The sequence below is a fragment of the Coffea arabica genome, chromosome 8c (assembly GCF_036785885.1).
Source record: "Coffea arabica cultivar ET-39 chromosome 8c, Coffea Arabica ET-39 HiFi, whole genome shotgun sequence".
Classification (NCBI taxonomy): Eukaryota; Viridiplantae; Streptophyta; class Magnoliopsida; order Gentianales; family Rubiaceae; genus Coffea; species Coffea arabica.
This window is the reverse complement of record NC_092325.1, coordinates 38,527,369-38,589,823: the sequence shown is the minus strand read 5'-3', so window position 1 is coordinate 38,589,823 and position 62,455 is coordinate 38,527,369. Positions and strand designations below refer to the sequence as shown.

Sequence of the window (62,455 nt, the reverse complement as noted above, 5' to 3'; positions counted from 1 at the left end):
CCATTTTTTGAATATTTCCCTTCATGTCAAATCAACTATAAATGTCTGTGTTTCATTTTTAACAAGTGTTCTCCTTTTATACATGACTCTCTCGGTCTAAGGGAAAAACAGCTACCACATTTCATAGTAGCTAACAAATGCAAAATCTTTTTTATGACCGAACAAGAATTCAGATTACACCCAAAAAAACAGAAAGAATTCAGATTGCACATCAGGAGAAATACCCGAAGTTTCTATCAGTTTGAGTAACCTCCAAAGTAGGTGTGAAGATGGGTAGTATGTGTCATTAATTAGTGGAATGCCCTCCAAAGTAGGACCATCTTCTGATATCTCACTATTTTTTTGTTATCTTAAACTTCATTTTGCAAATAAACATGAGGTGGCTTTATCGGGCAACAGATTGTTTATTATTGCGGGTCAGTATGGTCATAAAATTCAATTTGGCTCGGTAACAATACTTTGAGAGCTTCGAGAGTTCACATCAAAAGAAAAGAATAAAATTGAAAAACTAACCCAAAATTTCTCTTCGTATCCATTGTAACAACTGTATGAATGAAGATACGCAAGCTGCAGTTTGATAATCTAACCGTCACCTTTAATTTTGCGAGAGAACCGTCTATGAAATTGTTATAGCGCATTGGTCCTGGCCCTATCAAAGTAGTAATCACCCTTTATTAAGAGTTTGGCATACACTAGTGCCAAGGACACACACATGCGTGCAGTTTAAGAATAAATTAATTTTTATAAAATTTTCTCTACTAAATTATTAACTATCTTGGTGGTTATGTCTGTTGGTAGTCATGTTGGTAATATGCTTTTAGGTAGTTATGGTGAAAATCATGTTGGTTATATATAATTAGATAATTAGAAAAAATTATTTTTTGTGAGGATAAAACTGAAAATTTAAAAAGTGACAAAAGAATTTATACCAACCCCTTTCCTCTAGTGGTGTTAACGAGTCGAATCGAATTGAATTCAAATAGTACTATACTCGAGTTCGAACTCGATACTATATAAGCCTACTCGAGCTCGAGCTTGGCTCAAGCGAGCAGAAAATTGAGTAACTCAACTCGACTCAACAATATGCATTTCTAAAATCGAGCTCGACTCGTTTAGTCTCGAGCCTTAACCTCAAGGGCTCGAAATAAAACTCAAAAAAAGGATAAAAAATTTATGGTAAACTATCTAAAATCCTTGTTTCTTTTCTAGTCTTTACAATGTTACATTTTTTTCATTTATGAATTTTCTTGAGTGGACGACACTTATGGCAAATTATCTAAAACATAAACCCTTATTAGTCATTTCATACTTAAAATAAAAAATATAATATAAATAATATATCAATAATCAAGTTACTTAATGAGCACTCGAGTAGCACAAATAGAGGCTCAAACTCAACTTGATATATATGCATTGAACTACTCGAGTTCGAGCTCGAATTCAATCAAATGAAATTCAAATCGAGCATTTGACCGAGCTACTCACGAGTTACTTGTGAGTTGCTCGACTCGCCAACAGCGCTACCTTCCTCCCACTTTATATATAGAATAGATGTTACATCTGACCAATTATGTGAAAACACACGACTAGTTCATAGCAATGTTGGCAATATGTTATAACTCTTTTTTGCACGTACTATCAATTTCAATTTTGGCCAAAGCTAAGTTGGCTTAATTGGTATGAATGAACTATTTTCTCAAATAAGATCGTGTATTTGAATTCAACTACCAATATGAGGGTTATGTTGGTTAGTTATGTGCAAGAATACTTATAAGTGACCTATAATCTTGTGGCATGCCTTGACTCATGGTAGTGACTGAAGTTGAATGTATCCAAACTTTTTTTTTTTGAACCAAAAAAAATCAATTTTGGACACATTGAGCCCCAAAGTTTCATATCTATCCCATTTATGTCTAAGTATTAATAGTGTTAAGAAGATTAACATAGTTTTTGTGCATACACACCCACCCATACTGATAGATTGCAATTTTATCATTTATTTTATTGTTAATTTCCCCTATTACCTGACCCAAGGTGAATTAATTGTTAAATTCTACTCACTTTTAGTGTTTTACATTTATTTCAGGGAGTAGAATGAAATATGATAACAAATGTCAATTTGACAGAAAAAAGAGTCCAAGTCATAGAGCTTATTCGAGGGGCATAGTTGGCAAAGGAAAATTTGTTCCCATCTTGGTAATTGCTGATGAGGGCGGAAGACAGTATAAAAAAAGAAGAAAAAGAAACACAGGGCTAGTCTTCTTCTCCCTCTCGGGAGAGAGCCGTCGCACAAGGGAAGACCATTAGATAGGAATTGGATTGAGCAGCGGGGGATCATTATCTCCATTAGCTTAGTGTTCCTTTGGTTTTTTCTTTCTCACGCATGGCAGGACTGCTTAGTAGTTTCAGCTTTGACTTTTCTTTTGGGCACTACTGAAGCTTAGTTTTTAATGTTTTCCTTGGAGGCTTCTTAGTAGTTTTTGTCTCCTGGGATGTCAGGAGCAATTAGGTGCAATTGAATGATTTTCCCGTGGCTTTTCTCCCAAACACAAAAGATGGCCGCAGCTTTTGCTTCAGTTTCGTACGTTTTGTTCTCATTAAACATGAATTAATTTCTCCACTCTAGTCAAGGAGCAACGGAGGTTTTGGGTCATCTAAAATTATGAGATCGATTTAATTTTATCTTTTTCTCTATTTATTGATATTCGCATATTCCTTGGTTGCAGTACTTATGATTGTTTAATTAATTGATTGTCTTGGATCCGGATAATTAGTTAATTTGATAATCTATTGTCAATTGGGACGTTGAATCCGTAATTGTTTAATTGTCTCAAAATAGTGACAACTGGCATGATTGGGTTTGTGTCAGGGGAATACCCGGGCTAACCTAAAATAACCCTGGTAGTGTGTTATTTGGTTAGAATAGGGCTCCTCTAATATGTAAGGCAATTGGGGAATTAAATCTTATGGGCGTACCTAAGATTATTTCTCAATTAGAACAGTGATTAACGGGCGTACCTTAATCACCGACACAGTAAGGAGGGGTTGACTGGCATCGCTTGTTTGGCAGTTATAACCTATTTATTAGTAAATAATTGGAATTGCCTTTGTTTCGATGATCAATTAGGTGAACCATTGCTGAAGTTATTCTTTGGCTAGATCTTTTGATTTTAGTAAATTGTTATTTAATTTCTAGTTGGCTATTTTATTCTTATTATTTTACTTTTAGTTGAATTGCTTAAATTGTCACCCCTGATATAAAAATACCCCTTGTCACTGTGAACTTGAAAAGAAACAATTACTTCCGGTCCCTGTGGATTCGACCCTGCTCACCGCTATCTACAGAAATTACTTTTAGTTTGAGCAAGTTTTATTATTGCACAGGATTCAACAACCTGTCACATACATCTATTAGTGAGCAAGTTAAATCTCACTTTGTACCCCTAATTATTACCCTTTTGCATATTGCAAACCTAAATTCTAATCTTTGGACACATTAAACTTTTTAACTTTGTTTTTTGTCTATTGCTACAAACTTTGTTGCGTGCAGTAGACATGTTTAAATTTTTATCTAATATGTGGTACACCTCGTCACTGTCAAATTTTAAAAATTTATTTTTTAAATCATTTTCTATCTGTGTTTCTATATATATACATCATTTATAAGTATATAAGTCGATGGTAACAAAATGAGTTGGACATACAATAAGATATAAAAGAAAGTGTATTAACCAACAACTATTATGACATCATTAGTACTCGAGCATGAACATTGTAGTCTGTTTTCTTATAATCAACTTTTAAATCATGTTATCTATAATTCATTAAACAGTTCAAAACATTACTACTATGAATAAAAAGTTAACCAGGTTTATTTATCGGTTAGTAAATCACTTGTGAATAATTGCCATTCACTGTTAATAACACCTAAATCAATATCGTGCTCTGTTCCTCTATTGGACATGCCTTATCCTTTTGTTGGTTAAGCAAAATGTTCGTCATTGTAGAAATAATATAATATTTTACAAAATTAAACTAATAAAATTGACCAAGGCGATACATGTCTTCTGGGTTACCTTTCACATTTCTATAAAGTCTATAAATAAAACCAAACTAGTGCTACAATATGTCTAAAAATTAGAGTTTGGGGGAAAAAAAATCTTGACTTGCTGAGAAACTGTATATTGGCCTTCACTTGTATAAACTTATTAATTTTCTCAACACGATCGATTAAATAAAGGATCAAAATAGGACTAGAAAGAAAGCTTTGGTGCATTGTGTACAATGCTAGAATTAATAAAATGAATCCACCAACTGGGGTTGGGCCAAGTGGTAAGCAGCTTGGTTCCGCTTAAGCAAGGTCTCGGGTTCGAAACCTGGCGTATGCAGCTACCCTTGTTGGGAGACTCACCCACCACAGCCAGGTGTGCGACCCGGGTCGACCAACGGATTAGTCAGGGCAAAGCCCTGGATACCGTGGCAGGCAACCAAAAAAAATAAAATGAATCCATAGCTCTGTAGCATAGGTTTATTCACCCAAGCGGGTGAGTTATAACATTGATCTCGTGCTCGAGAACTCCGCATCGTATTCCGTATACGCTAACCCAATTTCCTGTGCATTAAAATTCCTAACTTTAAGTGATGTTACCAGATATCCTAGTATGCTTGTCTCAAATGTCAATCCAAACTTCAAAAGGGTTGTAGAAACTCGTGCACAGAAAAATAAATAAATAATAAATTTATAAAAAAAAAAGGCTGTGGAAACCAAAGAGGCATGCAGCAAAATCTTATTCAATAGTTTACAAGTGTGACGAGAGTGAAAAAGGAGCCGGTTGGGATTACATACAATTTGGTCCGGTTGTTGTAGTTTTAACATTATTTGATGTACAACTACGTTACATTGTTATATTTGTGAAAAAAGTGATGTACATAAATAAAATATTTAGCTTATACATTACAAATCTAAATATATATAACAACTGAACCAAATTGTGTAAATCACAACCGTATTGGCCCTAGTCCGACAAAGAGTAGGTCCAAACATCTTTCCTGTGTTGAAATCTGAGCTTGGGTAGGACTGATTATCAGCATAAAATTTTAGTAACAATTATCCACACAGATTACTTGTACAATTTTGTGATAGTGAAATGACAAAACTTAGTATTGTTCGAAATAACATGTTAGTTGTACCTAAATTACACGACATTATCCGAATATTAATCTGTTTGATAACTCAATTCAGCACTTAAACTTAATGAATTCAGATCTTAACATATTCAGATCGGTTGACAACAAAAATTTGAACATCTGAATTAATTAAGTGGCTCTGAATTTTCTAGGTAAAATTTGCTTCCAAAATTAAGTAATAAATTATTCACTTTATCACTGAATATGATATGCACTTAAATATATTAGATTTAAGATCAGTTTGATAACATAAAAAAGTGCTAAAACTAAACCTTTTCAGACATTCAGATGTTTTGAGTGTTTGATAACTGAAAATCTATCTGCTAAACTTGTGTGTATTTTTTTCAACACAAGAATCCTAACTGAATGCTTAATTCTGATAAGAATCAATAGAATTATTTCAACTATCTTATCTTATCTACCAAATCTACCCTTGTTTGTTAATTATGTTTAAAATTCTTATCTAATTTCTCTATCTAACGGTTTTCAGTTTCTCTTTTCTCCCTTTTTTAATGACTTTCACATCTTCTCCGTACTCCTCATATAATATATTTCATCTTTTATATTAATTTGATTTAAAAATAAATATTGTCATTTTCATACCGAACAATTTTAAGTTAATTAAATCATAAGTTCTATTCTTTTTTGAATGAAAAGATATAAGGGCAAAATTGTCAAATTAAACTTATTAAACATTCAGTTATAAAAATTTATCAAACAGTATAAATAGGTTTAGTATTAAAATTCAGACATTCATATATTTCTTTTCAGTGTTTAAAATTCAGCAAATTAATTGTTTCAGTATTCAAATTTCAGAATTCAGACTTCAAAATTCAGATTCAGTTTTATCAAACGCAATCTTAATACTTAACAATTGAATAATTTAATGTATTCAGATTTCAGATTTCAAACTTTAGTTTTTATATTTCAGTTTTATCAAACACACTATAAGACTCCCTTGAGGCTTGTACTGCTATTTGTCTCTTTTTTTGGTGATAAAATAGACTTGTGATTCTTAAAAATCCGGAATTATGAATTGACTACTTTGGCCCAATCGGCAGCTGCACATTAATTATTGAAAGATGATTGATCATTCAAAATTAACTCTTAGTTATTACTCCTTTTGTCCCACTTTGACAGTCTTATTCTCCTTTTTCATCTGTCTCAAATTATAATTCATTTTTTGATTAAAGAGAATAGTTAATTGTTAACTTTTTTAAAAATATCCTTGTCTAATGTACTTTGTCATCAGTGAGTGTAGTCCACTATATTCAATAATTGTTTTGATTTCATGTCTTGAATGGTAAACTTTTAATCAGTATTGTTGTTGTAATTAATGTAAAGATTTAATGATTAGTCATATTCCTAATATTATTAACATAAGGATATTTTAGAAAAACAGAAGGTTAGATTTACTTTTCCAACAAATTTAACTAATTTTTCTTAAACTGTGTGAAAAATAAAAATCAAGACCATCAAAGTGAGAAGGAGGAAGTACAACTTATTTTGTTTGTTGCTCCAACTCACTAGTCAGGGAGCCCAAAAAATATGATTGGTTAAATTATTCCTCACATACTGATATGCTGTTTATACTTTATACAGAGCACTTGTTCTTTCCACTTAGCAGCCTACTAGAATTAACTTCTTGAATACGATGGATAGCTGCAAGTCCTACTCAAAAGACATTTTTCGATGTTTCTCATTACCAAGAAATAAGTGGTAGGGTACTTGAAAACTCATGAAAGAGTACTGGATTTAATTAATACTGCAATGAGTAAGTTGTCATATATGTCACCACGATGTGTTATTCCAACAAATGGCTAGTCCCGAATTACGAATTTCATTAACAGTCATTTCCTAAATATACATTAGCACCACCAAATGTGTTGAAGTAATTTCATGACTATAGATACATGATGATGGTAAAATACATGCTAAATCATATTGGTGGAAAACATAATTTAATCTGGACGGTTAAACTTGGTCTAATCGAATTTACGTATGTTTTGGACCTACTGTCTTTACACTAATTGTTTTTGTCTTTATACTACTACTTAGTATTTATCAACAAACTAAGTCAGATTATTATTAGTTTGCCATCCTTAAAGTAACTGCGAAAATGAGTTTTCACATGTTTATTGAATATTGGTGGCGAGTTGGCCAGGAAGTGGCTTTAAAGGCTCGAATGCACTTCCCCATGCCCCATTGGTTCCAACTTCTTTTCTTCTTTTTTTTTTTTTTTGGTACGGCTTGGTTCCAACTTCTGAGTTCTCAGCAACTGGCCAATATGGCTCGTGGTCTTACCACTTGACCAATAGGGTCAGTGGTGATTGGGAACCTCCCCCAAGTTTGTGGGACAGTTTGTCGTAATTGTATGGTTATCTCTTAATTTGTACCCCTAAAAAATGTATATATATCTTTGCTGATTCAATGCCAACTGAATTAGCATAACTCCACCATGCGATCTTCAATCAATGATGATGGAAGTATCTATCAGTCGAGAGCATCGTGTGCAAATATTGTTCTTGAGAATTGAGCAAAAAGGATGATATTTGGAAATATTAAAAGATAGTATGTCCAAATGAAAGACAAAGATGCAACAACAGGTTCTAGGTAGTAAACTGAAATTATGCCAAGTAGTAGGAGTTTTCCAGAACAAGAAAAGTCCTGCATCCTTTGCACTTGGGTTGTATTTCTTAGTAGTGTTCCTAAAAAGCAATATTATCTGTACTACGTTTGTGATGAGAAGTATTTGATGTAAAAAGATTGTTGGAAAAATAAAGATGTATTTCAAATTCATAATAAGAGAACATTTCCAAAAACTGACAATAAAAACCAGGTAGCCAATGCGTCTGAAAACTTTGAGACGTCTATTGTGCCATAGATATCAAAATGAGTCCCATGAAATGGACTAATCGATATATGCATGGACCAGGCTTCCGGGCTTCTAGCCAAAGTCCCTAACATACCAATTTCCAATCAGAAGATACGTATGGTACAAAAATTTACGTGGCGCAGCATGCATGCAGAGTTCAAATTAGTAGGGTTAAGTATTAGCCTTATTAAATTTGGTGGTTGATTGTTATTAGCTGGACGATTCAAAAGTCCAACACAATAAGGGCCGTCCCATTCTATCATCCCTTGGTTCAGTGATGAGCAGGGGGAAGACGCTAGACATGCCATATAGTCATTTCTTGTCCCCCTTTAAGGCTCTAACCCTTGAGAACGGAACTAGATTATATGACTGACAACTTTCTGGCAAATTTGTACGAATATCGTCCATCCGTGTTTAATTTGTACCCCACATTCACATGTGGCTTCATAGCATTGAATGGCCAAAAGCCTAAGACAGTTGAAGCAATTAAACTAGTCATCAATTTAGGTGATACGTTGCTTTTCTCAAGCACCTAATTTTTCATAATGTTCGCTTATAAATAATGATGCCAATTTACTCTGTGTTGTACATCTTGCCCTTCAGTACCACTTAAAAGTCCGTCTCAGTTCCAACCACTCTGCCCTGTGTTTTGTTTTTGTCCAAACTGTCATGGAATTGCTCAAGCTCCTCCACATTTGTACATTTCTTTCCGTGAGTAGAAACTTCTCTTTTTCCATGAACAATATTGAATGTTTGCTAATTAACTTCTCTGGGAATCCCTGTTACTTTTCTGATCATTTTTCTTTGTACTATAATTTATGTCAGCTGGCAGTTGTAGCAAGCCATGCAGATCTTGATATTTATTGGAAATCCAAGCTGCCAAACACTCCTATGCCAAAGGCAGTAAGGGACATTCTACACAGTGGTTCGTCTTCCTTGGGTCAATTTTCGTTTCTTGTGCTTGTATGAAGGATATATATGCATTATGATTAGTGGGTGGTAGTATGCCAACGATTTTTATACTCCAAAAACATCATTTTGACTTGATACAATTTGAATAGTATATTTATAGTCGAAGCATGGCAATAATTTAAATGGCACTCACTAAGTTCAAAAGCTTAAACGCTTAGATATACAATTTTAGAACTTTTGGAGCTTCACTACAAATGCTTTTCACAAAACTAGAAATGAATTTGTCATCTTTGACAAAGATGAAAACGGATTCTCTCTCTCTCTCTCTCTCTCTCTCTCTGCCATTTTAGTTTCTTTCTTTCTAATTTCTTTCCAAGATTAATCACCAACATAAGTGCAATAGAGTGGTTTTACCTCTGAAAGTGAATTTTCATATACAGAAATTCTCCAGGTACTGCTCATCAATTGTGTAATTTAGTAGCCAGCAACCACTTCAAATAATAGCTGATGGTGTCCTCTCTGAATTAAATAGTAGATGGTGACTTATACATAAAAAATAAAATAAAACATTAACCAGAAATAGTTGATGGTGACCCCTATATTAAGTGCTTGAGTGGTTAGCTGTGCATTTTCTAGTTTTAAATAATGTTAGATACAAGGAATTTCTTCTGTTACTATTCCTCTTCCTTCTTTTTTTTTTTTTTAATATTTGAATAAGTACACATGCTGCTCAGAGTTGCAATTGCTCTTGTCAACAAAATGATGTTTTGTCACCAGTTTACTATGTGGAAAAATTGTGAGTGAAAGATGGAAACTGAATTCCAACAAAAAATTTTCTAGTAGAGAATTTAAAGCTAGAAAGTGAAATCAATCTTCTTTCGCAAATATAGTAAGTGTATCAATTGCACCATTCTACTTTGTACTGTGACTTAAAAGATCACTAAAAGATACTTCCGATTACAACCTTCCGATTACTAATTAGCTATATCTTCTCCTTTGTACCCTCTATTCTAAAACTTTTTGATTAATCCTCACTAGCCTCAATCCATCTATTATAACTGAGAATATTATGCCTTTCTATGCAAAAGAATTGGTATATGGAATTATAAAATGAGGTTTTAGTTTCAATGACCTTGCTATGTATGAAGATTAAGTGATATTTTCCCAGAATGGTTGGAAGACAAGAGCGCTTCAGTTGCAGTAGGAAAGGGAGGAGTAAACGTCAATACTGGGAAAGGAAAGCCCGCTGGCAGCGGCACCAATGTTGGTGTTGGTCACAGAGGCGTCGGAGTAACCGCCGGAAAGCCCCAAACCAACGTCGGCGTCGGAAAGGGAGGCGTTACCGTCCACACCGGCCACAAGGGTCATCCAGTATATGTTGGAGTAACACCAGGTCGCAACCCATTCATCTACGTGTATGCAGCCACCGAGGATCAACTCCATGATAATCCAAATGTAGCCCTTTTCTTCTTGAAAAAGGATCTGCACCGCGGGACAAGCATGAATTTGCAGTTCGTCAAATCATCAAATCCCGCAACTTTCTTGCCTCGCAAGGTTGCTGATTCCGTACCTTTCTCATCCAAATACATACCCGAAATTTTCGACAAATTCTCAGTGAAGCCGGAATCTGTCGAAGCTGAGACTATTAAGAATACGATAAAGGAGTGCGAGGAGCCCGGAATCAAAGGGGAGGACAAATACTGTGCAACTTCCCTCGAGTCCATGGTCGATTTCAGCACGTCCAAGTTAGGAAATAATGTTCAGGCGGTTTCCACAGAAGCAGAAGAGGACACCAAAGCCCAGAAATATGGTATTGTGGGTGTCAAGAAGTTAAACAATAATAAGGCTGTGGTTTGCCACAAGCAAAACTATGCCTACGCAGTTTTTTACTGCCATTCCACGCAGGCCACCGAAGCATATGAGGTTACTTTGGTTGGAGCGGATGGAAAGAAAGCTAAAGCTGTGGCTGTTTGCCACGAAGATACAGCAAAATGGAACCCAAAGCATTTGGCTTTCCAGGTGCTAAAGGTGAAGCCAGGAACCGTTCCAATATGCCATTTCCTTCCTGAGGACCATGTTGTTTGGGTTCCCAAGAACTGAATTTGTGAAGAAAATCCTTGAGATCCCTCCTTTACTTTAGTCTTATCCATTTCGAGTTGTCTTTAATTTATGTTCCGTTCCATGGTAGCTTCAGCTTGGGGTTCGAAGTTCTGATCATATAGATAAGATGAGTGCTAAAACCTGAAATACTTGTGTACTTCTGCAGCTTTGTCCTTAAAATTATCTGTATGAAATATGGTTTCCAGAGTAGACACCAGATGTGAACCAGACACCTATCATATTATCGCATATTAGTCTCTTTAGTAATTTTAGTTACGTGGAGTCCTTTTGCAGAAGTTTCTTCTAGTTTTTAATATATGGACTACGTACAGAATAAAAAAAAAATTTTCTTAACAATCTATGGTTAATTTGCCTATCTCAACTTGATCTCGGTTAAGAAAATACAAGGGGAAGGAATTTTTCCACTCAAATTTCATTGCCTTCTAATGCAAGAAGATGAAAAGTTTAGTTTGAGGAAGTATTTAGTCAATGGTAAATGAGCGTAAATCCCTTTTAACATTTGGTCCCAAAACAACTTAATTTGCCACTTACACTAATGGTCAAAGCTAATCGAAAGATAAAAATTAGTTAAATAAGACAAAAAATCTCCACTATCCACAGAATATTTCAAAATCAAAGGACAAAGATAAAAAAAATGTCGTTCTATTATTTTTTTTTTCTAAGATGTCATTTTATTATTACAAAAAATTGAATTATAAACAAGATTTTACCTTCAAAAAATCTAAGGGGTGTAGAATGTGTTCATTACATGTACGGATAAGTGTAACAAATACATTCTAGAGTTTCTGCATTACTGAAATTTTAATAGTAATAGTAAAAGAACAAATTGCAGTGCTTAAGAAAGTACTAGGCAGTATTGAATACAGGCAGGAGGTTTGAAGGTATAAGAGATAACAACCACCCCAGCTACCAACAAACTGTTTGAATTTGAGTGACACATTTATTGCAGCATGTTATTACAATAATGAAAGTCGGCAAAATGTGTCAAAAAAATCAGAACATATACTGCATTAAAGGACTTTGTGTTTTTTCTTTCTTTTTTTTTTTTTTTGTCTACTCGAGAGAAACAATTTTTTTGATTAAACAGCTCACAAAATGTGTTGTCCGAAGTTGGGGAAAGTAAAATGTTCGGTTTTAAAAGAACAATTTTCTATTTGGTGTTAGAAAAAATAATACCGGATTCATTCCTTACTTATTATCTACTAAAACGATGAGTAATAAAAAGCGAAAACGTAAATGTTCATGACAAATACGGTTATATAATTGGATCTATCTTGAATTTATGCTAAAATAAAAAAGTTATACCATAACAAGAAAACCGGGATTGGATATGCACCATAATTTCACAACGCCAAACAGTTTCCTTTCAAACTTGCAAGCAAGAAAAGTATGAAAATAGTTAATGGCTTTCTGTGTATAAAAATAGTAGTTAATAGGTATGCATAATACGTTTATGTGATTTTTTTGACATTCTTCTGTGACTGAAAGATGATCATCCAAATCCTGTAGCTAAGCTTAGTAAAACTAGCAAATCACTTTGGATATACTTCAAGTTTGTCAGCCACATTAAGAGCAGGATTGAAGCCATACGTCAAAAACTTGAAAAAAAAACTACTAACTAATCGATAAAGATGACGCCAGATTGCCATAAGCGCAAGGCTTAAAACTTGAGCTCTCAACTTCCAGCTGAAACCCTTTGTCTGATAGCATTGATCAAGTAAGGATTGACCATTATCAGATCAGACCAGACAGGATTATCGTTTGCGTATGCAATTAGGAAACAGGCATCTGTATCTCACACACAAACGCGCAGAACTTCACACATGTAACTCACTGATACATTTGGCTCAATTGGCATTAATGCGTTTAAGCCACAGTTGGAAGTGATTAGAGCACAAGTCATCAGTAGAGATGATCTGTTGCTTATCTGCTGACATTTTACCCTGAACCCACATTCGGCTATAAATAGCACTATAGTTGTTGCCTTTTATCTTCAAGAAAGTTGTGGTTTCATTTTTCACATCTATCATAAAATTTCACTTCTGTTTACACTTCCCTTGGCGGCCAGTCTCTTACAAAATGGAGTTTCGACCCCTACATCTCTTCATCTTTGTTGCTGTGAGTACAACATTGTATCAATTATTTACGCTTTTGCCAATAAAATGTATTCTCTTTTACGCCTTTTCCAATAAAATGTTCACTTGTTCGTCTGTGTGTTTCAGCTAGCTTGTGTGTCAAGCCACGCAGCACAACCTGCTGAGACATATTGGAAATCTGTGCTCCCTAACAGTCCTATGCCGAAAGCTATCGAGGATCTTATACAATCTGGTCAGACTCAAACCTAAAAGCTGTTCTTTCACTGTTGTTATTCAAAAACAAAATGCTTTTTTGTCTCTATGCATTTCATGTTTCTACATGCCAGTAATGTTCTCGAGAAACCACAAATTAGGCTTAGGCAATAAACAGTGATACAAAGGTTAAAAGGGAACGAGTCAGCAAACTCTAGAATAAATACTACTACAGAGCATAAGACATTAAATTACCTTTTTTTTAGCAAAAAATTGGCAAATCCGGTACATGAAAAGGATTAAGTAGATTTTTAACAATTCTTACACAAGGAAAACTAATCCTATCTAAAGAAAGAAAGAATAAGACATTAAATTACTTATAAGGTGGTATGAATAGTATATTCATCCGTGTGTTCATGCTAACTGATTGTTATGGCAGAAACGGTGGATGATAAAAGTACTTCAGTCGGAGTAAGTGGTGGTGGAGTAGATGTTAATACTCAGGGTGGAAATCCAGGAGGCACCAACGTGAATGCTGGGCACGGTGGCGTAGATGTAAATACACCAGGAGGCACCAATGTAAACGTCGGGCCTGGTGGAGTAGGTGTTAATACACCAGGAGGCACCAACGTGAATGTTGGACCGGGGGATCCAGGAGGTTCCGAGACACAGGGCAGAAATCCTGAAGGCACCAATGTGAATGTCGGGCATGGTGGAGGTGTAACCGTATCCTCAGGCCACCACAGGGGGAAACCAGTATATGTGGGAGGAAGGCCAGGGACATCACCATTCTTGTATAACTACGCAGCAACCAGGGATCAGCTCCATGACAACCCAAATGTAGCTCTTTTCTTCTTGGAAAATAACATGACTCGAGGATCAAAGATGAACTTGCATTTCTTCAAGACTTCACATGGAGCCACTTTCTTACCTCGCCAGGTTGCTGAATCAATTCCTTTCTCATCAAACAAAATGACTGAAATCTTGAACAAATTCTCAGTGAAGCCCAACTCACAGGAAGCTGAAGTTATGAAAAATACAATAAAAGAGTGCGAGGAGCCAGGCATCCAGGGAGAGGAGAAGTTCTGTGCAACATCATTGGAAGCAATGGTAGATTTCACCACCTCCAAACTGGGGAAGAACGTTCAGGCGATATCAACAAATTCAGAGAAAGATACTCCACTGCAGAAATATACCATTGCAGGAGTGAAAAACATGACAAATGACAAAGCTGTAGTGTGCCACCAGCAAAATTATGCATATGCTGTATTTTACTGCCACAAAACACAAGCTACTAGAGCATATACACTTTCCTTGGTGGGTGCAGATGGAACAAAAGTTAAAGCAGTGGCAGTATGCCATGAAGATACAACAAAATGGAACCCAAAACACTTGGCTTTCAAAGTTCTGCAGATCAAGCCAGGACAAGTTCCTGTTTGCCATTTCCTTCCCGAGGATCATGTTGTCTGGGTACCTAAATAAATATGTGCAGGAAACTCCAAATGCTTGCCCATTTGGTTCTATTGTAAAACAATAATACACTGGTTGTAGTTCCACTAATAAACATATCCCTCTTAGTTACTCAAAAGTTTAGACTTCTCTTCCTTTGATTGGATTTCAGAGTGAACAAATCCTTCAAGTGCTTATCAGTAGCACAATGCAGATTAAAAAATCATTTTTTACTATAATTACAAATCAAATAATCTTCCCCTGCACAGGAATAAAATTGCACTAAAGGTCTTTTAGCATCAGTTATGAGCAAAATAATTGACAAAATCCAATTCTCAGTATAGATTAGAGATGGCAACAGAGTAGAGGATGAAGTTAAATGCCTACCACGTAACTGTAAACAAAAATAATTGACGGATTTAGTATAAGACTGTTTAATATCACTTCAACAAACATAGATGGTTTTCCTCAGATAGAAGATTCAGAGTAGCATGTTTCAGACAACTACAAATCCACTGCTAGTGTCTGAATGGCCTCCTTATTGTGGATTTCGCATCCCTCATAAACCATCAAGACTTCAGCAGTTCCAGTAAGGTGGTCAAATATCCATCATAAATTGGCCATTGACAAGTTACTTTCAAGTCTTTAGTAACTTGGAGTGGATAACTTTCATTAAGAAATTTTCTTATTCAAATGTCTACTAAGAAAGAAATCAATTACAACTATTATCTGTACTCAGGATGTAGTCTGACCAGCTATACTAAAAGACATCTGAGTATTAGATTCTATACTTAGAATATATGTCAGATAGTGAGTGAGTTTCTTTATGTAAGGTACGGCTCTCATGTCCTCCTCTGAAGTAATTTCATTCGAGTACTTATGGAGCTGGTATGGTGGGTCAGCCAATAACAAACCACTGTAAGGCGTCTTTCTTTAAAGACAAGACAACAAGAACAAAGATTTCAAAACCACTCCTCACATCTTTCCCTGAAATACAAATGCCCAACCCAAAAGCAACCTAGGGCAACTGAAAATAGATTTCTAACGAACAGAATCAAGAACTACAGAAAGAAGGAAAAAAAATGAGGTGATGGAACAGAGAAAATAAATAAAAGAAGTCCTTGCGATGTGAGAAGTGTTTTTAGAATGCATTTTGAAACCACGAGAGTGCAAAAAACAGCAACAAATGAAAAATTAAATAGTGGCCACCTGATCCTCCAAGATGATCCTAGATGAATAAGCATGATATGCAGGAAGTATTGTACTGTGAGCCTTCATCTTCAGGCCATGTCAATGTAATAACTAAAATATTCTTCAGTTTGACAAATGTTACCTGTGAATCTCAAAGAAACAACCGATGAAACTAATCCAGCATACCCACTCCATCTCATCTTAAACATCTTAAGTTCAATTGTGCTAGAGATTGTGGTTGGGATATTGCTCTGACAATGCATATACGAGATCTTTACTTTGTGCAAGACATTCCATGCAATATCCATTCATACTGCCACCACAGCATCCTTGGAATTTTCTTCTGAATCTTCCATTTTAGTCATCTATGAGATGCAACAATATTCTTCAACAGAAAAACCACTTAATTCCTTAAAAGCTTTAACAAATGGCTTTCAATAATTTGGCAATAAAGTTAAGAACCCTCCAGCCAATGCTTTAGCACGACAACAAATTTTGAATAGAACTCTAACGGAGCCTTGTTATCATACTAAAAAGAACAACAATAAACTCTTGATAGCACTTGTCCAGCTCAAGTTAATTAACATTGGGCTGGCTTCAATCAGCAAGGGAAAGAGAACCTTCCCACAATTAAAATTCAGATAGAACATGCCTATACACCATTCACTCAAGGCCAAGACAAAAAGACATGTTTCTTAATACAACATTAAATGGTCTGTTCAATCATTTTAGCATGCTTTAGTTCAATCAGGACTAACCTTAAAATATTTTAGTTTAGATCAATCCGGACTAACCTTAGAATGTAGAGATGCTTTTCCTCAATTGGATCATGCAGTCATGAGAATTATGCATCAGTAACCGCTCCTTCAAAAGAATAGCATCTCCAACTCTTGACCGTCTGCAGGATGAAAAACGCAAATTCCCTTCCTTAAACTGCACTATTATCAGCCCAACAACCATTAATAGATGATAAAATGGATCATGTCTGAGTAGCAGACTTCTGTTCTCTGAAACAGCTTCATGAGTCCTGAGATTACAGAGGAAATAAAGTTGACTGAACAAAGAGGAGGCCATTTTTAGCAATTGTTTCATCCAAAACTCATCAACTAAAATCTAACTGAAACGAACTTGAGATGTGCTCCGTCAGCTGCCAGAAAACTCGTGGAAGACACACTTATCAAATTGAGCATGTCAACTTTTTGAAAGCAATCCACTGCCAGGCAAAGATATTTAATCGCTGCTTATAAATGGCCATTGGAAACACCAGTTCAGGAGAAGCAGCAATTTCACAACAATCAATTTGCTAACATGTGTCAGAATGTTTATATATTGCACACGGCATGTATCTTGTTCTAAGGATGACATTGCCCTTTAATCAAGGGAACAAAGAAAGCCCAGAGTTGTCAAGGGTTAGACTCTTGGAGAACTGTCTTTATTTTATTCAGGATGGAAAGGCTCCATAGATCCCCATGTTTTTCCGACCTTCACTTTAACAAGCAAGGGAACTGAGAAAGCAACAAGAAAATCAGTATGAGCATATTAATTTTCAGAAGAAGGCTACTCAGTTTTATTTTACATATAACCAGAAAGGGCAAAAGGGAGGAAACAGTAACAAGGGAAAGGTCATTTAAACAAAAGGAATGAGACAGGTTGAATTAGAACATGTGTGTGTGTTTTTGTGTCTATGAATTATGTACATCTACATAAATATGTAATTTTTTTTCCTTTGAGAGGGGGGGGGGGAGAGAGAGAGAAAGGGAGGGAGGGACAGTGAGAGAGACAGACAGACAGACAGACAGAGAGGGAGTGAGGAAGGGAGGGTGGGAAGAAGGGAGAGAAAGATGAGAAACAAATGATACATAATTAAGCCCCTAATAAACAGATGCTTTCTTTCACTTCCTTGGAAGCACTCAGACCAATGGTTTCATGTGCATTGCATACGCCTTTTGTTAGCCCCTTACCAAGAAGTGAAGCAGCACTTTCCATGCTCAATTGAAGCAACAATCCCGCTTCTTTTACAACTAAAGGATCTGCTTCCATCACTAATTCATCATGTACCTGAATAGCAATTTAAATAAAGCATCTATTAAAGTACTTATTCAGAAAGAAATAAACAATCCATAAAGCTTCTTCATAACTAACAGTGATATGAAGTTGTTACCCGGAAAAGGTAAGCGGAAACTTTTTTTTTAATGAATAAAAGAGTCCCTTATCTATTTCCAAACATGAATTATAACAGGAAAGGATACTAAATGAAGTTTCACTTCTAGCAGGAATGTTATATGCAACTGTAACAATGCTAAAATAGAGAAGACTAAATGATCGTGGCATCATGCCTGTAGTATGTGATAACTTTCATATGGCTTAATCAGTGGCTATTTTACACCTTCAAGGATTTCGCCATATATGTCTTCCCAAACTACAGCAATTTAGCTATGGTTGTCAGTCAGTGAGCTAATCATTATAAACCAAGAGATCCTTAAAGCATTTTCTCCTCCCCCACCAATCAGGCCAGCCTTACAATTAGCAAAAGAATTTATCATCTGACAAGAAGAGTAGGAGATCTGAACAATTTACTGCAATTAATTTTTTCTAAAAAGCATAATAACTCACATACTTTAATCTTTAATACAAGTGCATTCACTTGAATCTGCACATGAAAGAAAAGTTCACATTCTAACTGGCCACCAGGACATGAAGAAAAAGAGAAATTGATCAACATGTCTTCCATTAGACATACTCATACAAGCTTGCAAAATATATTAAAGCTCGACATTCGTTTACAAAAACTTAGCTTCCCTCACAACTAACAAGAAATGTAAAATGAAGCTTTTTCTTGATGGCATCTCATTTCTGCTCTTTATCACAGGGAATGATTTTCTGTTACCTGTTTACAGCTGCCTCTTTACACTAACACGAAATGTAAAATGAAGCTTTTCCTTGATTGAATCTCATCTGTTATCTTCATCACAGGGAATGATTTTTAGCTACCTGTTTTTACAGCTATTTAAAGAATGAAAAACATGATTGTCGAAGGCATCTGCTTAGGCTAACACTTTTACATAAATCTTGGTCTATCGTCCTCAAAGTCTTAAGACATGACAGCCATGGTCCATACATACCAGTTATCAATTTTCAGAGACATGAATACTAGTGTGTTACCCTAATAGGTATAGTCATATACAGAGTCTATTACTTGCCTGTAAAAGGATTCTGCAGCGGCCTTTTAGCATGTGAAATTTTTCAGCTAGCGCACAACTAGAGCAAGACGTGTCAGCATCTTCAGCAACCACAGAGTGAAGATTGATCATCGCAATTTTAATGATATCAGCAGCTGAACCCTGAAGAACCGAAATCAGTTTAATCTAAATGATTCTAGCCACTAGTCTGACAATTAGTCAAAAGAAAAAGATACAAAGCACAAAAAAAATAGATATAAAAATGGAACATGAAGATACTACCTGACATATAGAATTCACAGCTTGTCTATGAGCTTTAGATTTTTCTTTGCTGTTTCCAAATTTTATCTTCGCCAAGAAACGCTTTCGCCCCTTCAGAGTCTTCACGTATCTAAATGGAACAGGAAGTCAGATTACGATAAATCCAGAATATTGTCCACAGAGTGGAGACAACCTGATAAAAGCACATAGCTAATCCTAGAGCCCGGTATGAGTTGAGAAAATTATAAGAATCTCAAATAGTAACCGACACTATAGTTCACCTTCATAGAAAGAGAAACATCCAGAGGTTGAACATAAACATGCATAAATAGAAGCAAACCAATTAATCCTCATTTCAATTGAACCTTAAAAGCCCCATTTCTATCAAACACCCACCACGGTCACCAAGTGAATTTTGGTCTAATTTTTCCCACCTAATAGATTTTCCCCCAGCCATGTTATAGAATACAGATAATATGGCATTCAAATCTCATTTTTTTAAGATTCAAATGTAACATGTAAGCAACCATATTAGGGGCAAAGAGCACCAAGAACCATTTTATACCAGTTCAGAGATGGAATATGACAGACCAAAAGGATTAACTGTATTGGCTTAGGCTTTTTAAAACCAACATTCAAACATAGTTAATCGAGCTCTGAGAAGTAAAATCCAGGGTAAACATAACAATGCACTCATATTAACAGAACAGACCCTTTCTGGCGACAAGATGTAACCACTTCCTGAAGCCACGTAGCAACACCAGGAAAAGATGTCTTAAAACAGCAAATTCTTTCTGCAGCTTCATCTGAAGTGCAGTTCAACTGTTCTGCCAGGCTATTAGCTCCCATTCCATACAGCATCCCATAGACTAGCCTCTTTGTTTGATCTCTCTCTTGTGAGCTGACACTAGACTCCACTTTTCCAGTCCATTTTGCAGCGATCATACTAAAAACATCACTGTCACGCTTATTAAGTAGCTCAACCAGCGAAGGATCTTTAGAGAAATGAGCCATCAATCGCAATTCAATCTGAGAATAATCTGCCGTTAAAAGATACCAGTCATCCTGCGAAATCATTATATGAAACACTTAAAAGAAAACCAATATGAAAATCTATTGATAATTCCCCAATAATTACATTTTTAATACCAAAATCTTAATCTTCAATACCTGAGTAGCTACAAAGAATTCACGAGCATTGACTTTGTGGTATTCATCGACAAGCTCTTTTCCATCTAGATCAATTCTATTCATCTTGAAGTCAACCCCATGTTCAACACACTATAAAATCAAAAGCCAGAAAGAAATCAATCATAAAATGTTAGTGAAGAACGATACAGAAGAAAAGTCATTGAAAGTATGGCAAAAATGATAAAACCTGGAGATTAGGTTCCTCCATTGAAAGCCTCCCAGTTGCTGTAGAAGTTTGGAGCCAATGTCCGTGGAGTGTATATCTTTGTGTCCTTGCAGACAGTTTAGAAAGGGAACAAATGGATCCCAATGTACAATTCAAGAGCTTTGCAAATGTCCGGTGTTCTTTAATAACAGAAATGATAGGATGCTCATTCCTGACAAGCAAGTACATCGAGCATATGAGATTCTTAACTTCAAGTATCAAAATTGACTAAGTTGAAAATTTTTTCAAGACTAAGATAATAGAAAGAATAAAAAATGAAGAACCAGTAAGGTCAAAAATTCATTTGTTCTTGGCAACAAGAAAGCAAAACAAGAAGGCAGACGATGTCTTAATGAGCAAACTGAAAAAGAAAAACATCATGAAGAAAGAAGAATCAAAAGCATGCTATTCACCATGAAATCACAAGTTAATGTTGCCTGAAGGCCTAAATGTGTACATCCTGGTGTAAAAACAAAGTAGAGAACATAACTAGTAAACAATTGCTGAAGAAACATATCTTCATATATATTAAACTGTTGTCCAACAAAATGAGGACACATATGCAGAATAGCTTATATCAAACTCCATAATGCAGTCATTGGATCTGGCTGAATAACCAGCCCAACCATCAGGTTAGCTATTTTTCAAAAACATTCATGTGAATATCATAAACTTGTCAAAATATAAGAACTAAATGCCATCCAGAAAATGTGGATATACGCAAATGATAGGATCATATTTATGGTTGATTTTTTTCCTGATGAAATGATTAATTCCTATCAGATAGTAAAGATTCATTCAGGACTGAATGGTTTACATTATTTGTGGTTTACTTCACAATTAAGACAATCATATTGAAGCAAAAAGCAAGCTAAAATATTTCAATAGACAAGATTGCCAAGGCTTGCTGCACCAGTTTTCCAGTTCAGCCAGCTGGACCAGCAAGTTATGTAGATGTTGCTTAACATAAAGTTCATAGAACTTTCATAATTAGTAGGCTTATTGGCATATAAAAAGGTTGTCCCATAATAAAAAGCAATTAGCGCTAAATCTCCTTTAATACCTCAGCAAATCAAGACAACGCTTGTCAGTACTAGGGTGATATTTGCCTTTGTTGTGCCCTTCTGGTATAGGAATCTTCAAGTGTTCATACAGTACATTTGCAATATCTGCAGCCATGTATAATGAAAATGACATCCCAGCCAACTGGTGAGCTTCTTTCTCAAGATATTTTAATTTTTTTCCCAAGATATTCCGTGCACGAAGGCATCCTTCCATGTCAACGCCAATGCCCCAAAGCTCCATATCTGCAAGAACATTGACCTGCAAAACAAGATAACAAAAATTTATATTGAGGAACGTACATAGAAGCGAGCAAGAGAGCATGTCCTTCTGAAAAGCACAGACATAAAAGATATACAAGCCAGAAAAGGAAAAGCAGCGAAAGCCAATTCTACTAAGCAATGAAAAATATTTCTTCTAGTACGTAATTTCAAGAATTTGCAATCATACATATCAAATAATCAACAGACGTCAGTTCAGAAAATCCACTGCCTAATCCAGCAAATGTTTCTTTTTTGAAAAATGAATATTCTCTTTCAGAATTAGATGATGGTGGTTCCCACTAATCGAAATAAAATCATCAGCTGATTTCAGTGGAGAGAATCCAGGGCCTAGCCATTGTGTGAATAGAAGTCTCTTTATAGAAACATTTCTATCATCACTGGTTGCTTGAACAGAAGATTTATCTGTTTCCCAAATTAACATTTCCAAAGCCACCACAAATTCAATTTACTTTCCATCCAATTTTCGTTGTTGGATGCACATTCAAAGTTGTGGAAAATCTATAAAACACATCTATCATCCTCCATGCAAAATGTATTTAAATTAAACTAGCTTTATCCTTCTCTCATAAAGAAAAATTCTCACCAGTGGGATTTCAATGCTCAAAAAGGCTTCAACAAGTTCTTCAGATATTAGTAATTTCCAAAGGACAGAAGATAATGCTCGTATTTGTGCAACCCGTCTGCAGCAACCATTATGAGCAGCTCTTCGCATTTGATTCTTCCATCTACCATTCCTGCTAGCAGCTGCTGCCGCTTCGCAGGATAACCTTTTCTTAATTTCCTATATAACACATAGAATTCAGAAAATACAAGTAAACACAAAGAAACATATAATCAGAAATTACTCGTGAGATGTAAACAAGTTAAAACTTCCAAAGAAGTGTTTAGATTTATATCACACATCATAAAACACATGAAAAAGCCTTCACCCCAAGATGCTTATAACTTTCTATCTACAACCTATTTTTCGTCCTAATACAGTTGAGAATCGATAAACAAAAACAATTACTGTCATCAGGAGAAAAAAGAAATTATTCACACACATAGAATTATGAGCTGTCCAAAGAGAAAGATCCTTAGAAGTTCTAGCATTATGCACTTTCTTCCAAAACAATCTCCACATTATGAGTTCTTGATGGGCCCAATATAAATTGCAATCAGAACATAGATATAAATCTTTTATTGAGTTTTACAATCTTCAGCCGAATTCAAAAGTATGACACTCAACTGTTAGTTAAATTGCCAAAACTAGAACTCTTTCCTTTGATAAAATAAGTAACTTCAACACCTAAAATTGGAGAATTCATGATTACCTGTCATTGATGCACAGGTGTGCAAATTTTAAAAAAGAAAAAAGGTCAAAAAGTTACAATTTTGTGTAAACAAATATGGATTGTAGAAAGAAACAAAATGTTAAGACTAATTAATAGTATTTATAACTGATCATAACAAACTAAGCAGTACTTATTTGATCAGTAAAATACAAAACCTGCACATCTTGAAGAAGGATGTTTTTTGGAAATACAAAAACTGATATTTCTTTTAACACCAAACTGGCTGCTCCCGCTTTATTAATAGTAGGATATTAACAAAAGGTAACATTAAGAAATGATAAAATTTCAAAGATATAAGTTATAACACGTCTCCTGATTTTGGTTTCATAAATCCACCATTTACACATGCAGATATAAACTTTGCATAACTACAAATACTCATACTTCTAGCCATAATTTAAGCAAACAAATTAGGCAAAGATCTTATTTTTCTACTCATAGAATTTGTACAGTGGCAAACACAACTTAATTCATTTTTTCTATCCCATGCTGCACTAAATCCGGAAAGCAGTGCACAGGAATGATCAAATCACGTATAGTTTTTAGATATAATTTAGTACTCCTCTTCCATGATGAATTACAGTACCATCACTTACTGCTGATGCCAAATCAATAAAAAAAGTACTATATACTTTTGAATCCTTGACTCACGGCTATACCAAACATAATAATGTTCTTTCTTAAAGTTGACTGGAAAAACGAACGAGTTCTTTATAATAAAAAATACTTTTTACTCAAAGTCATAGTGAGATTGTTGACATGACGCTGATGATTACCTTTTCCAGATTAGGATTGGAACTTTTCTCCTCATCAGGCCAGAGGATCCATGCAGCAATGGACAGGTCTATAAAATTTTGCACATGAAGAGGGGACAGAACAAAATATGAGTCATCAATAAGTTCCAGACCCACAGATTTGACAGCAGAATTCAGGTTACCCAACCTATGAATGGAAACAGCAGGATACCTAAGCACCTGAATTTGAACTTTTGAATTCCATGTGAATTTTCTGACATCTTTCTTCCCTATTATTTTTCCAATTCTCTGCCAACGAGATTTGGCCAAATCAAACTGATCCATTGGAGGTACTGCATTCCCATTATCACCAGAAATATTTGACAACATTTTATCCGTCTTTCTGCTGTTAAACAACAATAGATCCTTGGGAATACTCACATAATACACAGGTGAATTCTCCCAACAAATTGCCATACCATGTATTTCAAAAAGAACAGTTGAATTAACTTCAGATCTTCTGTTAAAGTGGACATCCAAGTAAAACTCTTGACTATTATCCCACCAGTTTAAAAAAGTGTCAAATCCGCCAGGAATATTGGATGCATTTATGGGACCTTTGTCCAGTACCCTTTCTTTACTTGCAGTATGTGGAGTGCCTCTGTTTTGCTGCTGCTCCCCAAAATTATCGATCTTGTCAACATAACCACTTCTTCCATGCCTAATACTAGATAATTGACAAGACAGGGAAGTGTTTGCATTGTCTACATAATCAGAAGTAGAATTATGCATGTAAGGAGCATTAGGACCTTCCATCACTGATGCAGTCTTGTCGGCAACAACCTCACCTTGCTTGGCACCAGCTGAATTTACCCCAGTAAATGATGTCCTCGCTAACTTCTGTTCATGAGCTTTTGATACAAACCCAGTTATATTGTCAGTTTGCTCATTGTGTTTCAAACCACCAAGGCTACTAGTTGACTCCTCTACGGAAGAGCTGGATGCTTCTTTCTGTGGTGCATTTCCAGCAGCAATGGATAATAAGGGTCGAGAAAGAGGTGGAACTTCAAGTCCAAGTGATTTGAAAGCTGAGAAAGCAGCAATCCTTGCCTCTTCTGCTTTCTCAAGAACAATCCTTCGTGCACCATTTTTAATCTTCTTGGCAACTCCCAATTGTATTCTCCACTGTGCCGTGCCTTTAATATCCAGTTATCCATGGAGTAGAACCAGGTCAGAGAAAAGTTACAGGAGACACAAATAATGCAACAAACATGGCAAAGCCAAATGAGCACAATATGGTCTTCTTATTACGAATTTCGCAGCTGCAATACGATTGGAATCATTAGACTGGAAGTCAAAGCCTTGTGATATAACATGTGTATGAATACCTAACTCCACTGTATCCTTTGAAATTTAAGCGGGACACACAACGACCACATACTGAGTTCATGTGGCAAAAGAATAAAAGAGGAAGATAAATTCATAGTCATCTCCATTGATGCAATGCACAATTCTAACATTTCCAGTCACTATGGGTTTGATAAATTCTCAAACAAAAGAAAAGTCAGATGACATAAGCAGAAGTCGAACTAAACTCCAATGTATAAGAGTGGGGGAAGCGAAGAATAGCCTGTCAACACACTTGAATTCAAAGTGCAAACGTGCATATGCTACATGCAATTATTAACTAAATATATAGTAAAGTTAAACTTCATCTACCCAAAATGACAAGCATGTAAGCTAGAAAAAACAGAAGGAAGCATATAACCAACAAATATCCCAAGGGATACTACAACATTGTACCTTGTGCAGCCCATGATGAAGATTCAAACAGTGCTTTGGCAATCTCAGGAATTGATGCCTCAGCAATTGTTTGAGGAGTTCGCAGACCAGCTTTATAAAGTGCTCTAGCTCGCGAACCCTAAGTTGTAAAGGTGTCTGTTTAGATTCACCTGAAAACCTTAAAAAGGACAATATGGCAATGTAACTAACCTTAACATATGGTATGGTGGTAAGCTCCACTATCTCAGCCTTAACTCCAAATGAAACACGATTCTGAAACTTGGCAACCAAATCTGCGAGATCATGCCAGCCAAGCCTTTCACAGAAAACAGAAACCATGGATGCAAACCTTCCTGCATTATCTTGTAAAGCTTGAACCATGCCTCTGGCCACTTTAAAAACCGCACACACCTCAGCAACGGGGACTTCCTAGAACATGAGTATAAATTTTTCTTGTTAGGGTATGAAAACAATTATAGGCATATTGTTTTTAAGAAGATGCATATAATTGAATTAACTTTCACCTGCACAAGTGTCGACAAGATTAGAGCAACATAAAACCGTCTGGACACTCGAAGCATTTGTTCATCTGAAAGCATTGCAGAGTTCCACATTGCAATACAATTTGGTTTTGCCTGCAAGCCTTTGCTGGTATTCTTCAATCTATTAGAGGTGCGAAGTGGTGCTCCATGTGCCATACGCATCAAAAATGGTTCTTGTACTCCAACTCGGTTGCCAACTGACTGCATCTCATATGGGGAAAGAATTTAAGTTGTATGCAAATAAATAACATTGGCAAATGGTTCGCATATTGTCCTAAATACAGCTATCAGTATAAACCAGCTTCAAGATGATGTCATGTTTTATTCTGGATAAGTTCGACCAAGTAAAACATACAGGACCTCACAGGCCAAGCAAAAGCACGTAAGACAAGACAATCCCATTGAGAAAAGAACCAAAGATGCTAAGTACAAACAATACAATAGCCTAGATGGAAATAAAAACAAAGAGGAGACACTGTACAGTTATCATGCATCTATGGGCATCATTTTTTGCCTTAAGTGTTTTGTGCTATACTTCAAAACCAGCATTCTGGGACATGCATGCCTATACTTCCAGCAATAAAAACAGCCAATTTTGTAACATAATTTGTCATATGAGATGATGCACACCTCTATGGATCAAACAGTGTAAAACTTGCTAGCACATACACAACTGAAGATGTTTTCCTCCAAAGATGGAGCAGAATATGACATTAATATGGAGGACCAGTGGAGAATAAGAAGCAAAATTACCTTATCTAGAGCAGACAACTCCATGAATCTTTCATAGTACAACTCCCAGTCTGGCTCAACATCCACATTCGTCGGTGTTACTAGGTATACCAAATGCAAATCAGATGCTAGCACAAATCCATCCCTTGCCCTTGTCAAATCATCCAGCACAATCTAGGAAAAATTAAGAATGTGGAACAGAATGAAATGTTAACAAAATCACAAAAACTCACATAATACACTTCTCTGGTAGAGCAGAATTACAAAAAGTGGCCTCAAATCAATGTTAAGACATCAAAGGAAAGCAAACTGGAAAAGAGAATGAAGACATACAGCAGAATCAGAAATTTACCATTGACTCTTCTGGGCTGAGAGAACTGCCGAAAGATGCACGGCCAAGAGGAGTTGTGGTATACAGCTTAGTGTCTTCACTCCATTCAAGAAACTTTTTATGGCATAGCCAGCGGAGAGAATCCTGCGCTGATCTCACAACATCTCCAAATGGTTTTGTTGAGTTGAGAAGTGTACACCTTACATATCGATGTATATCGTTAGCAGTTTGAACAATCCCGCCAGCAACAACTTCCAATATTGCATGGGTCATCCCATTTTTATCTTCTGACAAGCAAGAATACAGTGCTGGACAGCCCTCATTTAAGATCCCCAAAATTCTTTTGGTCTCTTCTGGCTTGCAAATCAGAACCTGTATCCGGAAAGCTAAAGATAGAGAATCAAGATGACACTTTTTAATTATATAGGTGATATTACAATAGAAACCAAAGATTAGCCAAACAAATAAAAAAGCTCCAAAATGAAAGAGTAAACACCAAGAAGGAAATAGACAATAATCCCTCCACACCAAGTTGAATGCCTTAAAATTTGTACACATTCCCTCTCATTTATTCATTTGCTCCCTGCAGAATCTTTAAGTACTTAAGAGAACTGAAGTTTGTTTCATACCACACATGGAATACAAGAAAAGAAAGATTCTACAAGTAATTTCATTTTCTTGAAAGCAAATCAGTGGATGGGAAAAGAACATCATTAAGTCCAGTTCAGAAACAGGAAATGCTCTCCAACAATTTCATTTTCTTCAGAGCAAATCAATGGATGGGGAAAAGGACATCATTTAGTCCAGCTCTTAAACAGAAAACACTCTCCAATTTTGGACATGATAACACACAAATATTGCTATCAGTTAAATAGGTGATATCAAAAGCTAGCACTAAAGGACTAAACTTACACTCTCTCCCTTTGTATCTATACCAGTCCGACCAGCTCGGCCAGCCATCTGCCTGTATCTTGTCCCATCAATAAAATCACGACCAATACGAGGTTGCCGGAAAATGACTCTCCTTGCAGGCAGGTTCACACCAGCAGCCAATGTAGATGTAGCCGTTAAGACCCGCACAAATCCTTTACGGTAACATGTTTCAACAGTTTCCCTTTCTTCAACCTTCACAATAAACAGCACAATTACAGATCCAGCATGTCAGGAGGAAACTATAGGATGGATATTGCGGATAACTAGAAATATGAGAATTGGCAAAAAGAAATGCAATTCCTCACAAAAGGCAAGACCACAAAATCCACTATAGATAAGTTCAACAAGAGAACAACAACTAATGCAAGCATAAAATTCATTCCAAAAGACTTAAATTGAAAACACACCGTAAGGCCAGCATGGTGATAGGCTACGCCAGCAGGAAGAGTCTCTTCTAGTACAGGATCTAAACCTGCCGGAGATCTATGCAAGGCATCAATAGCAAATTCAAGATCCATTAACTCGTTCTGACCATTCTGGGGGCTGACAGAAAACTTCTTAAGGTACTTTGCAACATGTCTAGCAGTTGACTCACATCCTTTCCGACTCGAGCAAAATATCAAAACTGAGTGACCTTCTTGAACAATCTCATTGCATAATTCAACGATATGATCTGGATCTTTACCACCAATATCAGCTATTTTAGGAATTGTCCTAACGATGTTCATTTCTTTGTTATAGATGGTATAACCCACTTTAATGTATTCTTCCAGTGGAACAGGCCGAAAATCAGTCTCATAGAGAGCAGCCTGCTCAAAAGACAATAAAAAGATCAGTTACAAAGTACAACACACAGCCTTTTATTTTTTTCACCTAACGAGGTAGCACTCTGGAACACCTAAAGACAGAACACCTACATACAGATACATATAAACAAGTATACCAGTGTATGCATGTTAAAAGGAAATTGTTGTACAGTGTATAATTTCATATTTCAAATTGTCGAGTATTCACGCATTGGTTTTGCGCATTACATACTGTCAAATGTTTTTCAAATAACATTCGTGAGGTATCCTTGTCAGTGCAGGTTTAATAAAACACGACACTTGATTCACCTAGCCATCGAGGAGCTTATAAAGCATGTTCCAGTTCCATATCGTCTACTCCCATTTGTGAGGTATTATCATTGCAACACCAGCAACCCAAAGAAAAGCACGATAACAAAAGCACAATTGTGAGAATGCTGCCTACAGCAAACACGACCTTCAAAAATCAACCTTTGGGTCCCTTACCGTATATCTGATAGCCAAAGAGTTACAGAGTTGATTTATTATTTTCTAGTATTCTATGAGATGATAAACAAAATAACTGGGCCATAATTTTAATCAGCAGAGATATTAGGGTCTGCTGAGACAATGTTTCTGAAATTTTGAACTTGAGTACCAATTTAATGGTCAATCGATGTTACAAAATGTTAGACAAGTTAAAATAGGAAAGAAACATTTGTTGACTCAATAACAAAATAATAGGTTTCCAAGTCACGTCAGATGGTTTTTTATTTTCTGGATTTTAGAAAGCATTTTCCTACCATTTGATCCCTCAATTTTATTATGAACATCTGACCTCAAAAATGAAAAGGGGAAAAAATCTCGCCACTGTTTAAAGCCAAATGAAGATGCCCAACTCTTATAAAAATCAAACATAAGCAAATTTTATCAACATTAGAAGTTCAGTGAAGAGGCGAAACACTTAATTGTACGAATATAGATCAGTATAAAACTTTCAATATTGTTTCAACCGGAAGAATTGATGACTGAACACAAATATGTCTCCACATTAATTAATTAATTATTTCAGTGCAAAATAGGCTTGAATAAAGGCATATTAGGCAAGATCCTAAAGCCAGTTCATAAAAAGATGCATCCTGACCTAAGAGCAATCTTCACAAAAAGCAGATAATCTGTCTAATCAAATTACTTAAGTGCATGACAGATTTTTTTTTTCAATTTCATATTATCATTTGAGGAGCTGCTTCTGCCTGAGTAAATCGTCAAGAAAGACTGCAAAATTCATCTGATGATCTACATGTAAAGAACATAGACAGCAATGAGATACCACATACTTGAAGCCAGTCAGCTACTGCAGCTACATTCGGCAAAGTTGCACTCATACCAACAATTTGGAGACCACGTACAGGGTCAGCTTTACTGCTGCCTGTACCTGAACTTTCCCCGCTAGATGATTCTGCACTGCCTTCACCTGCTGCATAGCGAAGTTTGGTAAGCAAAAGTTCCAATAGATAACCCCTATGCTGGTCACCAACCTGCCAGAAAAATCCATGATGTTATACTATGAACACAAAACATGTAATTGATTCTGTGAAACACATAACTATCAGAGAGCAGAATAAGCTTTGTTGCAGCATTACAAAAAAACTAAATTGAAAACATACCATGTGTAGTTCATCTATCACAATGATACCAAGTTCTGAAAGACGACCCTCTTCTAACAGTCTGTTAATTAAGGAGTTTGCTTTCTCAATTGTGCATACTGCCACAGAGGTATCCTTAGGAAGAGTTCCACCACCTTGATTACCATAGTAACTACGTACTTGCTTACCAAGTGGCTCCAAAAGCACCTCAAGATGTTCGGCCTGCATCAGTTAGATACTAAATAAACACAAGACAAGTATATCAAGTCCTCGAGAAAGCTATTTGTAGAACAAAATCCAAACACCACCTTTTCTGCACATATAGACACATATGGCAGAACAAGAAATGCCATTTTTCCGGTTGACAGGATTCGTCGTAGCATCAGTATCTCAGCAACAAAACTTTTGCCAGCACTACAGGAAACAAAGAGGAAAATAAAGGATAACCTGGACAAACTTATCGAAGTATCTTACATATGCAATCCTTTTTGCTTATTCAATCAATTAGAGAAACCCCCAGAAACCTCAATAATGAATGCATCCAAATGTACAAATTAGAAAAGTGCAGTTAAGGAAAGACTACGGACAAATTAGAGCATAAAAAAGGAAAACAGAATATCATGTGGTAAGAATTAATTTCAACTAAGTTTTACAGTAACAAAGATCATGGTATAAGTAGAGATTACGTAGATATAACAGTTAACATCATGCTCAAAATATCACTGTAGCATTGTATTTTGTGAGAAGTATTCCATTTTCTCTGAAAGTTAATGCTTCTCCGGGAGTTTCAGAAGTTAACAATATCAGTAGACAATAAAGCTTAGATGGATGTTCAAAGAAAGCAACATGTAACATAGTTGGTAGTAGAATGACCAATTTCACTGAAGATATTGAAATGAACTACAAATTGATTTGCAAAATTACCTTGTAGATGCAGAGTATACAAGATTCCTGTTCTGCAAAACACCATCCACCTGAAGGCAGTCAACCTAAAGAAAAAACAACAATCTTAACTCAACTGTTAGATGAACCATCTGAATGTGCCATGAAATGAAATCTTAAGTCACTAATTCCTAAAAATAGCATAGGATAAGGACCAAATAGAGGTGAAGACTAAAAAATAAAAAGGTGAAACATCACCTAACTTCATCTATTAAGTCCTATCAAACCACTATGCCAGCACTATAACAGATGAATCTCCAAAATCGAAGGCTGCTTTCAGATTTAAGACAGTTTACAACATGGAAAATGAAGTACAGACACCTAGCACAATATGATCAACCAGGACAATGACACCTTTTCTGATAACTAATTTATCAAATTCTTTAGAGACGGAAAGAAAGATATGCCAAAACAACACATGAACCCAGATGTTAGTTGCCAACATATTAGAATGCAGAGGCTTCTAGCACAGATCCTATAACAGCAATAGCAAACCTTGTCCATTCTAAGACTTTAGAAAACATTGACCTACAGCCAACATATGATTTGCATCTATGAGCATAGAACCATAGTACAGGAACACAGGTTCTCAATCACCCATCAATATATCTCTTCACGAGTTCCCTTTCTTCTTGTCGTTATATAAAAGCGAAGACATCATGTCTATATTACATATTACATATCTTTTCTTGCTTAAAAACCAATCAACAACATAAACATCTCACATTGTTTTTACCCTAGAAACGAGCCAACAAATAACAGAACCTAAGTTAACATGAAGTATGGACCACAATAACAAAACCTAAGTTAACATGAAGTAGGGACTAACCAATTGGTCCAAAGCATTAGTGCCAACGTTAGCAAACTAATATTGATAGCGCTCACCAAAGGTGAAAGACATACCTGCCATGGATACAATTTTGACATTCCTCTTTTCTTATATATGCTGCATAATTCAGAAGGCAGCCAGTTGTTGAGGTCCAAACGATCCTCAAGTGGTAAAAAGCTTGAAGGACTATCATCTTGATTGAAGCCACCTTTAGGAGTTAAATCATTCAATCTCCTATCCTTTGTGGTAAACATGTCACTGTGATCTTGCGCCCAAATATTCAACTTATTTTCAGTGGCATCATATTTGGATATCATATCTTGTACTCCAAGCAAATCACATTCTGTATGAGCGGCATTATTCTGAAGGCTCAAATTGTGACAAATTTGTTTATATTCTTGATTTTGGGACACACAACCAGGTGTTTTTCCTTTAATAATATGTTGTGAGCTTAAATTAACATAAGACGGGGTTTCCTCATCCATGTTTTTGTCCTCAATCTTAGAAAAATCAAAATGCTTTACAGGAAGTGGAGAAACTTCCTTAACCAAATCTTTGCTGTGCCTCGATACTGGTCCAACAACAGAATTAATTCCACCATTAGAATCTCTGGCAACACCTGCATACAGCAAGTTATTCAACTTATTGCCACAACCTCCGTCTGGTAAATTATTTGCCATACTTGTCTCTTTATCAGGCTTCAAATGTTCAGATTCTAAAGCAAATTGGGAATGCAAATTATCTTTAGGAATAAGCAAACCATCAGCAACTTGAATTGCTTCCTTCCAGAAAGTTTCTCCAGGTGAAAATATGGAGCTTCCACGTCCTGACTTGGGCGTTTCATGACGTCCAAGTTTACCATTGAGTGAACCAGGTGTAATACATCCAGCTGCATCAATGGTCAAAGAGGCATTTACACATCTCTTCAAGCTTGTTCCAGGTACTGTTTCATTATCACCCAATTCTATCTGCAAAAGTCATGTAATGACATACACAAACTTCAAAACTATTGGGGTAAATTAGGTCATAGAAGTAGTTCTAATAGGTACTCACCTCTGTAGAGCATTTGGAAACAGCATTTCCAGATTCATCAATAATTGCACTCTGCAGGGGCTTGCTATGTACATCTCCAGAACAAATACCTTCACCTTCAACATGCAACTGACTCATATTAATATTGCAATGCCTTCTCTTAGATGATCTATCCTCTGAATCAAGTGCAGATGGACTACCATGCCTCTTAATTGCGTGTACATTTGTTTCTGATGGTACACTTGCACTACAAGGTAAATGACATTAGAAAGGATAGGATATGAATTATGATAGAAGAGACAACAGGGATGAGCACCAACTAATTGTCAGTCACAGCAGATGAACAGAATTTGTCCTATGTATTTATCATCTCAATTAACTATGGATTCACTGCTAAAATAAAGCCAATACCTGCAATACAAGGACAAAAAATTCGTGGCAAACCGCTTTAATTCCGGGTTTTCAGCTTCTCCAGCTGTTGCATTTTCTGGAACTTCCTTACTTGCTCCAGCTACAGAACCACCAAAATCATTCGAAGTTTCAGAATTTACCCTCTGAGCATATCCAAATAAATCAAGACCTTGAGCACGGACTTCCATCGGCAAAAGAGCATCTTTCTTTTCATCTTTAGAAGATAAACTAATCTCCAACGTTAAATTTCTCTTAATTGGAACTCGCTTAACTGGTGATTCGCTAGCTGCCCGATTAGGGCTATTTTTGTTCTCCTCTGAACCTACTAAAAAATTATCCAAAGAGCCTTTGGTACCAGGAGATCCTTCAACTGCAATCTTTGCATCTTTTCCAACTTTCTTGGACTTCACACTTGGTGATATAGCCTTCCTCTTCTTCTTCGAAGCAAAGAACTGTCCACAACAACAAATAAACCCAAAAACAAAAACCATAGATAAAATTCAGCCAAATAAATCAAGCAATCAAAATATACAATCACAAAATTAATAGAAGGTGACAAGGAGGAATTTTAACATAAAAACCTCACCTTTACTAAAATATTCTTAACAATCATACTATTTTTTAATGCAAAATTGTATGAAGAAGTTAAATACAAGAGAATTTTCCCAGATAACTCAAACCCCAAAAATAATAATGCTAAAAGAATCCAAAAAAGATCAAATTTTTACAGAAAAAATGCATAAATTTTTTTACTCTAGCATATCCATACACAAGTTTACATATCCCTTTTGTCCTTGTCATTTTATGACTTAAGGATGGAGAAATAGGGATACCTGGTCGATTCGGGCTCGAGGGGAATCCCCAGACGCCATGGCCAAGAACTGTAAAACGTAAGGGATTAAGGCTTCACGAGGCCTGAATTCTTGAAAACACGAATTGAATTACGATAAATCCAGTGGAATTAAACATGGAAATCAACAAGATTCAAGTATAAACCCATTCTTAGGCAGCCTAGAAAACAGCCCAGAAAGTGAATACTGTAGGGGCTGGAGCGAGGGAGGGACCTTTCTGGGCTCAATTCAAATGTTTTGGGTATTTGCTATAGTGGCCCGCTATCTTATCAAATTTGATTGTCAGTTTTACGGATTGGTCCCCCAAGTTAGTAATTAATGGCACCGAGAACATCGCGAGATATGTCATTTTGCTATATGGGACATGGAGATTAGTTAAGTACAAGTACATTAGAACAATAAGAATATGTAGAAAGTGTAGGCACTAAGGCTAGGGATGTACGCGAGCCGAGTGGTCAACAACTCGGCTCGAACTCGGGTTGACCGAGTTCGAGCCGAGTTTCGAGTAGCTCGAATGAAAATCGAGTCGAGTTTCGAGTCACATTTTCCGGGCTTGAGGCTCGTCGAGTAGCTTGACGAGCCGGAGTTATTTAAATAAAATATTTATAATTTAAATAATATATATTTATTATAATTATAAAATGACCATTATGGGTATAAGTTATATGAAATTTACAATATACTCTTCTTTATAATAAAATCCTATAATGGCAAAAAAGTAATAACATAATTGTAAAAAGCACTAAAAAGAAAAAATGTCTAGAAAAAAAGGTCTTTTCTTCCTTCTCTGTTCGACTTTCTTCTCTATTCGAAGAAAGCCTCGCCAAAAAATTCACTTTACCAGCCGGCAACCACTGACTCTGACTGATTTAGATCTACACCCTCACTCTATTACTCTCAGTCTCTCGTTCGTGGCCGACGCCGTTGCTCGCCGCATCTGTGAGACTCCATTGCCATCGCCATCGCATCTGGTTACTGGCATGTCTGTCTCTGCTCTAATGTTAAAGTTGGTGTCTTGGTAATTTTCACCGCAGCTCTTCTGGTATCCTTTGCTTGATGATTTGCTTTGTCGAACTTTCTTGGATTATGCCTCGGTGCTTCACAACTTCTATCAAACAACCTACTGATGAACTAAAAAAATACTAAAATCGAAGAAAAATGAAAACCTTCTGATGGAGTCCGGATCAGGGCTTCTTGATTAGTCATTGTCGAGCTTAGTTCAATTCGAGCCATATCTAACAGGCAACAGTTTTTGAATTCAAAATTGTGCTGTATGTAGAAAAATGTCTTAGGATTCTGTGTCCTTGTTGCAGTCCTCTTCCAGGCGGAGTATGTGAACTCCCACAGATCTTGAAGGTGGGCAAATTGCAAATCAAAGTTTTTGTAACTATTTGAACTCATTAATTTGTAGTAGCTTCTAGTTATTTTACAAATTACAACTACGCAGTATAGATTTTATTACCCTACTGTGGCTGAGCTGATAAATCCTATTAAGTTCCATTATTAATTTTTACACCTCTTCATCTATTAAAGCTTGGAGCTGAGAAGTTATGATGACAACATATTTTAATATCAGCCATCATTAGTAGACGTTTTACACAATTTTAATGAAGACAGTTGGGAAGTAGAGCCTGAGGACGCTATATCTCTTTGGCTTTTCTTTTTCCTTTTACTGGATAATGGACACCATTTGCTAGTAATAGTATGCGTCATATGATGCATCTGCGGATTTCTAAGTACTTCAATTCTGTGGGCGCTCAAGAAGCGCCAAATACCGGATGCAGATTTAGGAATCGTGCAATATTTATGTAAATAATTTTAATTTGTGCTCTTAAAAAATCAGACTTAGGATAATGGTGTGCAAAAATATAGCTAAGATTGACTTCAAAATCCTTTGTGTTATGATTTGACCAACTAGGTGTGATGAATTTGCCCAAATTCGGATTTGAGCAACCTCACATGCTTATTCTTTTTCTTTTTCTGCTTCTTCTTAGACCACACTTTGCTGTTTTGGATGTCTTACTACCTTCATGTCTTCTGAATCCAGTCGGGCAGAATCTTTGTCAAGAAAATGCAAAGTGGCACTAGACATTCCACGAGTTGCTCAAGATTAGAAAGCAATGCCGAAGGAGTTGGTAAGCTAAATGTATAATATGTTGGGCAGTTTTTTTGAGGTGATATGCTGGTACTAATGAATGTTTATATTCACTTTATGGGTAAATTGTAGGTATGTCAATTAGTCCTCCCGAGGTATCTTCTATCCCGCGATCATCTGCTCATGATTCAACTACTCCATTCACATTGGATACCCCTGTTTTCATAAGTAATGATACAACAACAGCTGGAGTTCAAGTATTTGCTCTTGAAGAACAAGAACAAGAAGAAGAACCAACTGGTCAAATAGGAGGAGACACGCGGGAAATGACTGAAGCTGAAGATGAATTCCAGATCCCTAAAAGAAATAAAACATCTGAGGCTTGGGATGATTTTGACGAAGTTGAGGAAAATGGATTGAATTATGCCATTTGCAAGCATTGCAAGAAAAAGCTGTCAAGAGGCAAGTCAAAGCAAACAAGTAGCATGTGGAGACATCGGAATAGATGTTCAGCCCGAAAAGCAAGCATTAGAAAGGCTGAGCAGCAAACAAAATTAAATTTCCAGCCAGCTGATGATTCTTTTCCGACTTTGCCACCCTTGAGCGGAAAGTTTGACATGGAGAAAGTTAGAGAGGCAGCTGCACATTGGGTGCTAATGCATGAGCATCCATTCACCATATTAGAAGAAGAAGGCTTCAATCTTATGATGAAACGAGCGGTGCCAGAGTGGAAGAAAATCTCTCGAGCAACAGCAAAAAATGATTGTATGCAAGTATATGAGCTTGAAAAAAATAAGTTGAGGAACAAGTTGAAAAATGTGGAAAGAGTGAGCATCACAACCGATTTTTGGAAGTCGAAAAATCAAAAGATCGAGTACATGGTCATCACCGGGCATTGGATTGATTCTGATTGGAAACTACAAAAGCGAGTCTTGAGTTTGGTACATATACCACCGCCTCACCGAGGAGTTGAGATAGCATCTTCAATTTTTAAAAGTGCAAAAGAGTGGGGCATTGAGCACAAAATTTACAGCATATCAGTTGATAATGCCTCGAACAATGATGTAACTGTTAGAATATTAAGAGATGACATCTCCAGGTCCAAAAAGCTTCTTTGTGATGGAAAATTGTTCCATGTTCGATGCTGTGCACACATCTTGAACCTTGTAGTTCAAGATGGCATTTCTGAGATTGTGGACATCACCAAAGCCATTAGGGATTCCGTGGAATTTGTGAATCGATCAGAGGGGCGTGCATTGATGTTTGCTGAAATTGCTCAACAACTCCATATACCAGGAAAAAAGTTGCTTTACGATTGTAAGACAAGATGGAATGCCACATTTGAGATGCTGAATTGTGCCATCAAATTTAAGGATGTTTTTCCCCGTTCCCAAGATAGAGAGCAAAGTTACGATTTTTGCCCATCTGCTGAGGATTGGAAAAAAGCTGAAAAGGTTTGTTCGGTCTTGGAAAAATTTTGGGAGTGCACACATATAATTTCTGGTTCAGATTATCTACGAGCAATCTTTTCCTTCAAGAGTTGGTGAAGATAAAAAAAGTGTTGGATGCTCGAGTCAATGATGAAGACCCCTTCATTCGGGCCATAGTTCGAAGGATGAAAACTAAGTTTGACAAGTATTGGGGTGAATGTAATTTGATATTGGCCGTGGCTGCCATTTTAGATCCAAGACAGAAAATGAGGGTTGTGGACTTCACCTACCCTCAAATGTATCTACCTTCAGAGGCTTCTCATAACATTTCCACCATTCGCCGAGTGCTATTTGAGTTATATGATGAGTATGTTGCTCTAGCGGCGAATCCAACAGGAGGGCCAATGGCTTCTAGCTCTTCCCAAAGGCAAGGAACAAATGCGACCAAGAAGACTAGATGGGGTGATTTTGATCAATATTGTGATGAAGTCGAGACTAGCGAACCTCATAAGTCAGAATTGGTTGATTATTTAGACAAGTCTCGCCAAAAGATTGGAGAAGATCTCGATGAATTTGATTGTTTGGGGTGGTGGAAAATAAATCGAATCTCATATCCAGTACTTTCTCGAATGGCTAGCGATATATTGGCCATTCCGATAACTACAGTTGCATCGGAGGCCACTTTTAGTGTCGGAACTAGAGTAATTGACACCTATCGAGCAGCACTTCACCCCGAGACAGTTCAAGTATTGATGTGCGCAGGAGATTGGTGTAGGAATCTTCACGGCATCAAAAAGAAGATGAAGGTCAGCTTTATTGTTTTACTACCAAACTTTTATATTTGAGTTATTGAGTATAAGTTAATTTATTCTTTTGGGAAGTTATGTAACTTTTTTTGTGTTTTTACCTCTATGCTTTTTGTAGGAAGCCAAGACAATCAAAGAATTCGACTTGCCAAAGCTTTGAAGATTTATGTTTCTAAATCTAGATTAGCTCATAATTTGGACCTTGTTAATTTATGAGACGTAACTTATTATATATTGTGGAGTATGTTTATATTTTAAAGCCTTTTTCTTTCATTTGCCGAATGTATGACTATTGTGTGAGCAGGCTGGCCGCTGGTTAATGACATGCAAATGTGTAGGATAAATGTCTAGAAAACTTGTTTTTTGAGTGTGTCGTGTGTGGTATAAGGTTCAGAGGTTTTGCTTGTGGGTCCAATTCTTTTGCTCTTTCCTCTGTTTAAAATGACAGCCTAATCAACAGCCTGGAAAGAGCTGTTGCAATTTGCTGTAAAAGGCTCGAGCCTCTGGGATTCCATTTTAATGGTGGTATTGAGGTCATCTTTGCTGGGTCAGGTTAGTGACAAGAGTTTTCAACTTCATTCTTCTATATCCTGTTCAAACACTTGTAATTCTGCTGGACTATGGTCCATTTCTGAACCAGGAACATATTTTTCTGACATGTTCTTGTTTAAAGCAGCTTTCTTTAGTTAGTAATTAGTGATATTTGTGGGGAAAAGGAATTTCTGGATAGATCTTGGCATTGGTTTCTGAATTGAGCTTGTGGTAGTTGGGATATTGTGGCTGTTTGAGATAATTGTTTGTCTCTCAATTTGGTGGCTCAGCTCATGTTTTGCTGAGTTTTGGAATTTTGTGGGGAATTTTGGTTAGTTTGGGTACTTTTGCAGCACACTTAGGAACTATGATCCGAGGAATTAGAATCATCCATTTTTTGTTGCTCTTGTGGGCACCTACCGTTGGTGGGTAATTGCTGAATTTGAAAGTTTCATGTCAAGCAATCCAGCAAGTGGGAATTTCCCTTTTTTCTTCTCTATTCTTCTTTGTGGTGAATTTGATTTTTAGGGGTGTTAAAAATGCTAACTGTGGGAGGTAGAATGTGGATACTTTTGGTTGTATTTGTTTTGATGAATCATGGATTTTATGCCTCATTTACTCCAGCTGATAGCTACTTGCTTGCCTTTGAATCTTCCCAAAACGTCACCTTTGATCTCATTTTTTGGTCAAATCGAGTCAAAAAGCTTGATAAGACTCGACTTGATAAGGCTTGACTAAAGGTCGAGCCTTATCGAATCGAGTTTCGAGCCTAAAGGAAATTCTTCGAGTCGAGCTACGAGTATCGATTTTTGGACTCGATCGAGCTCGAGTCGAGCTCGAGCTTCTGTGTATATGAGTCGAGTCGAGCTCAAGTATGGCGATACTCAAGCTCGACTTGGCTCGATTACATCCCTAACTAAGGCTAAGTTTGGGAGTTTAGGATAGAAAGAGAAGAAGGAAACTTAAGTTATGAGAGAAGAGAAGAGAAAAGAAGGAATTGTTATGTTGTTTGGGAGTTTTGAGAATTAGTGGAATGATTTTGGATATGAAAGTCATTAAATATTTGTTTCTGTTTGTATCCTTCTATTCTTCAAATACTATAAAAAATTTTTAAAAGTATTCTAAAAGGTACCATAAAAAGTAGTCTAAATTTTTTTAATGTTTAAAAATTTTCCAAAATATATTTTTAAAACTCTACTACTCTTAAATATTTCAAAATATTTTCTAAAAATATCCCAAAATATACTCTAAAAACTTTGCTACAATAAAATTTTTCAAAGACACCCCCAAAAACAGCTAATCCAAACGGAGGTAAAAAAAATTTCACGAGTTTCCTCCAACTTTCTCTCCATTTCTCTCCAATTTGGGAGGAAAAATTTTGCCTAGTATTCATTCTCTTAAATCCTTCCATTTTCCTTCTTTTATTTCCTACTAAAAACTAACAAATGAAGGAAAATTTAACTTTCTCATCTTTCTTTTTCTTTTCTGTCCAAATCCTCCACTTCCAAACGAACCCTAAATTGAGGTTTAGAGGTGGAAACACGCATAATTTTTGCTTTGAAGCTGGAAATATGCACAATTGAACTATGGACATATGCACTAAATAACAGGTAATTAGTAACTAAGCCAGAACTATTCAACTTCTCATCACCTATGTCACTTTTTTTTAAAGCACCTCTCCGTAATAGAAAAGAAATACTCCTAGTGTTATTATTCAAGTGGCTTTCATGTGTTGGTTTAAGGGTGTTTCGACAAGCTATGTGTTATGATAATGTTTAAACTTTTTCTTAGCAATTTGTATTATTTTGATATGGAAGCACTTTTTCACATTGATGTGGGCAAAATATGTTTTTGTGTATCTCACAAGTTGAATTAAGTTACTCAATACTCAATAAAAGCTTATCTGATCTTGGTTCACCAACTAAATCAAGTGAAGAATTAACAAAATTTAGTGTAAGATTAAAAAATTCATATGTAAATAGTTGAAGATATGAGCTTGGTCTCATAAAAGCTCGTTAAGTTCAACTCGGTTGATATACATGTCAAGTTTGAGCACAATTTCAAATTTATTAAAAATACACAAAGAATATTGAACATTGTAGTTTTTGGCATTAATTAGGCTCATGTACATCCTTAATCCTTACCCGTATTCTTTGTTCAACATTATCTTCTTCTTCTATTCTTCTTTGTTATGTTGCTATGCGTTGCTGGTTCTTATTCTCTTCTCCCTTGTTATGAATAACTCTTTTCCTTATTCATTATGCTTTTCTTACCTTCCTTTTGTTTTATTGCTCATGGTTGTGCTATCGGAGTCTTCCATTATATTCTACCTCTTTTGATGCATTTTGATATTTTGTCGCAAGAGTTCTTTCCTAACAAAGCATATGTCATTATTTGTTTAAGCAAATGTTAGTGGCACTTCTTTTGACATTTTAATTACATATCTTATTTGCTTTAAGGAATTGTTAATGGCACTTCTTTTGACACTGAAATATTCTATACTAAACAACATAGGATTTAAGCAACTAAAACAAATAAAAAGATGTCTCACCTCCTTGATTTTAGAAATTCTCATATCTGTGTCTATTGTTTAGGGATATCATGATTTATAGGTATTTTTTGTATGGGGATTCTTTGACATTTTAACTATGTAAATTCAATAAAAAAAAAATACCCCTATAAATTCATTAAACTTATAATGAAAATTATAGGCATTTTTATCCTTTCATGTGAGTTAGAAAAGCTATAAGGATTGTTACTAACAAGCAAAAGAGTACAAATAATATCTCTCTTTGCTTATTTAGATCATCATTTATGACACTTTCAATAAGCCTCTTAATTTGTATTTCTTTTTTCTTTTTGTTTTTGAAATGTTCCTTTTTTGCAACTTTTGTTGCTTTGCATTTTATATCTCACTTGCTTATATCTGCCTATGGATTATGTCCTATGTTAATTAGTTTTTTGTATCTCTATGTTCTAAATTTCTCTTTTATTTGTACTATATTCATGGATACAAATTTTGATCGATGCACTTTTGTGTTAATACTATTTGAATTTATATGTTTTCATTATTCTTGAATTGTACCTTTTATTGAATGGCATTCAGTTTATTAATACCAAAAGAATTCCCCAACACAATTTATTTCAAATTTAAGTTTTTAATGTTATTGAATTTAAAATAATTTGATATATTGCCTCTAATAAATAACTATTAGATGAATTAAGAGTTTAGCTAGAGAGAAAATAACTCTTTTATCCAAATAGGCAAAAGAAGTTCATCCAAAATAAAATAAAAAATTCAATCACCTTAATAAAGAAGATTTGTCTTAGGAGAAACTAAAAAAGTCAACTGAGAACCTTCGTTGTTTAAAAAAAAAAAAAAAAAGACCCAGAATGTTTGTCCAAAGTCAAATTTGAACCTTTTTGCCCTTATAAAGTGATAATTAGGTATTTTTGGAATTCTCTAATAGTCTTGAAATAAAATATGCTTCCAGTAAAATAACAATGCCTTACTACTAACTTTGTTTATTGTTGTATATGAATGTTTCTATTTTTTACATATGGATGTTTATATGTTATACATATTACAAATTAGATTTGGTAGTATTTGTCTATATATTCATATCATCAATAAACAAATTTCTTAATCAACAGTTTGTTCTTCCTATTTATATTTTTTTCATAACAAATTTATTAAACAGTATGCTTTATGTACAGGTATACATGCTTACTGCCTATGTTAGCCTAACCCCTAATCTTATTATTGGAAAAATATTTTTCAAAAGCAATTCTTTATATTGAACATATTTGCAAACAATGCCTACGAGTTTTGAAAATCTTATATAATCCTCTTATGTATAAGTTTAAGGTTTCGAGAGCTTTTTCTTTGGACCTTAAGGAGAAAGGAAGTGAGAGACAAAGATGATATTCAAAATGGTAGGTAGGTGGAGAGTAGCTTAAAAAAAATAGAACTGAATTAAACATTATTCAATAATTAATTTTGGATCATTTTGATGTGGAAAAGTTGAGAAATGAACTCCTGCACAATTATACTTTCACGATTAAGGTAAAGAATATTAAGAGATTAGTTGGTATGGCATCGGAGTCAAATTGTAGCACCAATTTGACTATATTTTCATATTCGAACCGAGTATCAACTCGACCGAACTCAGGGGTCAAGGGTCAATGAGTTCGACAGGATTTAATCAGGAATCGAATCGGATGATATCATAAATACATCATAAATATCTGGTAATGATATATAGTTAAAATAGTATATAAAAAAATTCCCTATAAATTGGTGACTTACAACTTTACATACATATTTCATGAGTTTAAATTTAGTCCTAAAGGACTGCACTTAAAAAATTTAAAGGCTATAGGTAACATTGTAGTTTAAAAAATAAAAAAGGGTTAATTATACTTATCATATATATATATATATATATAATAAAGTCGTATCCTTATTCTTATCCTTTCATGTTTTCTCTTTTCTACGTGGCTTAACGAGACGACAAGTAGTTTCCTAATAGGATTCTTAATAAATTTTATTATTAAGTGCGTTATTAAGACATAGTGCATAGCATGAAATTTATGGAAAAAATAAAATTCCAATCATATATATATATATATATATATATATAATAAAGTCGTATTCTTATCCTTATCCTTATAGTTTACCTCTTTCCTACGTGGCTTACTGACATATAGGGATGGCAATGGGGCGGGAGACCCCTCTCCCATCCCCCGCCCCGCTGCCTACAAACTCCCCCCGCCCTCGCCCCATCCCCCGTCCCCCGCTCCCCCGGCCCCACTTTCCCCACGGAGTTAATAAAAATTTGTTATATAATTTTATTATAGTTAAATTTTAGCAAATAATCAAGTACTAAAATATTAACACATCATCAAATTATTATTCATTATAATTTTACAATTGAATCTTACAAAAACAATCGAACGAAAAATATTTGCATACAATCCAACATGATGAAATAAATATAACTAAAGTAGTCAAATTTTCACTTTTGGCACAAATACAATCACTAATTCATTATTGTGCTTGTGCCTTTTTAAGAAAAAAATATTATTGTATTAAGTGTAATTAGAGATTTAGTATAAATGTATTATTAAATTTAATATAACCAATTAATAATTTGTATTAGTACACATGTATAATTATTAGTATAATTAATAATATCAATTATATTATATATACCAATAGACATTTATATAATACATATAACTAATAATATAATTATCATAAGTTTATAACTAATTAAATTATATATTATATATATAATTATATTTATATATTTTTTATATATTTATTTTTTTAAAGCGGGTGGCGGGGCGGGAGATGGGGTGGGGGTAACACTCCCCTGCCCCCCGCCCCGTTTCTAAGTGGGGGGGGAAATATTTCACCTGCCCCAGCCCCACCCCTAGGCCCAACCCCCTCCCCACTAACCCCCCGCGGGCGGGTAACCGTATTGACATAGCAAGTAGGTGTAACACACTCTATGAGTTAATCCCCTAATAACCCACACTATTCTATCCCTCTTTTTTCTCTTAACTTTACAATTCTAGATAATCCTTTCATAATTATTTCTTTCATTCTCTCACCTTTTTTTTCCTTAACCTTAATCGTCAAGCCTAAATTTCATGGGGATTAGTATAAATAATTTTGAATTATGTTTTTAACTCTCTCTTATATTCAACTCAAAAGTTTGAAATATCAATTCAAATATTAGATTATCTTTATCAGATTATCGCTATCGAAGATGCTCTACATTTTTATTCATATATATGGTTATCGATCTATTACTCATCACTTTATCAAGCAGTGCAAATATTTACACTTTTCCACAATATTTTTGGAAAGTTTTTTTTTTACTTCAATGCAAGGACCGGATTTGAAACTTCGTTTTTATTCCCTTCAATGCAAGGACCGCATTTGGACGTTGTTTATACTCGCTATATGTGATCTGTAATTTCCTATACCTTCTTCATAGTTAGGTCATTGAATTTGAATTTTCTAAGTCTTCAAAAGTTACAGTTTGGTTTTTATTTCTGGTAAGGTTTTTGTAATTAATTTGTTATTTCAATTTATGGATTCACTCTTCAATTCAAGTAGAATACATATTGTTTTTTTGGTTAGTGATTTAAAAGTAGCCTTTTGAACTATGTGTTTTCACACGATTTTTTAATTGCCTTTGACAATTTATTAATTATCTTCAACAACATATTAATTTTTTTTTATTTTCTAGGTTTCTGGGGTTAAAAAAATTTTGTGCAGTTTTCAATGTTTTCTTTTAGACTTTGGTAGAAAGTTTCTAAAGAACAAGAAAGTATCACTGATTACATAAATGGCAAGACATCAAATTCATTCTCATACAGCAGTTCACGTCATGCAATATACATCAGACTATTTAGATTTTTTTATGTTTTTTGATTTAATAGCAAAATACATCTTATGTTTTCATTTTGGTTTCTATTAGCCATGAACAGATTTAGAAGGTTGCTGTGTTCCTATTACTTGATTGATTCTGAATTCTTATCTTTTATTAATATTTCATTCGGCTTCTTTTCTTTTCACATTAACCTTTAAGCCATTTATATTAAGTACCAAAATTGATGTTTTGGTAACGGGTTGGCCATTCTTTTATTTACAGAAGATCAGCCAAAATTTGATCTTCCCTATTTTCAAGTTTTTGAATGTCATCTATTGTCAATTTTTTTTTTGCATTTTTTGAATTTATTAATCACTGAATTAGATGTTTAAATTTACATTATAAGATTATTTTTGAATAACAATGTATTTAAGAAAGGCTATAATAGATTATACAATAAGTTTGTATTTTATGCAAATATTTTTGTGAACTACACTAAATAATTTATTATTTTTAGGCAATTTGTATTCAACGAATGGGTACAACACTAGTTAAAATAATATGGGAACAAAAGAAATTATTAAAAAAATTTTGGAACTGCCAAACCTAATGCGATGTTAACTTGCCACCTCTATTCTTTTCTTTTCACTTTGTCCTGGTTTCTTTTTCTTCTTTCCTTTCATCATAACTCTTTTCTTATCTTTTATTTCCCACAAATCAAATACATATGAAATCTCTCTTTTTCTTTGTTATTTACCCTTTTCCCTCCTCTCTCTTCTCTTTCCTTTTTAGGCTTAGTTTGGGAGTAGATGAGGGAAGAGAAAAGAAAAGAAAAGAAAAGAAAACTTAGAAAAGAAAGGAAAAGAAGAGAAAAGATGCATATTTCGTTTGGGAGGTCAATGAAAGAAAAGAAAAGAAACATATTTCCCTTATTTGAGAGTTGGAGAGATATGGAAAGAAATAATTTTATGAGAATGCAACTTTACGTATTTGCCCTTTCAATTTTTAAATCAAAGTCCAAAGATTAGTTTTCTTGTTCCAATAAATAGAATATTTGGGCAAGACAAATTTCTAAAACAATTGCACATCCATTCCCACAAGGTGAATAATAATAAGTTGAGTTCCCAAATAATAAGTTGTTCTTTTATTATTATTTTTTTTTGCATCTTGAACTATTTGCCCATTTTTACTCAAATGTTAAACTTCAGCTCGTTATTGGTACTTGTCATTTACATTTGCGTGTCATTATGTGGTGCAAAGATTGGTGAAAACAACAAATAATTAAGCAAAGAGGTGCATGGTACCATAAAATACATAAACCAGGCTTTCATGGAATGCAACCCAAGTCAATAAAATGGAATGCAACCAAGTGAACTCAAAATATACATAAACCAGGATTATATGGAATGCAACTTGGTTTCCCATAGCATTCAGATTTCTGAATCCACATGTGCATTTACTCCTGATACAAAAGAAATTCTATCAATTTCTAAACAAAAATACATCCAATGATCTACGTACTTTTAAAACATGAAATGTGCAGTGGGTAATTGGATTCATCTTCAATTTCCAAAACTAGCTTATATCTTCAATAGTATTTCGAACATGATAACATGCTCATGTTGATGAAAGTGGCTAAAATCCATTCATCAGCTTGTTCAAAATATTCCTACTCCTTTCCGATAGGCACCCAAAGAAACTTCTTACTTTCTCGGTGTTTTGACAAAGGAACACATAATAATCACCAATCAGGTCTGCCTCAACTCCAATATTAACAAGTTCATCATAAATCTCTTTCTCTGAATATACTCGTGGCCTAGATTTTTCAAGAATAGCATTAACTTCTCTTAGTGCATCAGCAACGTTGTGAAACGCACCCTTCAAACTTTCAAATTCTTCATCACATGTGACTTTTCTTTTCTTACCTTGTGTTGCTGTTGTACCTTGAGATTGTTTGTTGTTACAAGCCTTTGATCGTTGTGCATCCAACTCCTTGCTTGAATTATTGAAATTCTCTAGACTAATCTCATTTTGAGATAGCATGTCGTCAATCTTAATAATACTTTCAAACTGCACTCCATTTGGTTCATTCATCCAACGCATACGTTTCTCTCTCGCTATTTTAGCACCCTGTCCTGTTGCCCTATCTTTAGCAAAAAGTTCTTCTAAGCTGTCATAATGGTTGATAACTTTAAGAGGCGTTTGGTAAAAGGGTATCGGAATGAAAGAATGAAATAAACTTCATAACTGGTATTTGGTTCACTAATATGGGAATTGAAATTTTGGAATGATTTCTAAAAATTTGGCATCCCTCCATTCCTTAGTAAAAGGGTGGGTTTTGTCCAAAACCCAAGTGTGATTCCAAAATCTTATAATTACATAAGGGAAAATGATCGGTTTCATCATTCACATTTTACAAAAATATTCTTTTCGTCCCTCACTTTTAAAATGAAGCCATTTCGTCCTCGACATTTAAAAACTAAAATTATTACATCCCTAAACCCAAATTTCAATCTGAATCAAACCACTAATCAACCTGATTACAAATTTTGGGGGTGTAATTGGTAAATCACTTGGTTAACTCAACTTGATATTCATGTAAAATTTAATAAATCTAAAAAGAAAAAAGGAAAAATTATAATATAAAAAAGAAAGATTAATCTTTTCTACATTATCATTGTATACACTGACGGTTTTATGTACCGCCATATTATTTTAATTTAAATTTAAATACCAAATTTTATATTTATGATATACATCTAGATTCGCAAGCGGATATACTAATGGTGCATGAAAAGATTTATCAAAAAAAAAACTCTACTATTCCCAAACAAAGAATGGCCTTTTATGTTATATTTTTTATTTTTTTGGTTTAATAAATGTCATGTGAATATGATGAAATTGACCGAATGATCTATCAATTCTATTTTCGAAATTTATTACTGGGTTATTGGATGGTTGGATTCAGATTGAAAGTTAGATTCAAGGATGTAATAGGTTTAATTTTTAAATGTCAGGGACGAATTTGCTTCCTTTTAAAAGTGAGGGACGAAAAGAATATTTTTGCAAAATGTGAAGGATGAAACAGGTCATTTTCCCATTGCATAATATTTAGTATAATTAATATTTATATATATTATATATTTATACTTATATTTATATTATAATATTAGTATATTATATAAATATATATTATAATTATTTAGTTAAATATAATTATATTTATATTATATATTATAAATTTCTTAATATTATATAATAATATATTTATAATATATATATATGTATATTTATAAATGTATATTATATGTGCATATAATTATAATAAATACATGTGTATAATAATAATAAATTATATAATTATATTTATATTTATTATTTTAAATATAATAATATATAATAATAACTATATCTAATTAATATGCATTATATTTATATAAAATATTAGAACAATTAATATTTATATATGATATAATTATAATTATATATTTATATTATAACATTCGTATAATTATAATTAATTATAAATATAATATTTAATTTAATTAGTTACAAAATTATAATAATGATATTATTATATTATATAATTATATATTATAATTATTTAGTTAAATATAATTATACTTATATAATATATATTATAAATTTATTAATATTATATAATAATATATTTATAAAATATATGCATATTTATAAATGTATATTATATGTGCATATAATTATAATATATACATGTATGCAATATTAATAAGTTATATAATTATAATTATAATTATTATTTTAAATATAATAATATATAATAATAACTATATTTAATATGTAATATATATTATATTTATATAAAATATTTGTATAATTAATATTTTTATATATTATATAATTATAATTATATATTTATATTATAACATTTGTATATTTATATTTAATTATATATATAATATTTAATTTAATTAGTTACAAACTTATAATAATATTATTATTAGTTATATGTATTATATAATGTATATTAATTTATGTAATATAATTAATATTATCAATTATACTAATAATTATACATGTTTACTAATAGAAATTATTAATCAGTTAGGCTAAATTTACGAATACATTTATACTAATATATTTAATTAGTGAAAATTTCTTATATCCCATTTACAAAGAGCAAATAACTATCATTTACAATGTGGTTTATAATATATTTATTATATTCCATTTCGAAAGAGTTGACGAACCAAACATCAACTATAATAATGATACACATTTCAGGTACTTGAACCAAACAAATGTATTGGAATGAATGACCTCATTCCAAACCCATGATATCCGATTTCGAATCCGAATCTGATTCTGATGTGCGAACCAAAAGCCATTTTAGTCTTCCACATTATAGCTTCAGGTTTTTCCTAAGAACATGAAAAGAAAAATGAAAAAACAAGCATCATTTCAATGATAAAATAAAAAAGCAATAAAGAAAGTAAAACAGTCAAGCTAGCATATACCTGTAGAAGTTGTTCCCAAACTTCAGGTTCAACGCACCAAGTTTTTGTGAATGGATTCCAAGAAAAACCACTCAATTTTCCATTTCTAAAGAAATCATAGGACTCTTTGAAGTGTTCCTTGAGTGTCTTCAATCGATTCTTCAAATGACTTTTGGTAAATTCTATTCCACGTTTCTCCTTCAACTCATTGATAATATTGTTGTATGCAGTTGGTGTAAAAGTTCCGTCCACATGAAATCCTTTATAATGCTGATCCTTTATAATGCTGATCCAAAAGGGCCTGAATGAAGACTTCATCTATTTCTAGAGTCCATTTCTTGTTTTCCTTCATGATGCTTGGATATTTTTTCATGCTTTTCCAAGTACACAAACTATATTTGTAGAAGAAAACATAACAAGAACAGAATTTACATCAAAATAAAAGTTTTATATTAATTCTATTATGAATACATGGTTCTATAGATCCAAAAACATACAAAATTATATTAGACAAAAGAAGATTCATGTGGCAACTTGCATTTATAAACTCACACTACTAATATAAGAGTACAAGTTAACAAAATAAGGATCGCATTACAACTTAAACAAAAGAAATTAGCATCAAGTCAGGTTATCATAGTATATAATCATTCCACATTTGCATTGCTATTTCATTCCTTAAACTCTCTCCTTGAGCATGATCTTTTCAGCACTTATATTGCCACTTTCTTCCTTCAATGGAGATTGACGTGCCAATTCCTCATCCACTTCATTAATGTACTCCAAGTCAAGATCAAACTCCATGAGAAAATTATGTAATATACAACAAAAAAGCACAATTTGTGATTGTATTTCAACACTATAAGTTGGTTGAGTATCTTCAATGATTGGAAACCGTTTTTTCAAGACACCAAATGCTCTCTCAATTGCATGACGCAATGATGAATGTCGCAAATTGAATAGTTCTCGAAAGTTTTGCGGTTATTGACTTGAGTATTCCTTCAAGTGATACCTTATATTTCTATAAGGTGTAAGAAGTCCCCTTCTCAACATGAATCCAGCATCAACAAGATAATATTTAGCTATACAAACATCAAATAGTTACTACTTAATTAAATGCACTAAGAATAATTAACTAAGTATTACCATTAGGAATGATTAATTTATCTTCTCTAGTGAGCGCATTTTTTATGATCATCGAATCCGATGCAGTTCCCTCCCAACCGGGTAGAACATATGTGAATCTCATATTCAAAGAACATGCACCTAGCACATTTTGTGCTGGATGCTTTTTTCTACCACGATATTTTGCCGCATCAATGCTGGACACCTTAACGCGAACATGGGTTCCATCAATTGCACCCACACAATCCTGATAGTTATACACTATGTTAAAATATAATTTCTATATGAATTTACAATTTTTAAAATAAGGTGTCGAAAAATTGATATCACCTTAAAATATGGATAAAATCTTGCACTATTAAGTATTTCCGAAGGAACTTGTTCTCCCGTAGGCTAGTGAAGAAATTGATCCTCCAATGCTATAACTGCTTGTAAAACTCTATGAAAATGACGACTAACAGTTTCTCTAGAACGACGATAAAAGTATGACATTGGGATATTTTTTGAGGGAATTGTTAATAGATAGAGGAATTTAACAACTTGCTCTTGCACCGTGGCTCTTTGAGTAGGTTGTAGACCACTATGTGTTTGCAATAAGTCACATAAGTGCCTAAAAGTTTTTGGCCCCATACGGATAACCTTACTCAAATATCCATTTGTACTAAGTTGCATCAATAATTCCTCTCGTACTAAATGACATTGTGCAGACCGATATCCAATGGGTCGATCGACATAACTTGCATGGCTTAGTTTTCGAGCAATTATCATCTTTATTACATGACAAACAATTTCAGTAGCAACCAATTGTCGCTTCCTTTGTTGAATGTCATATTCTCCATCGACTTCATTTTGTTCCTTATCCATCTAAAAAGATTTGTATTAGGACACGAAATTTACGAATGAATAGATAATTAAAAAACATATTTTATTTATTTACAAAGGTTATGGCGTCATTATCAAGTACAATGCTAAAACTCTAAATATCAATATAAAAAGGAGTTCTCTAATAGTAATGTTTTTAAAGTGTTGACATAATCTATAATAAATAATAAGAATAATGTAACATCCTAATACGTAAAAGATGTTTTTAAATGAAGGTATTGAGACATAAAAACCATTTTATCTATTCAAACTTTATTGAAAAATTCTTCTTGCTCTAAATGAAGTTGATTAGGCAATATAAATGACGGTTAGTCCTAGATTCAGTTCATACATTGCATAGACTTTTTGGGAAGAGAGAGAGAGAGAGAGAGAGAGAGAGAGAGAAAGATGCTTGTCCATTGTGTCTCTGTGTTTGGGCAAGCTACAGAGATTTGGGGTCTTGGTACGGCTTGGTTTGGCTGCATGTCAAGAACCAATATCAAGAAAAGCAATGTGGTGCCTTTGAAGATGTAATGTTCCCTTGGGATATTTCACGTACATAATTTGTATGACCATTATAGCACTCAATTCTTGTGAAACTTTTTTTTTGCACCGTGAGTATCTACTAACAATATAGGATTCAAAGTTTTTTTTTTATCTACTATATTGTATACTTGATTAATTTATTTGCAATAACAGAGTGAGGTAGGAAAATTTAAAGAATGTTTCAAGTTTCTCAAACTCTGTGGGTTTGAGATAATTGAAGGAGAATTTTTGTACCTACCTAAAGACAAAGTTTACATCGCCAGACTTGCAGAAGCTTCGACAGTTCTAAACTCTGCTATTACCAATCCTTACTTTGGACCATTTTCAAGGTAATTTAAGTCTTATTATATACCCAGGATCGTAACTTGAGCAGGGACAATCATGAAACCTCTTGGGGATGATGAATAAGGAGATCTCTAATTTTGGTTTTGACGATCAGCCTCCATTCAAAACAATACTTCTAGTATTACTATCTTTGTAATCATTTCAAAGAAACATGCATTATTACAATAAAAGAGGCTAACATATTGTTTATGGACTCTGTGTTGATCATTTTATACTTTGAAGCTTACACAGGCAAATAAACAAACAGAATGTATGATTTAAATTTCATATTCATGTATCACCACTGAAACTTACATGTACCATAACTATGCAAGATATAATCACAAATCAATAATATAAAAATCAAGATTTCCCGCAGACAAGAATTTTATGACAGAAAATGAACAAAAAAATTTAGAATATAAACAATAACAATCTACACAAAAAAAATACTTTTTCCATAATTCTCTAAAGAAGATTGAGCAAAGAAAGAAATAAAGAAGAGATTGAGTCAAAGAAATATCTTTTGTTATTGAATTGTGGGTGTTGAACGGAAGAAAGCCAAGTGAATCTAGTTGGAAGTATTGAAAGTAAGAGCTGAGAAAGCTTTGCATCAGTGGTTTTACAAATAAACTTTAGGATATATTGGGAATAATGAATTTTTGTATCAGCTTTTAAAGGACAAAATTGTCATATTAAAAATATCTTTTGGCACCCAACAAGTTTTCATCCTTTTCTTCCTACTTTTGGGCTAAAAAATTTTCACCAATTGGAGGGAGTTCTATCCGTTCATTTCCCTTCTCTTCTGTCCATGTTAAAACTCCCAAATGAATGAAATGGTACAGATTTCTCTCAGGATACTTTCTTTTTTGTTCTTTTCTCTTGATCCAAATGAAGCCTTACTCTTTTCTTTTTTTCTCATCCAATTTGATTTGAAATCTTTCCAGAACTAAGTTGCAGGAAATTGGGTAAAAAAAATTTAGGGAATGATTTTTGTCTCTTAATTTGGATTGTTCCTCTTAGAGCTGGTCATAGATCAAAAGATGGAAAAAAAAGACTAAAAAAAGAAGAAGAAGCCAACATTAACTAGAAATTGCAATTATCAGTGTCAAGACCAATTCCAATGCACAATCTTCTCATAGTCAACATTTGTTTTGGTGGTGATCTCACCAAAAACCATTAACATGTTGGTCTTGGTGCAAGTCTCGCAAGCAACTTCGTTGTCAGGATCTTGTTCAAGGAAGGCATCAAGCACTGCATCAAATATCTAATCATAGATCTTGTCTAGTTGTCCCTCATTTATAGATTCAAAGCTGAGCAAGAAGGTATCCATCCTTTAAACCTTGAAAAAAGACGAACCCAACAACAAAGGTGAGAAAGGAGAGATTTGGTTGGACCTCGTCCAGGCACGCCCCAAATGCTTGCAAGGAAGAAGATTTTGGTCCCAAATGCTTGAAAGGAAGAGATTGGGTTCTTTCCGGTTTTAGTGGTTTTTTGTCAAACTCAAGTTTGATCAGGTTTGGCCGATTCTTTAACTAGCGATTTTTTAAGGAGACTCGGACCGGATGTTTGGTCAATTCTCGATTTAATCGTTCAGTCCGATCCGAGTTTAAAAACACTGCAATTTGATACAAAACAAAGAGACAAAAGTAACAAAACCAAATTCTCACGTTAACTAGAACAAAACATCAAAACTTAAATATATAAACCTTGAAACGATAACTTAAATAGAAGCAAATTTAATTAAAGATATTTTACTTAATAATTAGTTGTCTTGACTATAAATAAGCTAATACTAATTACTTATTTCATGGATAATTTTTAGTAAATTAAACTTAGCCTTTTCAAGTTTAGAGTTCTGAATGTATAAAGTTAGATAAATATGAATAAGTGTGTTGGCTTTGGTCCCTAACTTTTGATGATTACAAAACAAATGGATGTTACTAACATCTCCTCAAAGGCTTTTTCAGAAATGAAACAAATCATGTTCAAAGATTAAACACATTTGAAAAAGACAGAATGTGCTGAATCTGTCGGACGCTCAAGAAGACAGTACCGAACGTCCGATAATCATTGCACAACTTCGGACACATGCTTCGGACGTCCGATAGGATCCTTCGAAGTTGACAAAACTATCGGACGCAGAATATGTCTCTACCGGACGTCCGATAGAAATAAGATAATTTCTCAAATCTCTTTATTTGCTGTCGGATGCATAAAAAACTTGCACCGGACGTCCGAAATAATTGAAAAAAATCTCTTAAACTCACTGCCTGCTGTCGGACGCATAAAATATGGCTATCGGACGTCCGACATTTCAATGGCTAGTTGACTATTCAACTACTTTCTATCCGTTGGAAGCATTAATGAGCCATTTTGTGATCTTATATGAATAGTGGTTGGTCAGATACTTAAAAAAACTTTGACACACTGAAGATACAAAAGATCTAGAGTGATTTTAGTGAGAAAATACTCTTCAAAAAAGATTTGTAGTCTTAGTGGTGTGAGGTTCATTGTAAGCTATTCATTTGTGAGTAAATATTTCATGAGTGTAGTTCTGTGAGAGTTGTCCTGAGGAATAGTAAAACGTCCTGATTTGACCGAGTGCAGTTCGGGGTAAGGAAGAGGTGAACCTTCCTTTATACACAAGAGTGATTGTAATTCATCAACTTGAAAAAGCTTGTTTGAATTAATCTACAAGCTCAAGAGGAGTTGGGTAGTTAATTGGTTTGCAATTCTTTTCTTTTTATTTACTTATTGTTACGTTTGTGATCTTTAAATTATTTATCTCTTATACTCCCAAGCAGTCTTGCTTTCTTGTTAATTGTCTTATTGATTGTCTTCGGGCATAACAATTGGTATCAGAGTTTGGTCTCCTAGATATTAAACTCAATCGATTTTGGAGTAAAGATGACAACCAACAATGCTATGTCTTTTTAAGGACATTCTGTCATTAGACCACCTATGTTTAATGGGTCAAATTATGTGAGTTGGAAAGAAATAATGATTATTTTTTTGCAATCTATTGATATTGAATTGTGGTTTATTATTAGTGAAGGTCCATATGATGCCTCTCTTATAGATGAAAATACTCAGAGATCTAGACAAAAAACAAGAAGTAAACTGACTGTTGCGGATAGAGCTCATCTCACATTAAATGCAAAAGCCATGAATGTGTTATATTTACTTTAAACTCAAATAAATTTATTAGAGTCAAAGGCTGCAAGTCAGCCAAGAAAATTTGGGATAAACTGAGAGAAATTCATGAAAGTAATGAGAATGTTAGAGAACAAAAGAAGTCCATTCTAATTACAAAGTATGAATCCTTCAAGATGCAATCTCATGAAAATATTGATGAAATGTATTGTAGATTCAATGACCTCATTAACGATTTGGAGGTACTGGAAAAAGAATACTTTCTAGGTAAGAAAAACAGAAAAATTCTGAATACCTTATCGAAAGATTGAGAGAGTAAAGTGACTGTCATTGAGGAAGCTAAAGATTTAAATATCTTACCTATTGAATCTCTCATTAATTCACTGACTTCGTATGAGCTAAAACTCAAGTTCAAGGTGCAGGAAAAAGAAGATACAAAAGTGAGAAAGAATATTGTTCTGAAAACTTCACAAGATTAAGATGATATAGCCTCCATGCGTGAAGATGACATGGAAGGTGATGATAGTGATATTGCACTCATCACACAAGACTTCAAAAGAATATTCAATAAGAGGAGATTCAGAAAAAATAGATCTAACAACTCCTTCCCGAATCAGTCCAACAACTTGAGAAACAAAGGGAAGCTAGAGTTCAACAAAAAATAAACTGATAAGTGCTTTGAATGCGGCCAACTTGAACACTATGCAAGTGAGTGTCTAGTGATGAAGAAGAAAGAAGGAAGCAGGAAGAAAACCAAGATTCAACAAATTTTAATTCACATAGAATGAGTGCAACTCCGATGGTGAAATTGAAGAGGATGAAAAATCTGTTCAATTGGCTTTTATGGCCATTGGAGATGATGAGATAACATCTTGTAACTCTCAATTTGAAAGTAATGATGAAACTGATGATAATCTTGAATCTTTCATTATAAAATTGCATGATAGTTTGAAAGAATCCTATGCTAGAAACAAGGAGTTAAAACAAAAAATTAATTTTTTGTTTCGAGATAATACAAATCTTTTTCAACAAAATAAAAAGTTGAACGCTGAAAATGATTACTTCAAAAAGAGTGAGACTGCTTTATATTTTGAGTTTGATAGAAAAATAAAACTTTGTGAATTGTTCAAAAAGAAACAAGGTGATTTGAAAAGAAGAATAGATGGTCTAAATGAGTTGTTTAAACATAAGAAACAAATTTGTTTTCAAAAAAATAGGTTGAATTCTAATTCCAACGAATTTGCTATTTATAAGAGAAGACAAGTAAGATTTATTAAACCTGTTCATATAAATAACTCTTTGGTTATGTGTTATTTCTGTTGTCAAAAAAGTTCACAGGAAAAGTGATTGTTATGTGAGAAAAAATATGAAAAAATATATGAAATGCATGTGGATAATTAGACATGATACTAACTCTAACAAGTAGGAGATATTGGTAAGATTGATGAGATTCTTGTTCATAATATTTTTTTGTAATTCTCTTTTGATTTTCTGATGTTTTGAACTGAGTTTTTATTTATTTTTTACTGATGTCAAAAAGAGAAAAATAATAATAATGATGCTGATCTCATGATGATTTGCTGTGATTGTTGTCATTTCTCTGTTTTTATTTGGATTATTGGATTCTCTGTTATTGTTGCTGATTTTTGATAGTTGATTTTTACTCTCATCTTATGATGATAAAAAGGGGGAGAAATGGATGTTATGTGTAAGGGGGAGTTATTCTGAAATTATAAGTTTAGATGCATTGTGTGAGGGAGAGTTTATGCTTATATGTTCAATTTTTTTCTTTTTTCCATCAATTGTTTTGTCATCATCAAAAAGGGAGAGAATGTTGACCTTGGTCCCTAGCTTTTGATGATTACAAAACAAATGAATGTTGTTAACATGTCCTCAAAGGCTTTTTCAGAAATGAAACAAATCAGATTCAAAAATTAAACACATTTGAAAAAAACAGAATATGCTGAACCTGTCGGACGCTCAAGAAGACAATACCGGAAGTCCGATAATCATTGCACAACTTTGGACACATGCTTCAGACGTCCGATAGGATCCTTCGAAGTCGACAAAACTATCGGACGCTGAATATGTCTCTACCGGACGTCCGATAGAAACAAGATAATTTCTCAAATCTCTTTATTTGCTGTCGGGCGCACAAAAAACTTGCACCAAACGTCCGAAAAAATTGAAAAAAATCTCTTAAACTCACTGCCTGTTTTCGGACGCATAAAACAGGGCTATCGGACGTCCGACATTTCAACGGCTAGTTGACTCTTCAACTACTTTCTATCCGTTGAAAGCATTAATGAGCCATTTTTTGATCCTATATGAATAGTGGTTGGTCAGATACTTAAAAAAACTTTGACACACTGAAAATACAAAAGATTTAGAGTGATTTTAGTGAGAAAATACTCTTCAAAAAAGATTTGTAGTCTTAGTGATGTGAGGTTCATTGTAAGTTATTCATTTGTGAGTGAATACTTCATGAGTGTAGCTCTGTGAGAGTTGTCCTGAAGGATAGTAAAACGTCCTGACTTGACCGAGTGAAGATCGGGGCAAGGAGGAGGTGAACCTTCCTTTGTACACAAGAGTGATTGTAATTCATCAATTTGAAAAAATTTGTTTGAATTAATCTACAAGGTCAAGAGGAGTTGGGTAGTTAATTGGTTTGCAATTCTTTCTTTTTTATTTACTTATTGTTACGTTTGTGATCTTTAAATTGTTTATCTCTTCTACTCCCAAGCAGTCTTATTTTCTTGTTAATTGTCTTATTGGTTGTCTTCGAGCCTAACAAAGTGCTACTACATCAGACCATTTACTTGGACTAGATATAGCATTGTTTGTTACCCATAATCTAAACTATATCCAGAACTTTTAGTGCCACTAACTTTATGTACTTCTTGTGCATATTGGATTCTTAGAAAACTATGCTATTTTTGATACACACTACACAACTCTGCATACACATAACAAGTTCCCCTGACCCCTCCATCTTTCTCTCAATCCTTTCTTTTTCAACTTCACACACTAGCACACACTACACTCAAGCTCTCTTTCTTTCTCTCTCTCTCTCTCTGTCTTTCTCGACTCACACACACAACATACACCAATTCTCAGCAAATAAAAGAGGAAAGAAAAAAAAAGGTAGGAAAGGAAAATTTCTCTAAAAAAAAATAAGAAGAAGAAGAAAAAGGAAACAGGAAAGGCTCATTTGACTTCGCCAATCTTCACCAGAAATCACTATTGCCGAACATCAAAAGCATTGTAAAGCCTCCTTCCCTTTCCTTATCTTTTGACTCCGGATAATGATGTCTGAAACTATGAGGTTTATATGACTATTTCTCCTATGCTTAATGATTCCCGTTTCTTGTGATTTTTGTCTTAGCAAATTCTTTTCCCATTTCTTGTGATCTTTGTCTTATAAAATTTTTCCATTATATAGCTTATGTGATGTCTTGGTTATGATTTCTTTTCGCTGCTAAAAAATTGGGAAAAGATTTTAATTCAATTTGGACCAAATAGGAACATTTTGTTCTAAGCCTTTAAATTATTTGATAAGATGCCTCTATGAAACTTTGAATCAAAGGATGAAGTAAAATCTTTGTGTATATAGTTAGTCGATTTGTAATGATTTTTGTGATGAAAAATGGTAGCACAAAGGATTGTTCTGTTGTAATTTTCATGAATTTTGGTGGTGTTGTTCGTGTCTAAAGACAAGTGACCTGGCTGTTTCTGAAGGATTTTAGACCTTTTCTTTCATTTTTTGAGAAAATTAAGCCCTAAAATGTGATCTAAGTGAAAATGGAGTATGAGATCATATTTTGGTAAAATTTGGTGACCGAAAGGATTACCAACAACTCGCGGTGGTCCGGAGACAGCGTTGCCACCAGCATGAACCATGATCGCCGGTAGAAGAGTTGCATGTGGCTGGAGGAGAACAAGAAGAAAAGAAAAAACAGAATAAAGAAAAAGAAATAAAAAAGGAAAAGGAACTAAAAGAATGGACTTGTTTCTTTTAATTTGTTTGGGCTGATTTTTTTGTTTTTTTGGTTGGGCTGTTTTTTTTTTTTGGTTGGGCTTGTGTTGGCTTTTGGATGATAAATTAGAGATGTTTGCTATTTTAGGTATGTTTGTTTTACATGAGACAATTTACATTTTTTCTTTCGGGCCGAAGTAGTGTGACCCAAACACTAAGAATGTCCCAAAGTTGTTTCTTTGTATATTCTTATAATTAGAAAATTATTTTTGTAATTTGACCCCTAAACTTTTGAATAATTTTATTATGGTCCAAATTTTTTAGATTTCTTTTATTTAGCCCTTAATTTAATTTTAGCCCCTAAATTTTATCATTATTTAATTTTGATCCCTAATATTTTCAAAAATATATATTAACCTTAAAAACTTTATAATTTTTGCAATTTAATCCTTGATGGTTTTTTATTTCTCAATTATAATTATTTTGTTTCTTTAATTGTTAATATGTTTTTCTTGCATGTATTTAAATTGTAATTTTGAGTGTTTTCAGTTCATTTGCATCTTAGGCATGATGATGTAAATTTAGTACATTTTATGAGTTTAAAGTATTTTCAATTAAATTGGTGTCTTAATCTTTTTTGTTGAATTTTGAACGTAAATCTACCCTCATTATAATCCACTACTTCAAAAGGGAGGTAACCATATTACCCTTTAAATTCCAATTATATATTTTTATGTAGTCTTATGTGTTTATATGTTTTATATGTTTTCTTTTATTATTTATTTTAAAATTTTACCCATTTTTATGTTTATCTAAATTAAGTTTTATAATTATTTGGGGGCACTTAAATACCCAAGATGTAATAGATAGGTTATATCTCCTTTTGCAAAAATGTAATTAGATAAACAAATGTAATAGATAGATTATATAGGTTTATTTTCTTGTACTTCCGTTATAAATTGTAGTTAGATTTCCCATTGTAATAGATAGATTTTGTATATTTGTATTTTATGCGTTTATGTCTTTTAACGGTTTTCCTTGGGATTTTGCATCCAGATAGTACGTCTAAGTGTTATATGCTCTATATGATCCAATATGTTTGTTTGTTTTAATCTATATTTTATATCTTTTGATCTATATTTATTTTAATGATGAATGTATGACGTCACCATATTAGTCTAGCGCTAGTTGTGATTTTTACTCTATTTTTATATTAATCCAACGCTAATGAGGATTTATAAAAATGGGTTAATCCAATATTAGAACCTTAAGTTATCCATGCATTAGATTCATTTTTTATATGTTGTTCATTGTATTTTCATGCATTTTTTACTATTTTAGGTTATTTTTCTTATTTGCGTGATATTTTTTCTTATATCATTCCCTTATCCCTATATGTATGAACCATATCATTTTAAATTTGCATTTCACTTAGAAAATTAGAAAAATAAGTTAGTTCATTTGCTTACTTAAGTTAGAAGAGTCATTTTTCAGATATAAGAAATATGTGAGTATGACATTTTAACTTTACCATGTTATTACCCCTCTATAAGAAGGAAAATTGTATCACGAGTTTTTGTTCCCCATATCCAACATGTTGCATTTTTTTCTCTTTGGTCATGCATATTGATATATACATATATATATATATATAT

The 62,455-nt window shown here is 34.1% G+C and overlaps 4 protein-coding genes across 9 annotated transcripts; 3 read left to right on the top strand and 1 right to left on the bottom strand.

Moving 5' to 3' along the window:
- Window positions 1–8,614: 8,614 nt before the first annotated feature.
- LOC113705508 (BURP domain protein RD22-like) lies at window positions 8,615–11,284 on the top strand. Its single transcript, XM_027227385.2, has 3 exons — window positions 8,615–8,773; window positions 8,888–8,987; window positions 10,143–11,284. Exons 1-3 carry the CDS (start codon window positions 8,732–8,734, stop codon window positions 11,072–11,074), a joined length of 1,074 nt encoding a protein of 357 aa, XP_027083186.1. The 5' UTR covers window positions 8,615–8,731; the 3' UTR covers window positions 11,075–11,284.
- A 1,771-nt stretch (window positions 11,285–13,055) lies between these two features.
- LOC113707008 (BURP domain protein RD22-like) lies at window positions 13,056–14,971 on the top strand. 2 transcript variants are annotated; one of them, XM_072063200.1, is made up of 4 exons: window positions 13,056–13,213; window positions 13,318–13,423; window positions 13,823–14,322; window positions 14,401–14,971. In XM_072063200.1, exons 1-4 carry the CDS (start codon window positions 13,175–13,177, stop codon window positions 14,863–14,865), a joined length of 1,110 nt encoding a protein of 369 aa, XP_071919301.1. In that variant the 5' UTR covers window positions 13,056–13,174; the 3' UTR covers window positions 14,866–14,971. The 2 variants fall into 2 exon arrangements, with proteins under 2 accessions (XP_071919301.1, XP_027084962.1); XM_027229161.2 differs by having other exon boundaries at window positions 13,823–14,971.
- LOC113707007 (helicase and polymerase-containing protein TEBICHI) lies at window positions 14,407–35,372 on the bottom strand. Of its 5 annotated transcripts, none has more exons than XM_072063197.1 (27): window positions 35,072–35,369; window positions 34,239–34,690; window positions 33,849–34,074; window positions 32,870–33,763; window positions 31,949–32,013; window positions 31,333–31,438; window positions 31,046–31,246; window positions 30,716–30,916; window positions 29,001–29,402; window positions 28,573–28,785; window positions 27,682–28,032; window positions 27,351–27,503; window positions 26,580–26,798; window positions 26,266–26,484; window positions 26,077–26,194; window positions 24,316–25,469; window positions 22,789–22,986; window positions 21,923–22,182; window positions 20,842–21,031; window positions 20,634–20,744; window positions 20,176–20,528; window positions 19,485–19,593; window positions 19,224–19,364; window positions 17,985–18,081; window positions 17,152–17,528; window positions 16,818–17,050; window positions 14,407–16,388 (listed from the first exon to the last, which is right to left on the bottom strand). In XM_072063197.1, the coding sequence occupies exons 1-25, from the start codon at window positions 35,108–35,110 to the stop codon at window positions 17,461–17,463; spliced, it is 6,540 nt and encodes a 2,179-aa protein (XP_071919298.1). In that variant the 5' UTR covers window positions 35,111–35,369; the 3' UTR covers window positions 14,407–16,388; window positions 16,818–17,050; window positions 17,152–17,460. The 5 variants fall into 5 exon arrangements, with proteins under 5 accessions (XP_071919298.1, XP_071919300.1, XP_071919299.1 ...); XM_072063199.1 differs by having other exon boundaries at window positions 16,818–17,528; window positions 32,870–33,414; window positions 33,556–33,763; XM_072063198.1 differs by having other exon boundaries at window positions 16,818–17,528; window positions 35,072–35,119; window positions 35,235–35,327.
- Window positions 35,373–37,318: 1,946 nt separating this feature from the next.
- Window positions 37,319–39,580, top strand: LOC113706102 (zinc finger BED domain-containing protein RICESLEEPER 2-like). Its single transcript, XM_027227991.2, has 3 exons — window positions 37,319–38,638; window positions 38,734–39,420; window positions 39,539–39,580. The coding sequence occupies exons 1-3, from the start codon at window positions 37,319–37,321 to the stop codon at window positions 39,578–39,580; spliced, it is 2,049 nt and encodes a 682-aa protein (XP_027083792.2).
- Window positions 39,581–62,455: the final 22,875 nt, after the last annotated feature.

What these genes read in the sequence shown, in the direction of transcription:
- LOC113707007 (XM_072063196.1), bottom strand. Translation starts at nt 35,110, where the DNA reads ATGGCGTCTGGGGATTCCCCTCGAGCCCGAATCGACCAG. An exon ending in CTCGAGCCCGAATCGACCAG is followed by an intron (nt 34,691 to 35,071) that starts GTATCCCTATTT and finishes TGTTGTGGACAG; the next exon opens with TTCTTTGCTTCGAAGAAGAA. An exon ending in TGGAGGAACCTAATCTCCAG is followed by an intron (nt 20,745 to 20,841) that starts GTTTTATCATTT and finishes TTGATTTTATAG; the next exon opens with TGTGTTGAACATGGGGTTGA.
- LOC113707008 (XM_027229161.2), top strand. Translation starts at nt 13,175, where the DNA reads ATGGAGTTTCGACCCCTACATCTCTTCATCTTTGTTGCT. An exon ending in ATCTCTTCATCTTTGTTGCT is followed by an intron (nt 13,214 to 13,317) that starts GTGAGTACAACA and finishes TGTGTGTTTCAG; the next exon opens with CTAGCTTGTGTGTCAAGCCA. An exon ending in CGAGGATCTTATACAATCTG is followed by an intron (nt 13,424 to 13,822) that starts GTCAGACTCAAA and finishes TTGTTATGGCAG; the next exon opens with AAACGGTGGATGATAAAAGT.
- LOC113706102 (XM_027227991.2), top strand. Translation starts at nt 37,319, where the DNA reads ATGTCAATTAGTCCTCCCGAGGTATCTTCTATCCCGCGATCATCTGCT. An exon ending in ATTGGAAAAAAGCTGAAAAG is followed by an intron (nt 38,639 to 38,733) that starts GTTTGTTCGGTC and finishes GAGTTGGTGAAG; the next exon opens with ATAAAAAAAGTGTTGGATGC. An exon ending in GCATCAAAAAGAAGATGAAG is followed by an intron (nt 39,421 to 39,538) that starts GTCAGCTTTATT and finishes TGCTTTTTGTAG; the next exon opens with GAAGCCAAGACAATCAAAGA.
- LOC113705508 (XM_027227385.2), top strand. Translation starts at nt 8,732, where the DNA reads ATGGAATTGCTCAAGCTCCTCCACATTTGTACATTTCTTTCC. An exon ending in ACATTTGTACATTTCTTTCC is followed by an intron (nt 8,774 to 8,887) that starts GTGAGTAGAAAC and finishes AATTTATGTCAG; the next exon opens with CTGGCAGTTGTAGCAAGCCA. An exon ending in AAGGGACATTCTACACAGTG is followed by an intron (nt 8,988 to 10,142) that starts GTTCGTCTTCCT and finishes ATATTTTCCCAG; the next exon opens with AATGGTTGGAAGACAAGAGC.